The sequence below is a fragment of the Lissotriton vulgaris genome, chromosome 12, assembly GCF_964263255.1.
Source record: "Lissotriton vulgaris chromosome 12, aLisVul1.2, whole genome shotgun sequence".
Lineage (NCBI taxonomy): Eukaryota > Metazoa > Chordata > Amphibia > Caudata > Salamandridae > Lissotriton > Lissotriton vulgaris.
In genome coordinates, this window is record NC_141700.1 from 810014546 (window position 1) to 810086634 (window position 72089).

General features: G+C 45.6%; 1 protein-coding gene across 1 annotated transcript; it reads right to left on the reverse strand.

Annotated features, from left to right (window-relative positions):
* Positions 1 to 31399: 31399 nt before the first annotated feature.
* Positions 31400 to 35746, reverse strand: LOC147678841 (vomeronasal type-2 receptor 26-like). The gene is made up of 3 exons (XM_086945759.1): positions 35735 to 35746; positions 33722 to 33845; positions 31400 to 32322 (listed from the first exon to the last, which is right to left on the reverse strand). Exons 1-3 carry the CDS (start codon positions 35744 to 35746, stop codon positions 31400 to 31402), a joined length of 1059 nt encoding a protein of 352 aa, XP_086801885.1.
* Between the last annotated feature and the right edge of the window lie 36343 nt (positions 35747 to 72089).

Consider the following 72089-nt stretch of genomic DNA (forward strand, 5'->3'; position numbering starts at 1 on the left):
CCATAGTATAATGGTAGTTTCAATCCAGAAAGGCAGAATCCAAGACTAGCTGAGCAATGGTGGGGAACCTCTCCGTCCCTTGAACAACTGAATCATTTGAGAACAATGAGGAACTCATATTACAAAAGGATCAGAAAGTCAAAAGCTAACTTCTTCAGAAACCAACTTGACCAAGCTAGAAACCAACCAAAATAATGTTTTGAACTTGTTAAACTACAATCAAATGGCCTACCCAACCCACCTCAAGTTGGTTCCATTACGTAACCTAACTGCAAGGATTTTGCCACCTTCTACCTTGAGAAGATCGAAAACATAGAAATTGATTTACAGAGGGCTTTTGAACATCGTCCTCTCTTACCTCTATTACCTATCTTCATCCCCCCTGATGGCTTTATGCACTTGTCCACCTGGGCACACGTGCAAAAATAACTCCTCATGGACTTCCTTCAAAACCTTTAGGGAATACCATATCCGCAAAACCCACAAACCACTTCACCAACCCTCTTCCCTCCAACTTCTTCAATGAGTTGAAATCATCAATACTCCTACTCTGGACAAAAAATTTTAATGCCTCTCTACTGCAAGGCTCTATTCCTGACTGCCTAGAGTTGGGGCAGGTGTCCCCAAACCTTAAAAAACAATCAGAATATAGAATTCCAATAGAAACCCAGGTTACACATCTAACCTGGGCTTCTATGGGAATTCTCTAGGGCATATTATCAAGCCACTTTTCGCCACTTTAGCCGCAGTTTCCTGCCGATAAAGCGGCGATAATTGTATCGCCCCATCTTGATAATATGCCCCTTAGAGTATTAATCATGAACAAATTTAAGACCTAGAACCTAGGATCTCATCTCGCAGCACCTCTCTTGATTTGTCAAGAACTCCCATGACTACTGCTTGCTGTCATTGTTTGGAAGATTGTTCTTGTTATGATTATTGCGTTTGTACTTCTGCATCCATGTATTTTGTTCTAATCTCTCCCATATGTCGGGAGCCTTACTTGTTTCCATATGTCTTTGCTATCTGAACATGTATAAAGCACTCTGATACCCGAATGGGCTATGTTCGCTCTATATAAAACTTTTTAAATAAAATAAAATAAATTAGCAGCTGGATGAGAGACAACTCTTTGAAGCTGAATGCAGAAATGACTGAGTTTCTTCTGTTTGTGTCTTAGGAACCCATTTGGTCTAACATCTGGTGGCCGGAAGTCTGTGGGCCTCTCCCCACTGGAGTAAAGGAAGCAAAAGGTCTTGGTAATATATTTGATGATACCTTGAGTTTTTACCCAAAGGTCAGTTATAGTAATAGGACTTGTTTCTACATCATAAGGATTCTGAAAAAGATATTTATCTCCAGACAGAGTTTAACCAATCTGTCATCATCGCCTTAGTCACCAGGATGCCTAATTATCGTAACATTCTGTATGTGAACATGAAAAGTTCTTCCCTGATCAAACTTCAACCTGCACAGAACGCAGCTGCCCGCCTTCTTGTAATCATCCTCAAGAGGCTCTTGGTCAGAGATGGCATCTGTTCTGTTATGTTATGTTAATAGGAACTTTTATAGTGCTCGTTCACCAACGGTTTCTCAGTGCTGGAGGAGTTACTTTCCAGAAAGAGTTAATGGTAAGGATGGTCCTGGTCTAACTGTAAGCTTGGGTGAAGAGCCAGGTCTTCAACATCTTCCTAAAATGAAAGAGGTCTGACTCAAGACTCAATGGGGGCAGAAGAGCGTTCCAGAGTTTGGGTCCTAATACTGAGAAGCGTGAGCCTCCTGTTCTTTTATGTCTAAAAACTGGGACCTCTAGGTAGTTCATGTGCATAGATCTTAAAGTGCAGTGGGGGATGTACTTATGAATTTATGATGAAATGTACTTCGGGCCGGTCCCATGCAAGGCTTTAAAAGTAAAATACTCCTTTAATTTGCTTCTAGTTGGGAGTGCATCTCCTAAAAGGCTCTGTGCACTGTCTCTTTGGCCCTGCATAAGAAGAGCCCCAGCCACCTGAATGCACAATTTCACTGGTAAACACCTAGTAGGTCTCTCAGATCTGCTCACCTCAAAGTTGCGACTCCTAGATTTAGGAAGGAAAGACGGGGAGGGCGCTCTTTTTCAGGTGCCGACGAGAACACCCTTCCCTCCAATATTTCTGAAGCAGACTCCATTGTGTCCTTTAAAAAACATTTGAAAAGCTGGCTTTCTTCACTATAGTTTCATGTTTTCTTGGTTGGTTTCTCTCTGTTGATTAGTCTGTCTCGCAATAGCGCTTTGGTACTTGAGGGTTTTAGTGCGCTTTATAAAATGTTATCCTTTCTTATCATAATGGTAGCAATGTTTTGGGGAATATTTGTGGTTATTCTGTGTCGGCTGATGAAGCCGAGCTCCACATCTGCTTTTAGTTGTACCCTGTGGTGCCTGGAAACAAACCAGCCTCAAAGGATGTCCACCCTCCCGTGGCATCTGTGACACAATGTCTGACATGTTACTTTTGTGAAGATTCCAATCTCATACCCTCCAGTCCTGGTTACTTCCCTAATATTAGGAAAAATAGCCAGGATCCTAAACTTGTCTGAACATGTTTTTGACTCAGTTCATTTCCTCACCAATGAACCTTTAGCACCACACAGCCACCGCTCTCACCTAGGTAGCCCCAGGGAAAACTGGAAAATCAAAACTGAGTGCCAAATCTACCAACAAGTGGATCACCAATGAACCACCCGCAACCTAGAATGAAAATGACATGAATCCTCGTCATTGGATGATATACTGTGCGCAAGGCACAGGAAAGGCAACCACAGTGCCATAAAGATATTACTGAAGAACCCCTGCACCTTCATATAAACAAGGGGGAGTCTCAGCATCTTCAGAGCCAACTAACAAAGACGCCCTGCAAAACACCCGCTGTGCGTCCTGCCAACAGTCACAACCCTGGTCTACATGTTATACACAAAATGCAGAAGGATTGAAGCTACAGCCACAAGCTTCCTGCTTCATCCATGCCCTTAAGATCACGTGACAGTCACCCTGAGTGCACTTCAGAGCCTACTTCACTAGCTACCAGTGACTCACCGAAGCTCCTTCAATGTCGGCTGCATGGCGCATCCTACTCTCCGTGCACCCATCTGGCTTCCTACAAAGAAAGCAGATCCGCCATCATCCCAGGTGGAGCTTCCCTTACAAACCCAACTCATGGTTTCCAAGTCTTGGATGGAGGATGGACTGGATCACCAAACCATGGAAGTCACTATCTGCACTCCAATATCCAGAAGCTTCCCTTTCTCTTGGGGATTATTACAACTCCGCCAAGCTGGATTGCCACCGTTTCCCTCCCAGGCATGAGGCCAAAAACATAAACCAACCCAAGGAAAGGAAATATCTGAGGAGAAGACGCCCATGGGTTAAATGTCAGATGTGGTCTAGGTTGAGCCCAGGCTGTTCAAGGATCCTGAGGGGGCAGAAGGTGCAATCAACTGCAAAAGGCAGTGAGGGACAAGCTCTAAATGGCTGCCTGTGTCCACAACCAATGAGGAACAAGCTCATAATGACTTCTGGTGCCAACAGCCAATGAAGCAAAAGCTCATAATGGCCTCTGGTGCCAACAACCAATGAGGCACAAGCTCATGAAGTCATCCGGTGCCAACCACAAATGAGGCACAAGCTCAAGATGGTGTCCGGTGCCAACAGCCAATGAAGCACAAGCTCAATATGGCGTCTTGTGCCAGGATTCTAGAGTAAGAAGGGTCCAGGCCATAAAGCTGGGAGGAGGCCTCCTCCTAGGACACAAGAGTCATTGTGTGCAGTGTGCACAGGTGATCGGTGCTGCCTGCATAGTTGTAGCAGTGAGTCTTAGGAAGGGGTTCAGAGACATAATGAAACGAATGGGGTTCACACCAAGAGAAGTGAGGTGGGAAGGAAGAGTTTATCTGGGTGCAATCCAAGAGACACAAGGGTGCACTCTGGATATCCATGTGCGACACGCAACAATGGTGGGTGGCACAAGACACCTCTCTAATGCAGCTCAGTCCAATGGGATGAGAGGGGTGGCTTCATCAACATTCATAACCTAAGAGTTATGCAAAACTTATCAAATAAACTACAAATCATCCAATGAGACGTACAACAGAACCATTTAGGGATTTTCTAAAGTGGACCAGGCCCCCATGGCTACCAAGGTGTCTTACTGTGCTGCCCTGAAACACAAGAGTCATAAATATGCCCCTCAATCTCCAGGTTTATAAAAAAAACAAAAAATGAATGTGTCCTTGTGTAATGTAACAGGTGCTCATGTAAAACGCTTCAATACCTTCGGGTTGAGTTTGCGTTATGTGAAATATGAAAAAAAATAAACAGTATTTCAAGGCTTGCTCTAAATCAGACAGACCTCTTCCCCACTGCAAATAGCTGAAAGCCCGGTAGTGAATACGTGACTGGCAGAGAGGATCAATGGCAAAGTTGGTCGAGGCAGAGGGATATATTTATTACATTTGTGGTGCAGGGCAGACCAAGCAAAATGTCACTTTGCCGTGCTGCGCTGCATCACAGGGAAAGGGCAGGAATGCTCCATATTTATCCAATATCCTTCCCCCTGCGCTGACACTGTTTTGGCAGTCTACCGCCAACACCGGCCCCCTTGCAGTGTGGTGCAAGAGTGCCTGTTGCATGCAGGATTCTTTTGGTGCAGGAAGGGGCACCTTCCTGCTCACAAACAATCCTGAGAGGCTTTTTCCTCTTTCTATGTGTGCTGCCTGCATGGAAAAAGAGGAAAACAATAGGTGAGAAATAAAGATATTTGTCCTTGGTATACCTCTCCAGGGGGGGCTTTTCCAGGTTTAACTGCTCTTGTAAATCTGGGAGTGCATCAAGAACCATGGATGGTGTGTGGGCACACCCACCACAAAGCCCATGGAACGCCCATGGAACGCCCATGGAACGCCCATGGAACGCCCAAGGAACGCCCATGGAACGCCCATGGAATGCCCATGGAACGCCCATGGAACGCCCATGGAACACCCAAGGAACGCCCATGGAACGCCCATGGAACGCCCATGGAACGCCTCTTGAGCAGAGTACGGTGATGCTGCCTTGCCTTACTTCAGATTTTTTGAGCTACTCAAAGACACGCAAAACGGCTTTGCATGGATGTATAAGTCTGACTTAGAGGTTTGCGTCACGCATATATCATGTTCTGTCATGCAAGAGCGACTCAACGCCCTCGTAAATGTGCCCCCAGTGGTTACCGGACTTTAAATGAGTAATCTGCTAATGTTTGACTTATTTCCCATGACTACCCAATGAAATAACCCTTTCATGTTCCCCAGATAAAAATCCTGATGCCATTACTGTCAACATAGTTTAATTTGAGTTTATTGTGAGGTTGCTGTGCTTTTTTATTTTGATTGATTACTGTAATCACCAGATAGTTCCTAGGACATTTCGCCAGAAGCAGTTTAATCCCATGGCATTCTGCAGCAAACAATTTGCCTTCATGTAAACTTTATTTTTCCTCTCTCGCGTCACATCGTTCATATTTCCTATTTTAATCACAGTTGCAACAGTTTAGCATAATGTACCAGGTGATTCCCACACCCATAATGCACTGGGGTGACCTTGTCTTCCAATTGGAATTGTCACAGCATGTGATGTATTTTTTTACCAAATATAACCCTTCTACTTCCGGGGAACTCTCCGTCCATTTCTACCCCTAGTTTACCTCGTCTTCCTTGACAAAGGGCAAAGGTCAAGTTTCCGAGGTCAGTCGTGGCTCCCACCCTTCACTTCCACAATAACAGCTTCTCACAGACTCCAGCAGAGACAGAATACTCCAGTAGGGTACGTGTGCTTGTGTGTTCAATTCAAGCCGCTGGCAGGAGTGCCATAGAAGCTGTGATCAGGGTATTTCATGTCCCTCATATTTATGTGTTTGAAAACATCAGTACACTGTAGAGACCATGATGTGCAAGGAGGAGTGACAGGTGGGACAGCCATTCCTAGTTTTTTTAAATCCAGTTGAACATATGACATATATATATTATTATCTACTGGCGGTCGCCAGTAGGTAGTTATAGTTAGGATTTTTTTCAATGTTAAATCTCAAAATTCTATTTGGAAAAACTTTGGCGCCGGTTGACGAATCTGCCTGAAAATTTCCTCAAAATGGCCTCGCGGCGCCCTGGTCCTTCCCTGAAAGTTTAGGGGGGATTTGTGAAGCGGGGGCTGAGATAAAAGGGGGGTCCTAAAACGTGTTTTCCCCATGTTAATTTCCATAGGGCGGTCGACCTCACTTTTAGCCCGAACGGCTGAATGGATTTCCACCAAACTTGGCAAAATTGTAGGGACTGGTAGCCCGATGTGCCTTTGCTATGTCTCAAGATATATGCTTCAGTGGATTTTGAGTAATTTAGGTTATAAAAAATATATATATCTATGACAGCGCCCTGGTACGCGCTCCGGGGAGCGCTCCGGGCACCCCATGCGACTTGCGCGCAGAAAGCTGATTGGTTCTTGGGTGTCTGTAAACATTCGAAACAGTCCGGAGCGGCAGCCATCTTGTGTCTCGGTAGGATCGAGACACAAGAGGTGGTCAAAACAAAGGGGGAAATGACCATAAGGGGGCAGGGTAGACCCCCCCTGACCCCCTAGGTTTGATGTGGGGGCCCGACAGGTTCGATTGTCGCGGAGGTAGCGCCCGGTACGCGCACCGGGGAGCGCACCGGGAAGCTCACAACAGAGAAAAAAGAATGCCAGAGTTTAAAATTTTTGGGAATATTTTATAAATGGGAGGTAGAACTGAAACAAACTTTTTTTTATTCTTTTTGTTGTTTTATATTTTCTGAACATTTTTTTATTTTTTTGTGTTTTTGAACAATTTTATATTTTTGGGGGTTTTTTTAAGGGAACAAACAAAAAAACAGGGAATTGGAAATGGCTCAACAGGAGCAAAAAAAAAGGAAAATATTTACTGTTTTCTTTCCTTGCTGCATATGTGGTTGTCTATAGCATTATTTCTTAAGGTGACGCTAAGTTCACCATAGCATAATGTTTTGCCACAGAAAATGCAAAGAAATTTGACCTTGCCAAATTTAGGCTGAATATTTGGCACCATTTGTCGTTCTTCAGGACCAGAAAGTGAGGGTACTGAAGAGGAAGTGCTGGCCACAGGGGGTGGGTTGTTCCGAAGTTCCTGGACTTCAGCATGGGCTAAATTATTGGGATGCCACCTCTCCATGTGGCGGATCATGGTATAGTTACCAAAAGAATATTTCTTTGAGGGATTGCCCCTGGAGAGAACTTTGTCACAAATAAGACAGGTGACTTTGGGGGCGTTCACCTTTTTTTGGTCATCTGGAAAAGAAAAAAATTGCCAAATGAAGTGCACTTTAACGTGCCTTTGTCTTGGTTCTTCTAGGAGGAAGCGCCTTCGTTGTTGATCCTCCTCCTCTTCTTCTTGTCCTCCAAGAAACTGTGGTGGTGGACCTTCTTTTCTGGGTGGTGGGGGTGGTGGTGGGGGTGCACCAGCTGCAGCAACAAGTGATGCCATTGTTTCCTCCAAAATAGCTCTTGCTCTCTCAATGAAGAAAATAAGAATGAGGAAAAATGGAGGGGGCTTTCATTATTTGGAGAAAAAAACGATGAGAACCAATGAAAAGTGTTATTTTCAAGTCACATGACCCGATGCGCTTACGTTACGCACTCCGGCGCGCTTACGTTATGCGATCCGGGCCGTGCCGCGGAGCGCTTCCGGGTGCGGTTACGCAGCGCGTCATAAGACGCATCACGCGGCTACGCGATACGTCACGCTTACGCGATGCGTCACAATGTTGTTTTCGATCGCGACATTGGCGCTAACGGGACGCTTCCCGGTTCACGCTTCAAAATACTACGCTTTCCGGAGCGCTCACCAGGGCGCGCACCGGGAGCGCTCCAAGACAAAAAATAGAAATTTGAAAAAAATATTAAAAAAAATAAATTGAAAAATTGTAAGGATTGGTAGCCCGATGTGCGTTTAATATGTCTCAAGATATATGCTCCAGTTGTTTTTAAGAAAATTAACTTTAAAAAAATATATATTGGCCTACTTTGGGCTTTATATATGTTAGAGCCCAAATGTAGCCCAATGTAGCCCAATGTAGCCCAATGTAGCCCAAAGATGGCCACCAGAGACAAAAAAATACAAATGTAGCCCAAATATCAGCCAGATGTAGCACAACTATAGCCCAATGATAGTATGTACCAGAGAGTTCTAAAGAACAACTAGAGCGCTAACAGTCTTACTTATAAAGTGAGACTTTTAGTTAGGAATTAGCATTAAAAAAACCTTTGAAATTCACTGAAAAAAACATAGATTTCACACCAGTTATAGTTAACTGGAAATTTTACTGACATAAAACCATTGAAATTCCCACGTTATAGTTAGTTGGACTCACTATAACTTGCACGTGTAATGCACTGCTGATGACATCACATATTACATCACTCATGACATGGTCAGTGACATCACTCATGACATCACTGATGACACCATCCTAGTGACAGAGAGACTGACCTCCTTTCACTGTAAAGTAACCCTTGAAACACATATTAAAAATAGAAACTAACATTTTCAAAAAAGTGGAGATACCTATACCAGTTACAACAACCAATTCAGTAATTCCACCATTTATATACACATGCACTCATTCACCAACAGTTCTATATAGTCAGTCATACATATACTCACTTATCAGATGTAGTGAGACACCTATACATCCGTTAACACACCGACAGTCTTCCATAAATTGCTCACACACATATTCACACATGCAAATAAAATATTGAACATCCATTTTTTGGCATATACAGCTATACACACACTACCACCTTACTTCTAAGGAAACTTACACATACTTACTCGCTTAAACAATCACTTATAGAAACACATACTTATTTAAACAAGAACTCTTTCAATCTCTGACTCTCACATATACTCACTTATATACACCAATACTCACATATACTAGATTAAAACATATGAAGTTACTGATAAAGACACTAGTAAGACAGTCATTCACTTACTAACATATACATATACACACTCATTCACCTATACAGTCCGGCACATATGCTGTCTTCAAAACACATACAAACACAGTGAGTCAGTCATTGATGCATCTGTGTGCTAAGTAACACCCCCACCAAATCATACAGACATTTATACTGATACTAAAAAAAACATCTAATAACCCATAGAAACACACATGTAGCTACTCACCAACCCATGCACCCACTTATACACAAAGTGAAACACTGATACAAACTTTTAAATATTGAAACAATACTCGCTAATATATGTATTCACTATGATACACTTAATAAGCCAGTTAACCAATTTTTTTTTTTTTAAACATCCATTAAGACACTTATTTAAACATGCATTCTTCCATGGACCTTTACATATACATATATAAAACATGTTTATTTTTCAGAAAGGCACACATTCACTGGATGGTGTCATCAGTGATGTCACTGACCATGTCATGAGTGATGTAATATGTGATGTCATCAGCAGTGCATTACACGCGCAAGTTATAGTGAGTCCAACTAACTATAACATGGGAATTTCAATGGTTTTATGTCAGTAAAATTTCCAGTTACCTATAACTGGTGTGAAACCTATGGTTTTTTCAGTGAATATTTATATGCATTACAAAATAAAAATGTATGTTTTTTAACTTCCATTAATTATTTATTAATTTTAATGTTATTAAGGTATTTTTAAGTATGTTTTAGTTAAGTATATTTATTATTTCATTCATTTTAAATTACTTTTAAGACATTTAAAAAAAATAGATATTTTGACTAACTATATTTTTTACAACGATATTTTTGATTCAATATTTTTGTACTTACCTGTTTGTAGATAAAAATTTTATATTTTTGCATTCTATATTTTGTCCAGGATATTTTGGTAGGTCGATATTTTGGCATTCTATATTCTGTCAGTGATCCGTCCAGAGGCTAGCAGAAGAACCGATAGGATAACAAGAAGTCTCATTCCCAGAAAAATCTTTTATGTGCTGCCAAAAACACATTATTTGTTGTAGCCCTCCTATTGTGTCTCAAAGGAATGTCTTCTCGTGTCAAGTGTGGGTACACTATATACATCATCCAGGAACCAAAATACCACCATACTGCTACTACCACCATTACCAGAGTAATGACACACACCAATTTACTTCGAATGGACCAAATTACATGACGATGACTTGGAAATATTGACTGCTCCTCCTCATCAACTGGTCTATCAAAAGGGTGCATAATGAGACGAAGCAGAATAACGCAAAACGGCAAAAGAATGGAAGTGTTCCCAATGTCCGTCAGAGCATCACTGGTACAGGCTCCTATCGTCTGTCAAGCAGTTGCCGCTCTTGAGCACCGGCAGTGGAGCTTGCTCTGTCCTAAGCTCTTCTTACCCTATCCCACACTGATAAAGGTGGTACCCCTTTCTTTGAAGTTAAGAGAGGCATCCGTCAAGGATGCGTACTTGCCCCTTTACTATTTTCACTTTTTATTAACCATGTGGATACATTTCTGAAATTGATTAATGCAGATGCTCCAACTATAAATGGTAACCCCGTCCCAGTCCTCTTATATGCGGACGACGCGGTCCTCCTCTCTAGGACACATAATGGACTGCAACAACTAATTGATCAATTCCATATTTTTATTAAGAACAGGAATTTGAAAATCAACAAAGGGAAGACGGTTACCATGGTTTGTGGTAACAAACCCTTTTTTTTAGAAGGTGAGAAACTAGAACCTGTTAATAGTTTCTGCTATTTAGGCATCACCTTTTCGGGAAATGGGAAATGGATTAATGAACAAAACAGTGTCCTTTTCAAAATGGCCCAGAATACAAACTGTATATTTAGATTTGCTGCTAAACTAGGGGATCGCAGAATTCGTGAAATGCTAACCCTTTTTAATGCTAGATGCATTTCCTCAGCTATATATGGAGCTGGAGTATGGGGGTATGATGTACAGTGTGCCAAATCTATCCAGGTGAGGGAGAATGTGTTTTTAAAAAGATTAACCAGTGCTCCAGTTATGGCTTCAACGGAGCTAATACATAAGGAATTAGATATGTACTATATCAATGATCTAATTGCCCTTCGTCCTCTATCCTTATGGCGCTCAATATGGGCAAAGGAGGAAACCAAGTTTACGCAGGACGTAATAACAGATTGTATCAAACTTGATCGCCGATCGAACATTCCCTGGCTGAAGCATATACATCATTGGTATAAAACATTATATGGACTGGATATTTATAATGAATTAATAATGGACCCTATTTTATCAAAGCGGGAGCTGAAGGTCTCGTTTATGAAATTTACAGATGAGACTAGGGTGGAAAAATATACTAAACAGAGTACATTCAATATTTACCAACAATATAATATTAATGTAGGGCTTCCAATCTTATTTTGTAACAGTTAGTATTCCCTCCCAACGATTTGTTTTAACCCGCCTCTGCTTAGGAATTGTGCATCACCTTGTGGCTTTTCCTGTGCCTAAAAAACCTGGAACTTGTGTATGCCCATGTGATGGCAAATCAAAACAGAGCACGTGCCACTTTATGTTGCCTTGTACTTTTTATACTTTTTAAAGGAAATATTATTTGAAACCCATCTTTTTAAAATATAATACGCATCATCTACAAACAGCAATGACACTAGTGTTTAACCTAGAGTCCCCAGATGTATGCTTTTATGTGGCTACTTATATTTTAAAATGTATCTCTGCAAGAAAATCAATTATTATATGAATTTCTCTAGCTGCTAAAAGTACTATGCACTTTAAATTAGATACTGCTGAATTATGTACTTGTATTTTGCACACATATGTTTGTTGGACTAATTGCTGCTACTGTATTATATTTATCGTAGGATTGGCTTATCACTTGCACTTTGTCTCATTTATCATTATTTTTAGTTAATAGTCAGTCTAGGTGCTGCTAATTGCATATGCACTTTAGAATTGCCAATTTGCACATATACTAATATAGAGACAATATTTAGCACTTTAAATTGCATATTTGCACATAATTAAAGGTCGTAGGATTGTTAAAATCTTAGCCAAAAACTTGAATGACCTAATGACTATGCACTATTAATACTGTTAAATGTTTCTATCATGAACGCTATTGTGTAAGATTGTTTTTATGATAGCTTAATTTAGTATTGTGTTAAATTTCTTTTTATGTGTATGTTGCTATATGGTTGTATTTCTTTACAAACGGAATAAAGCATCTTTTGAATTTGAATTTGAATTTGATAAAGGTGGTATAGTCACAGAGTATACTTTTTGCCCTCGTATTGACCAGACAACAAAAACAAAGCAAATGTAACATTTTCACTGATTCCAATCTCTCATCTGTAGTTTTACTCAGTACTTGCCTTTCTTGTGCAGTCCATCCCTAATTCTTTTTCTTTAGACTCAGTGGTCCTCGTCTGTACATTGTACCAGGCAGCCCCAGGCACCGTATGATCAGAGAACAGAGGCTCTTGAATACCTCTTATTTCAGCTGAAACAGTCTTGTTTAAAACATCATAATTCTCCTTATCTGTTCTGGTCCAGATTAGTTGGGCATAACTAAAGGGCTCAAACCTAGACACTTGCTCACATTCGACATCCCCTACTCCCTCCTTGACCCACCAGTCATAAGGCAATGACAGATGTATCCTTTTACATTGGGTGGCGCGTACCCTCTTCTTCCGACCTGCTACCTTTACAGCCGTTTGGGTGACCACTAGAACCTGCTCAGGCTCTTTCTTTTCTTCCTCTGTAAATTCTTTATCAGAATATCGTCATCAGGATGGATGTTATGGCCAGGTCCCTCAGGTTTCTTACACCTATTGGTAAATAGAACACAGACTTTCGGTTAACTGCCCAAGATAATCAAGCAACTCAGGATATTTAATCTTTGCAAATTTCTTTGGAAGGGGGACACCCAAGACATTTGCTTGGCACCCCCGAAAACCACCTCAAATGGGGACAAACCAGTTCTAGAAAGTGGTGTAGTTCTAGTTGACAAAAGAGCTAATGGAAGAGCATCTGGTCATTGCAACCCTGTCGTCTCTAGAATTTTTGCCAATTTCGATTTAAGCATACCATTGTATTTCTCAACAAGGCCTGCTGACTGTGGATGGTTGGCAGCCTGAAATTTTTGCTTAATGTGTAAACCTTCACAAATGAATTAATCAAATTCCAATTAAAATGAGATCCGTTATCACTCCAGATAACTCAGGACATTCCGAAACGAGGAAAGTACTCTTTAAGAAGTACTTTTGCAGTTGTAATTACCGTATTGTCTTTAGTGGGGAAAGCCTCAACGCATTTACTGAATGTACATATAACCACTAGAACATACTTGAGATTATTGCATCGTTTCAATTCAATAAAAGTAAGTGGTGCAAAATTACCATGTGGTGTAGGGGTACCCTTCCCTGGATTATGCTTCATGCACATCATACCATTTTTCACCAAATGGACAGGTATTTTAGAAATGTTATCATTCTGAAAAACTGGAGCTAACAATTTCCAAATGCATTTTGTACAAATATAAACTGGACCATGTGCCATAGTAATTACTGGATTTACATATTCATCAGGTAACATCCATTTCTGATCCCCAGATTTATCAATCCAACATCCTTCCTCATTTAACTGTGCTGTACTTTCCTACCATTTCGCTAATTCCTCTATTATGGCTTCACTTTGTATTACCTTTACACTCCTAACTATATCTTCAAACAAAGCAATCTCAGAAACTCATCTAGCTGGGCCTGCAACAAACATTTTTATTTTCTCTCAAAGTCTTATATAGCACAAACATGACCCGAGATCAGGTATCTGAACACTTTACATGAGCACCAGTTGTGTTACATGAGGACACATTCATTTTTATTATACTCGGGGAGATTAAGTGATTTGGCCAGAATTTCAGGATGTTGAGCGTCATTACTGAGACCCAAACTTGGTTCCCCAGATTTGGAAGTCCACAGTCCTAACCGTTAGGATACATCCTCCCCCCAACATTCTCTAGATTTACTTCAGGTGGTGTCCTTAGCTACCTGATCTGCAAATGCATTCCCTCTGCCCACATCATCAGTGACCTTTTTGTGGGCGCTACACTTGATTATTGCCATTTTCTTAGGAAGCGTTAATGCGGATAACAATCGCAATATGAGGTTGTCAAATCTATATTTTAGTGCCATGGGAAGTAAGGAACCCTCTCTCTGCCCACAATCAACCGAAAATATGGGCAACCCCAAATGCATACTGGCTAACAGTATAAACATTCACAACCAACCCTTGATTCAATTTATAAACTTGGATAAGGGCAACAAGTTCAGCGGCTTGAGATGACTGATAAGAATCCTGTGATGCCTCAACTACCGTATGCAATGTAGTGATAGCATAATCTGCAGTCGTGGTTCCATCTGGTAATTTGAAACACGAGCCATCGACATATTGTTCTCCTTGGGGGTCAGATAAGTGAACATCGGTCAAGTCTACCCATCCTTTCATCGCTTCTTCTGTTTGGAAAATACAGTCATGTTTGTCAACTGCAGCATTCTCAGAAGGGAGGGGCAGTAACATGGCTGGGTTCAGAGTGGCATATCTTTTGATTGTAATATGCTTAGCAAACAATGTCCATTCATAACCAGGTAGACGTGTACTGGTGAGGTGCTGTGTCTTTGTCTTATTCAAAAGTGTATCCTCAGCATGGGATATCATAAATGTGAGGTCTGTATCAAGTACGAGTCCAGCTGATTGTCTGATTGAAGTGGCCACAGCTGCGACCGTTCACAGACAGATCGGCATGGCTCTATCAACAGGGTCAAGCACAGCAGAAAAATAAGCACAATTTCTCTGTCTATCCCCAAAGTTCTGGGTCAAGACAGAAAGTGCACAGCCAGCCATCTCGTGGACAAACGGTTTCCTATAGTTAGTTGTGCCAAGCACTGGAGCCGAACAAAGTGCAGTTTTCTATTCTTCAAACAAATGCTGACATTCTGGCGTCCAAGGCAAAGGCTCATGAACTGCTTTCGTTTTTCTTTTCTTTTTTTTGTAAACAAACTTTATAGGGATTTACAGAATTTTCCATAAATCATCTCTACATTACATTTATCATGTATTCGGATACAAAGTTGCTGGACTCTGATATGTACAGCTCTGTAGTACAACAACATGAAAGAGACTCAGGTCCTTGCTGTACTCTAAGACCTCCCTCCTCCCACAGTTATACAATGGTCAGGGTTCATTTGTGTTCAGTCCTTGGATTATTACATACATCGACATACCCAACTTCAAACTCCCACCTGTCAACTACCCTCCCTCCCTTCCCTCTTCTCAGGCATGTTACTTATATACAGATTGCACATTTGTGATAAGCTTCTGGTTCAGGCTGAGCTTTGCGATTGTGAGAGGTACCCCTTTAGGAACCCTTGGCCTATGAGGACGGCAGTGCACTATGGTTACTTGCCAACGCTCTGGGGCTAATTGGTGGTCCGGGGTGTATAAGGCCTAATATACCCTACCGGTGGCATTCAATCTATTCTCCATCTTCAGCATCGCCTGAGACCCGGAGTAGGATAACCAGAGTTTCCCATGCTCTTGCTGATACCAGTGCCTTCTCACTTTTTGTTTGTTTTGCAATTTTAATCCTAATTATCCCTACACACTGTCGCAAAGACAGAGACTTACTGCACACATTGCTACGTTAGCATAAGCTTATTAGAAGTTAAACGCCATTTTGTCACTTTGCAGCTTTTGCACATGACACTTCATGTAACTGTTGTAAGTTGAACTGCTTGAATTCCTACACATGAGAAAGGTATGTTTTTCACATCCCTAGACTTACATCACGATCTTCGTCTGTACACTGCTTGCAAAAGCCTTCAAGGTCACCAAAACAATATATGCTGTTATTCAGTTGATCGGCCCCCACTCTAGACACAACACGGACACAGCTGCAACCAACTGAAATTCTAGTGCCTTTAATATTGCACTGCATGCATGATTCTGCACTCGGAAGAATATCCTTTCCAGAGACAGAGAGCTTTGCTGATTCTGAAATGTGATTCACCTATGCTGATCTTGGAGGTATGGGGTTCCCCAATTAAGCCTAAGAGACCTTCTATGTTATAAAACCTAGTTACTGGCAAGGGGAAGGTGGTTATATAGGACTGGCTATAGGACTGTTTCCACTATCATTGTAACATGATTTCTCCCTTCGTGAATTATGGAATTGTAACACTGTTGATTGTTTTATTTCTAATCATATGCCTCCATATGTTAGCCAAAATACTGCATATTAGAGCACGTAGTTAAAATAAACATTTTAAAATTTTCGGTGTATCTGATTACTCACGTTTTGTACTGTATGAGAATAAAAACAAAAGAGTGTTCTTGATTCCCACCATTCCTGAGAGTACCCTAAATCGCATGTTCTGGGTTGTCTAATCATTGGTAACTTTTCTGTAGGAAGAAAAGCTAATGAGACACTGATGCTAGTTGGATAGAGGTTCCGGGTTCTGATGTGAGTTTTTTTGTACACCACAATTCACTGAGGACCAGGTTTCCCATGCAAAGTTCTGTGCATGAGCAGAATCCCCGCGACAACACTCTGCCCTCTTAATAAGTTCCTTCATTCATCTGGTTATATTTGGACCTTGTTTTGCTTTCCAGTGCATTGTTATATCTCTTTTGGCTATTACTAAGCCCATATCTATGAATTTGCTCATGATTTTGGTTTTCTTTGTGTGTGGAAACCAGTGTCACAGGCAATATCCCTGTGATGCCTCGATTTCCCTGTCAGTGATATCTGCCAACAGCATAGTTACCTCTTCCGAGAAGCTAGCCAGCTGTGGGCAATTCCAGAGCATATGTCTAAAACTAACTCCCCCCCTAATGCATCACGGGTAAGTCGCCTCTTGAGAATCAAAATACTGATTGGTCTTCATTGCTTTCGTTGTTAATGCAAGCAAAGGTTTGATTAGTAAGTATTAGTTTGGGATCCACTGGCAACAGTAAGAATTAATGCCTTAAAAGCACATACATCTCTTTGGGTTTGCGAAAGAGGCATTTTAACCATTTTAACAATCGTACTGATGCGCTGAGGGATCAACCTTCTACCCTCCTTCGTCAGTAGGTGACCTGAGTAGGTACCCTCCTGTCAACAATAATGAAACTTCGAAAGAGAGATCTTATGTCCATTATGTGCCAGATGCAACAGCAGTTTCACCGTACTATCCTTACAACTTTCTTCCGTATCAGAAGCAATGAACAAGTCATCAATATACTGAACCAATACATTACCTGGGGAAAGCAAAAGTGAATCCAACTGATTCTTTAATGCTTGACTATAGATACTTGGACTTTCATATAGCCTTGAGGAGTGCAACAGAATTGGAAATATCTGCCGGCCAGTGTAAATTCTAACAAGTACATACTATTTGGATGTAAGAAAAAATAAAAAAATGCATTCTTCAAATCAATAACAGAGAGGAACTTAGCGGTAGATGGAATCATTGTTAAAAGTGTGGTGATATAAGGGACCACCAGAAATTGCGGAAACAATATTTTATTGACCTCTCGCAAATCAATCAGCGGAGTCAGAAGAACCTGAGTGTTCCCTTTTAAGCACCGGAAGAATGGGACTACTACAGATGTTTACAGATGTTCCCTCAACCACTCCCACACATATCAAATCCTGGACATTCTGGAGAAGGGCCTGTTCCCTTGCTTGCGGTATTTTATACTGAGGAATGAGGGGCAAAATGGCATTATCTTTGACTTGTATAAAAACTGGTGGTATATGCAATAGACCCACATCAGTATCACCAGCAACCCCATTACGTGAGTGGTACCTGATCAAACTCAGCTGGAAGGGGCGCGACCTTGGATAAACACTGTCTAGTACTTACTCAAAAACCAGTTCGAGGTAAAAAGAAGCCCAATGCCCCCTGGTATACTCCGGCCCTCACTGACTGTCACCTCAAGTGTAGGATTTTGGAGAGAGAATGGAGAAAAACCTACGATCCTATTTCCAGATCCACATACATTCTCCAGAGAAAACAATATCTTTCCAATATAAAAAAAGCAAAAAAGGCATTCTTCACTCTAGCAATAGACTCAGCTAATCAGAAACAACAAACGATTTTCAATATAGTAAAATCTTTCACTCATCCCAAGGCACTGGCACTTGAAATCCCCCCCTCACAAACTATCTGCGATCAAATCGCAGATTTCTTTGAGGAGAAAATTAATAATATTCATAAGGACTTCCCCCCTTTACCCACTCCAACCCAAGAGCCTGATACAACCATTCCCTTACTAAATCAATTTACAACAGTTTCCTTACTGCAAACGCAAAAAGCCATTTTGGCCGGCAAATCAGGTGCCCCTACGGATTCTTGTCCACTAGTGATCCTGCACCATCTTATCGAGGCCGTCAACCCTCTAATTAATGCCATTGTGAATGAATCTCTCAACTCTGGTATTGTTCCTACTGAGTGGAAGAAGGCCATAGTTAAGCCCCTCATGAAAAAGCAAAATAAATCCCCAACTGACTTGTCTAATATGCGCCCAATTTCCCTTCTCCCAGCGCTAGGCAAAATCACTGAGCAATTAGTTCATGAGGAATTAAAAAATTTTTTGGAAAACAAACGCATCCTGCACCCACAGCAATCCGGCTTTCGCCCTGGCCATTCTACAGAAACCGCTTTGATTGAGTTATCAGACACCATCAAGTTCTTGCAGGATGAGGGCAGGCAGGCTGTCCTCATCCTGCTCGACTTAACCGCGGCCTTCGACACCATCTCACATGCCATTCTAATCAATAGAATGCGTGAGATTGGTGTCTCGGGTTCCGCGCTTGCTTGGATAACTTCATTTCTGTCCAACCGCTCCCAAACGGTTTCCTTAGGCCCCTTTCTTTCCGGCGAACGATGCACCATCTCAGGGGTGCCCCAGGGTTCCATCCTGAGCCCTCTTTTTTTTAATATATATATGGCCCCCCTTCTCACGCTGATCGAGTCCCATGGGATTCTTGTGACATCCTACGCTGACGACACCCAGCTTGTCGTCACTATTGACAAAAGACTCCCAGATGCTGCCATTAGATTTCAAAACTGCCTGTCAGAAGTCTTTTCCTGGCTTAACCTGAATCATCTAAAATGCAACAGCGCCAAAACCGAAATAATACCCCTAGGCAAAGGCACACTCTTTTCCCCCAAAGACTGGTGGCCTCATAACTCCGAAGCACCACCGAGCGCGGTTGCTTCAGCCCGCAATCTTGGAGTTCAATTTGACGCATCCCTCAGCTTCGATGAGCATGTGCGCATTACCGCAGGGCGCTGTTTCAGTCTGATCAGGCAATTAAAGAAATGTTTCAATTTTCTGCCCATTTCAGCCAGGAAATCAGTCGCGGTGGCGCTTATCCTCTCCCGGCTGGATTATTGTAACGGCCTCCTAGCAGGCATCAAGAAATCTTCCCTCCAAAAATTACAAAGTGTTCAACACGCAGCTGCAAGGCTTGTCTTGAAACTCCCCCGCAGGTCCTCGGCCTCTGCAGCCCTCAACGCCCTCCATTGGCTGCCCCTTCATAAGAGAATCTTATTCAAGCTTCTAGTCACTGTCTTTAAATCCACCAGGTGTACGGGTCCATCTTACCTGATCAAGATCTTCCAGCGTTATATTCCAACTCGCTGCTTGAGGTCATCAGGTGCTAATTTAATCACTGAACCCCGAATAAAACTAAAAACCAAAGGCGGAAAGACCTTTTCATTTCTGGCTGCTAGGGCATGGAATCGTCTTCCCCCCAACCTTAGGCATGCCCCCTCAGAAAGCCTTTTCAGGAAATCCCTGAAGACTTGGATTTATTCTCAATCTGACTCATCAGTCCTCGCAGCTATCTGATCCATGCTCCCCATAGTCGATCTTCTGTGAGCTCAGCGCCAAGATGCTCCCTCCGGAGCGAAAGTAGCGCTTTACAAATGCTAATAAATATCAAATATCAAAATATCCGGACCCATGTAAACATAAACACCAGCAGGAGAACAGTATATATTTGCATGCAATTTTTTCAATAAATCCAAACCCGTCAAATTATCACCACTATTTGAAGTTAATAGAAATAGAGACTCCACAGTAATGGGACCAACAGTAAGTGCAAGTGGGAGTGAGATGGGGCTTACAACCAGTACTCCTGATAAACCCACTGAAACCTTATTATGGCCAGACAGGGCCACACTGGGGACCGTATGTCAGGAAACAGAACTTTTTGTCACACCTGTGTCCACCAGAAATTCCTTAGTCAAGCCTTGCAAATCCGCTGTGACATTAGGACCGTGCTGATCTACAAGTATCTGAACTGGTCCCTCACCCTGTCTATGGCTGTCCGAGCTGTAAGACACACCTGTCACCTCATCAAAATCATAATCATCATTGTAGTACTGTCCAACTAATTGTTATCAGAATGACCCACAGGAGCCTTAGTATTGTGATGTCTGTCGGTTCCACTGCCCCTACCAGCAGAACCTTGTCCTCTAGGAGATGAAACCTTCTGTAAAAGTACAGGACACTGGCTACGCCTATGTACTTCCTCCTTACAATATGCACACTAATTCTGTCCCAAAGGTGTCGTTGAAGGCTGCCTAGTACGTGGGAATTGACCTCCCCGTCTCCCAGTATTATCCCGATATGCCTGCTGCAACAACACCTTTGTCTTCAAATCCTTATGCTTTTTGCAATTTTTATCTTTTTCCTCATTATCTCATTGCTCATAATATTGGGCCATATTTAAAATAACAGAGGGAGAAGACATAGACCAAGTGCTTTCAGACTCCTGCAAGTGGGACATTATATGAGGAAGGAGAATAGTGACAAACCTGTCAACAAGCAAACAGACTCCCCCTTCCGCGGACATATCCTGCCCACTGTAATCCAAAAACGTATCTTCAAACCTAGTAAAGAAATCAGACACACTCTCATCCTTCTTCTGTCGAAAGGCAGTCAGTCCCTCCCAACTTACCTTCTTAGGCGGAATAAGTGTATGCATATATGTTACAATACAGCCAGTCAGGGCAAGTATCTCAGCACGTGGTTTGTCTCCTGGCTTCCTATCTCGATCCCATCCCCTAATCACATCCCATGTTCCGCCCAACTCGGCGACATGATCTTGAGTATGTACCTGCCGCCAAATATCAACTGAGACAAGGAGACCAAAGAACATTCTAATATCAGCTAGAGTCATTACAGTAGAAGAGGCAGCCACTGTCAATTCTTTATAATAGGTAGTAGGATTTTTCCTAGGATTGGCAGCGTAGTCTTAAGGGTTAAAACCTCACTCCTTTTCCACGGAGTATAAAACCATTGGTCCTGGAAGTGGGCAGCCACGGCCGGTCTAGTGACCGCTCGATGCTGATCCGTCAACGCAGGTATTTCAGGATGATAAATTGGGTGAACTTCACACTTAGCGTACTGAGCTATTTGAATAGGATGAATGTATATGTCCTAATATCATGTAACTGGTGCTTATGCAAAGTGCTCCAATACCCAGGGATCGAATTCACGCTTTCTACATCTGTAAAAATATAATACCAGTTCTTAGGTAGCGCTTCTGCAATTTGAAAGCTCTACAAATAGATGCTTTTAATGGTGCGCTGCAGAGGGGTTGGCGGGATGCAATCGGATTTCATCTCTACATGAGTGTGGATCGGGTGTGTGTGCAGATCCCACATCCTGCAGCCTACAATACACAGTGGATCCTGTGTGTGTGCAGACTCAACAACCTGCAGCCTACAAAGCACAACAGATCCGATGTGTGTGCAGATCCCACAAACTGCAGCCTACAACACATACAGCAGATCCAGGTGATTATGCAAATCCCACACCCTGCAGCATACAAAGCATAGTGGATCCAGTGTGTGTACATATTGCACTCCCTGCAGCCTACAAAGCACAGTGGATCCGGTGTGTGAGCAAATCCCACACCCTGCAGCCTACAACACATACAACAGATCCAGTGTGTGTGCAGATTGCACTCCCTGCAGCCTACAAAGCACAGCAGATCCAGGTCTGTATGCAAATCCCACACCCTGCAGCATACAAAGCACAGTGGGTCCGGTGTGTGTGCAGATTCCACACCCTGCAGCCTACAAAGCACAGTGGATCCGGTGTGTGAGCAAATCCCACACCCTGCAGCCTACAACACATACAACAGATCCAGTGTGTGTGCAGATTGCACTCCCTGCAGCCTACAAAGCACAGCAGATCCAGGTCTGTATGCAAATCCCACACCCTGCAGCATACAAAGCACAGTGGGTCCGGTGTGTGTGCAGATTCCACACCCTGCAGCCTACAAAGCACAGTCGATCCTGTGTGTATGTAGAAACCACACCGTGCAGCCTATAAAGCACTGCATATCCAATGTGTATGCAGATGTCACACCCTGCAGCTTACAACACACACTGCGGATCCGGTGTGTGTGCAGATTCCACACCCTGTAGCCTACAACACACACAGCAGATCTGGTATTTATGCAGATTCCACACCCTGAAGTAGACAAAGCACAGTGGATCCAGTGTGTGTGCAGATCCCACACCCCACAGCCTACAACACACAGCGGATCCAGTGTGTTTGCAGATTCCACCTCCTGCAGCCAACAACACAAACAGTCAATCTGGTGTTTATGCAGATTCCACACCCTGCAGCCTACAATACACAGAGCCAATCCAGTTTTTTTTGCAGATTCCACACCTTGCAGCTTTCAAAGCACAGCAGATCAAGTGTGTGTACAGATTCCACACCCTATAGACTTCAAAGCACTCTAGATCAGGTGTGTTTGCAGAATTGCAGATTCCACACCCTGCTGCCTACTATACACAGCGGATCCAGTGTGTGCAGATTAAAACACCCGGCAGCCTACAATACACAGTGGATCTGATGCGTGTGCAGATTCTACACACTGCAGCCTACAACACACACAGAGGATCCAGTTTGTGTGCAGATTCCACATGCTGCATTTACAATAGACAGTGGATCCGGTGTGTGTGCAGTTCCCATACCCTGCAGCCTACAATACACAGTGGATATGGTGTGTGTGCAGATTCCAGACCCTGCAGCCTACAACACATATAGCAGATCCGGTGTGTGTGCAGATTCCACACCCTGCAGCCTACAATATACACAGTGGATCCGGTGTGTGTGCAGATTCCACACCCAAAAGTTTACAATACACAGCAGATCCAGTGTGTGTAGATCCCACACCCTGCATCATACAATACACAATGGATCCAGTGTGTGTGCATATTCCACACCCTCCAACCTAGAATACATAGCAGATCCGGTGTGTGTGCAGATCCGTTCCCCTGAACCCTACAACACACAGCAGATCCAATGTGTGTGCAGATTCCACACCCTGCACCCTACAACACATAGCAGATCCAGTGTGTGTGCAGATTCCATGCCTTGTAGCCTACAAAGCACAGTGGATCCAGTGTTTACAGATTTCACACCCTGCAGCCTACAATACACAGTGGATCTGGTGTGTGTGCAGATTGCGCACCCTGCAGCCTACACTACACAGTGGATCTGGTGTGTGTTCAGATTCCACACCTTACAGCCTACAATACAGATTCAATAAATCAATCAATCATTTTATTTGTAAAGCATGCTACTTACCCATGAGGGTTTCAAGGCGCTGAGGGGAGGGGGGAGCTGCTACTGCTCGAATAGCCAGGTCTTGAGGAGTCTCCTGAAGGTCAGTAGGTCCTGTGTCTGCCGTAGGTGGGGGGGAGGGTGTTCCATGTCTTGGCGGCGAGGTGGGAGAAGGGTCTACCACCGGTGGTTGCTCTTCGGATGCGTGGTACGGTGGCGAGGGTGTGGTCGGTGGAGCGGAGCTGGCGGGTGGGATTGTAGAAGTTGAGGCGGCAGTTGAGGTACGCTGGTCCGGTGTTGTAGAGTGCTTTGTGTGCTTGGGTGAGGAGCTTGAAGGTTATCCTCTTGTTGACGGGGAGCCAGTGCAGGTCTTTCAGGTGGGGTGTGAAGTGGCTGCGGTACGGGATGTTGAGGATCAGACGCACTGAAGCGTTCTGGATGCGTTGAAGCCGTTTGAGGAGTTTCGCCGAAGCTCCGGCATAGAGGGCGCTTCCATAATCCAGTCTACTGCTGACGAGAGCCTGGGTGACTGTCCTTCTGGTTTTGGTGGAGATCCACTTGTAGATCCTGCGAAGCATACAGAGGGTGTTGAAGCAGGAGGAAGAGATGACGTTGACCTGCTTTGTTATGGAGAGGGTGGAATCGAGGATGACCCCTAGGTTGCGTGCCTGGTCGGTGGGTGTGGGGGCCGTTCCTAGTGAGGAGGGCCACCAGAAGTCGTCCCAAGCCGAGGGGGTGGATCCCGAGGATGAGGACCTCTGTTTTGTCTGAGTTCAGCTTCAGCCGTCTGTTTTCCATCCAGTCAGCGATGGCTGTCATTCCCTCATGGAGGTTGGTTTTGGCTGTGTGAGGCTCTTTGGTGAGGGAGGGATCAGCTGGGTGTCGTCGGTGTAGGAGATGATGTGGAGGTTGTGCAGTCGGGCGATGCAGGCGAGCGGGCCATGTAGACGTTGAACAGCGTGGGGCTGAGGGAAGAGCTCTGGAGTATGCCGCAGATGATCTCTGGCTTCGGAGCGGAAGGGAGGAAGGCGGAGACTGTGTTCTACTGGAGAGGAAGGAAGTGCTCCAGTCCCGGGCCTTCTCTTGAATCCCTGCGTCGTGGAGGCGTGCGTATAGGTTGTGGTGGCAGACCATGTTGAAGGCGGCCAACAGGTCCAGGAGGATGAGGGCTGCGGTTTCACCGTTGTCTAGCAGGGTTCTGATGTCCTCGGTGGTAGCTAGGAGGGATGACTCGGTGCTGTGGTTGCGGCGAAATCCAGACTGGGACGAGTCCAGAATGCTGTTTTCCTCGAGGAACCTGGTTAGTTGTATGTTGGCGGCCTTCTCGATGACCTTCACTGGAAACGGGAGCAGGGACATGGGTTGGTCAGGCGTTTTTGAGGTCCTTGGGGTCAGCCGTGGGTTTCTTCAGTAGGGTGTTAATCTCGGCGTGCTTCCAGTCCTCAGTCCTGGATCTGATGTGTGTGCAGAACCCGCACACTGCAGCCTACACCACACACACAGATCCAGTGTGTGTGTAGATCCCACAGCCTACAATACACAGTGGTTCTGGTGTGTGTGCAGATTCCACACCCTGCAGCCTACAATACACAGCAGATCCGGTGTGTGTGCAGATTCAATAATCTACAGCCTACAAATCACAGAAGATCCAGGTGTGTCTGTAGATTCGACATCCTGCTGCCTACAACACACACAACAGATCGTGTGTGTGTGCAGATTCCACACCATGAGGCCTACAATACACACAGTATATCTGGTGTGGCTGAAGATTAATTGGAGCAGTACAAAAGGGGGTGGTGATGGACGGAGCATTTCAGCCGTCTTCAGCCCAGCTTGCTTGAATCCAGTGGCAAAGTGAGCAAGGGACTCACGTCTGAGCATACCCTCCCAACTTATGGCGAACAAAGCGGTACAAAAAGGGGTGGTGATGGACGGAGCATCTGAACCAATCAAACACTCACACCCAGTCAAAAGATCTGGGTTTAATCCATCACCGTTCTTTAGCCCACTCTGCCACCCCAGTTCAGACATGGCCATATGCAAATCAGTCTGACCCTGTGCCTCATGGGAACAGTCCAGCCCGAACTGCCAAGCCATACCTTCCCAGGACCGGAAACAAGCTTACGAGGACCGGTTTCTGACATTTCAGCCGTCTTCAGCCCGGCTTGCTTGAATCCAGTGGCAAAGTGAGCAAAGGACTCACGTCTGAGCATACCCTGCCAACTTATGGTGAATAAAGCGGTACAAAAGGGGGTGGTGATGGACCACCCCCTTTTTTACCACTTTGAAGATTAATTGGAGGCAGCCCAGAGCCACATGACATACTTGGGCCTCCCACCTGTGTCTACCACATTGCCTTAATATGTTTTATATGTTAATATTTAGGAACAGGGGTGGGCGCACACTGCTGCACCCCCAGCAAGGTTCGCCCCTGGCATTATGGTAAATGCACTCTCATGTTGCTTCCTTTGCTAGAATATTTACATGTGTTTCACCAGAGTTGGCGCAGATGGTGCTGATATCTAGACGTGAGTTTCTGGTTCTTAAACTGTCATCAGTAGAGATTGCAGGCTTCAAATGTGGGGTTTGCTGAGTAGGCTGCCAAACATCACATAAGGTCAGGTACCTCTCACTGGTGCAAGGGTGGTCCTTCCGCGAGCTCGTCTGTTTAAAAGCACTACCGTGAGTCATTGAGCTGATGAGCTCGTGGAAGAAGCACCCGCGCGCCAGTGAGAGGTACCTGACCTGATGTGATGTTTGGCAGCCTACTCAGCAAGCCCCAAATTTGTAGAGATCAGCACCATCTGCGACAACTCTGTCGACAGACTCATAAATATTTTAGCAAAGCAAGCAACATGAGACTGCATTTACTATAATGCCAGGGGAGAACCTTGCTGTGAGTTGAAGAGGTGTGCTCCCAACCCTGTTCCTGTTTAAAATCACTCCTGTGAGTCATTGAGCGGACGAGCTTGTGGAAGAAGCACCCGCGCACCAGTGAGAGGTACCTGACCTGATGTGATGTTTAGCAGTCTACTCAGCAAACCCCAAATTTGTAGAGATCAGCACCATCTGCGCCAACTCTGGTGAACCACTTGTAAATATTTTAGCAAAGCAAGCAACATGAGACTGCATTTACCATAATGCCAGAGGTGAACCTTGCTGGGAGGTGAAGTGCTGTGCTTCCACCCCTTTTCCTATTTTAATATTTAATATGCACCCACAGGGTGTTGGATCTGGACATCCAGAAAAAAGGAACTCACAGGCATCCTTGTATGTTGCCTTCTCTCTTTTGCTCTGTTAGAAATGAAGGCCAGAATTCCTGCCTGTTGTACACACTGTCTGTTTCTCTTCTGCCAGCCCCTTGGCATGCCTCTCATCCTTTCAAGTCCAACTAGTACTCCTATCCACAGAACTGCCATGTATTACTTACTCCCATCAATTTCCTAGCAGCACTCCTCCTGTACCTCACACCATTGATTCCCAGGGATGACCTCATAAACCACACACCCATTACCATGTTCTCATGACTTCCATTGACTGCATCTTTGCCATTCCTGCACGAACCTCTGAAACTCACTGCTGTGGTGTCTTTGGGGCAGCATTATTGGGGGGACTCTATAGACCATTGCATGTGTTGTTTGAGCGCTTAAGGGTTTCGAACTGTGTGCCTGCCTTTCCATCCTATAAATCTTTTTCCCAATGTCTGGAATTTGTAAGGATTGGTGAAACATAAGGTCCATATAATTCCCATATGCTTTAGAAGCTAAAAGTCCTGACATTATATTTTTCTGACCTTCTGACAAAATCATCTTTATAGTTATTATCAAATACACAACTTGGGAACTGGCTTAAGTTCATAGCTTGACAATGAAGCTCGTTTCATTGTTGAGGGTTCTAGTTTTTCTGTTGGCTTCACTATTGATGTTCTCTGATTTGTTAAAGTCTTTGATTTACTTATGCAATCTCTGACAAAATGTCCTCTCTTTTCACCATAGAAACACAAACCATATGCACGCCTTCTGTCTCTCTGATACCTCCCAACTGCATTGACTCCCAAGAATCTACTACTAAAATCCCTTCTCCCTTATGCAGCACTAGTAATATTTATGTATTTTCTCATTTTGGTTCAGACAAACAATGATGCAACTGGACCCCTAACACTACAAACTCATCACAGTTGTTAAGACGATTACCCACCTGCACTAAGACATCCTTCAATTCACTACAAAGGTCTTAAAAACACTCTTTTCACTTCTTCCCATTATTTTCTAGAAGACAATACCTGCAAGAAAATCTTGATAACGAAATCATTTAGCAGCACTCCACTTCACTAGCAGGAGCACCAATCTATGTTCTCACTGGGGCCAATGGTGAATACAGACCCTGTATTGATTACAGGGAACTCAATGCAATCACAAATCATAACCAATATTTTCTTCAGCTCATTTCTGCAGTCTTTATTAGGTGTAATCAGCCAACATCTTTACCATACTGGTTCTAAGAGGTGCTTACAACCTACTATGAACACAAAGGGGATAAGTGGAAGATTGCCTTTAACACCCACTATGGTGACTTTGAGTACCTCGTGATGCCCTTCAGTCTTTGTAGTGCCTGTGCTGCTTTCCAACACTTCATGAATTATATATTCAGAGATCTTACAGGCTATTTAGGGTTGTCAAACTGCATAATAACTTAATATACTCCAAACCACTAGAAGACCAGTGAAAGCAGGTTAGGTAGGTACTCACCAGAAAGATCTTGTGTTATGCGAATGTGGGAACATTTTCAATGAGGTTTCAATTGAGGTTCCTCCTATCACATTTCTAGGCTTTTCAGTATTAGGATAAGACATCAGTATGGACCCTTTAAAGTTAAAAGAGGTGTTGTGGTGGCCCTCTCAACAGACAGTGGCATACGTTCTGAGATTAATTTTGCTTTTTAATTTCTAGAGGCAAATTTTTCTGAATGTTTTCATCTTCATGTGGGCCAAAGTTCAGTTGACCAGGAAAGTTAGGAAATTTGTTTCTGAAGAGAAACTAGAGCAAGAGTTCACTCGACTCAAGAACGCTGTCACTTATGCTTCCATTCTAAGACACCCTGGTGACAGACTTCCTTTTATCATTGAAACTGATGCCTCATCCTTTGCTGTAGGAGCAGTTATTTCACCACATGCACCAGACACTAGTAAACTACATCTGGTCACTTATTATACTTAAACTCTGACAGATACTGAAAAAAAGTATGCGATCTACAACTCCTAGCTATTAAATTAGGGAAGCCTTCTCTCACTGAAGACATCACTTAAAGGGTGCATGTCACAGTATGGACTGATTATAAAACCCTATTATATCTAGGAAGCATGAAGTACACAAATGTGAGAGATCCATGTGGGGTATGCACTATCTTTCAATTTGATTACCATATACCTATTGATTTGGAAACAGGCACAGAAAAGCTAGCACATTATTGATAAGGTAACAACCATGTGGTGTTTCACTGCAGATGTGTAGGTGCAACTTCCGGATTCCAATCCCTCTACCTTCGAAGTGCACATCACTGGAATTCACCACCTCCTGAGATCGGAGTTTGGCATGGAGTCACCTCATAGTGCAACCTGCTTTCCACCAAGGAAAGCCAATCTCTAGGTCAACCCTCAGGGGGTTGCAGAGGTTTGTGCCCCACACCACCCAGGTGTGGGCTTATGATGCCACACTAGTTATTGGTTTACTGACCCAAGGCAGGTATAATACACTTTTGGGTTACAGATCACCATGGAGGGAGGAATCATCCCTACTGTAGTGATGGGAGAGAGGTAGGAACTGTGTGTGTCTTGTGGTAGGCATAGTCTAAGTTGTGTATAATAGGGTGAAGCTGGTAGAGTGTGTTTATTTTCACCAGTGCTCTAGATGGCCACAGAGTGTCCTCAGTTCAGAGAGTTGTTGCCCTGTTGTGACAGAAGCATGTGCACATAAACACCTGGAGTACAGCACCCAGTTTGCTGGGCATGTTTTTTTTCTTGAGACAGCAGCACATTGTGTGCAAGGGTTTCCTTGACCGTAGTGACTGGGTGGAGACTCTAACCCATAGTAACTAGGTGGAGACCCAAGACCACTGTAACCAGGCGGAGAGCCAAGACAATGGTGACCAGTAGAAGACCCTTGACCACAGTGACCAAGTGGAGAACCTAGACCACATTGACCAGGCAGAGACTCTCGACCACAGTGACCAGGTGAGACCCTGGACCACATTCAACAGGTGAAGACTCAACACCAGTTTAACCTAGTGGAGACCCTGGACCACATAGCCAGGTGGAGACCCAAGACCTTGGTAACCAGATGGAAACAAGGTGACAAGGGGATTATCCTGGTCATGGTCACAAGGTGGCTATCCTAGACCACGGTGCCCAGGTGGAGAGCCTAGACCACAGTGACTAGGTGGGACCCTGGACCACAGTAAACAGATGAGGACCCTACTCCAGTTTAACCAGGTGGAGACCCTAGACCACAGTAACCAGGTGAAGACCCAGACCATGGTAATCAGATGGCGTCCTTAGACCAGAGTGACCAGGTGGAAACCCAAGGCCACAGTAACCTGATGGAAACAATGTGATGAGGTGGTGATACTAGGTCATTGTCAAAAGGTGGCAATCCTAGACCATGGTAACAAGGTGGAGACCCTAGACCATGATGACCATGTAGAGATCCTAGACCATGGTGTCTAGGTGGAAGCAAGGTGACACAGTGGAGACCCTAAACCACAGTGACCAGGTGGAGACCCTAGACCACGGTGACCAGGTTGAGACCCTAGACCACGCTGGCCAAGTGGAGAACCTAGACCTCTGTGACAAGGTTGAGACCTTGGACCACAATGGCATGGTGGAGATTCTAGACCACAGTGAGCAGGTGGATACCCTAGACCACAGTGACCAGGTAGAGACCCTAGACCTCGGTGACTAAGTGAAGACCCTAGACCACAGTGCCCAAGGTGGAGATCCTAGACCATGGTGACCAGGTGGAGACCCATGATTGTAGATGTTTGATAATCAATAATTTCCCCTGAATTGACCGGCATGCTGCACATCACTAAATATTGTCTTTAAAGATCTTTAACTCACAAATTAAAACATTATTACCTAAAAAAAGGCTTCAGTTCCAGACCTTCCAACCAAACACTCCTGATTTACAGCATTTAGCAAAATGTTTCACCGGGAATGGTGTGTTTTTAATGAGTCATGTAGGATGTGTTGTTGCAGTGTATTTCAAGGTGTCCACTGTGAACATTATGAATTTGCTAAATTAATTCTAGAAAACTGCAAATTATGGAAAATGTAGGTAGCAGTAAAAACCAAGAAATTAGGAGAATTATGATCTATGTTTCTCCAAAGCAACCTCATGTAACAGCTGAAATGTATATTTATATATTTTATTGAAAGCACTCAACTGTTACTATTTACTTAAAACTTAAGTGGAGTATCACAGATTTAATGGAACATGAAAGTAGGTTAATTAGCCGGCTATGTTGGAAGATGCACTGGGTAGTCGATCATCATGCTCAACCAGTGTAGAGGCAAATTCAATACATAGAGTGCTGAGTAGTGCTAGATCTGGAGGGTTCAATGTTGAAGAGGCTTTTCAAGGAATCACAAACTGACAAGGGCCGAGAAGCAGGTGTCACAATCGCCACATCACTGACTCAATATCTCTTCTGTTTAACTTTTTCTCTTCGTCCCATTAAATGTTCCTTAGTGTTCATTTCTGGTCTTAGTAAAATTATGTAAATTTTGGGTAAAAAGATGCAGCTCAGCATCCCAGCGCTGGAAGCCAAGATGGCAAAGACCTCGACTGCCACCATATTTTTACCCCTCGTGCTTAGGTAAGCTGGGATGAAGGAGAACCACACAGTCACAAACACCAGCATGCTGAAGGTGATCAACTTGGCCTCATTGAAACTGTCCGGCAGTGTCCGGGCCAAAAAAGCCACAATCAGGGTGACCGTGGCCAGAAACCCCATGTATCCAAGCATCAACCAGAAGGCCATTGTGGAGCCCTCATTACATTCACTGATGACTCTCCGAGCTGAGCTCCTGAAATTGAGTTCATGGAACGGTGGTGCAAGAATGAGCCAGGCAGCGCACAGAACGAGCTGCAGAGAAGAACAGACTATGGTGATGCAAAAGGGAACTTTCAATCCCGTCCAGTTCCTCAGCTTGCTACTTGGTCTTGTGGCACCAAATGCAAGCAAAACGGTGATAGTCTTTGCTAGAATGCAAGAAACACATAGAGTGAAGATAGTGCCAAATGCAGCCTGGCGCAGCAGACATGTCCACCAGAGCGGTTGTCCAATGAACATGTAAGGACATAGAAAGCAGAGTATTAAAGCGCAGAGAAGCAGGTAGCTTAGGGGTAAGTTGTTCGCCTTCACTACAGGGGTTTGGTTATATCGAATGAAGATGAGGAAAACCAATAATGAAAAAAGGCAGTAGCAGATCGAGATGCCGGCCAAGACGGCTCCTAGTGGTTCCTGATAAGAGAGATACTCAACAGGTTTTGACACACATCCGTCCTGTCTCTCATTCGGCATCTGGTCTTCTGGGCACTTAGAGCATTTGATGGAGTCTTAAAGGAAGCAGAGAATAGATCAATAACAGTCCATAGAAGATGTTCTAAATACTAAATCCCCAACTAAGAAATCTATGTCAAAGTAAAGCATATCATAATGAAACAAGATACGTATGGTGAATTGTTCTTTGCACATTATATTAACTGTAATAAAATGCACAATACTGAACTAAATAATGATGAAAACACCTATGGCTGTGCTAACCCTAAACTAACCTTACCCTTCATACATAGTCTCTGAAGGGAACTGCCAATAACTCATTTTCAGGCTTTGACGTTAAGGTGAAAAGAGGTGAAATAAGCAAGGCTTCTTCATAGAGGCTGATGAGGGGGAGAAAGATTTTTTAAGACAGCACTTGTAATCCTCACAGTAAATAGAATGTCCAAGCAGTGGTATTATTCCATGACCTCCTGCACCCCCTCCTTCTGGCATGTGTGCTAGTCCATGATTTCCTGCACCCCTCCTTGTGACAGGTGTGCTAGTCCATGACCTCCTGCATCCCTCCTTCTGACATGCGTGCTAGTCCATGATTTCCTGCACCCCTCCTTGTGACAGGTGTGCTAGTCCATGACCTCCTGCACCCACCTAGTGACAGGTGTGTTATTCCATGAACTCCTGCACCTCTCCTTCTGACGGTGCGCCAGTACATGACCTACTACATCCCTCCTTGTGACTGGTGTGCTAGTCCATGACCTCCTGCGCCCCTCTTTTTGATGGGTGTGCTAGTCCATGACCTCCTGCACCCCTCCTAGTGACTGGTGTGCTAGTCTGTGACCTCCTGCACCCCTCCTTGTGATGGATGTGCTATTCCATGACCTCCTGCACCCCTCCTTGTGACGGGTGTGCTAGTCCATGACCTCCTGCACCCCTCCTAGTGACTGGTGTGCTAGTCTGTGACCTCCTGCACCCCTCCTTGTGATGGATGTGCTATTTCATGACCTCTTGTACCCCTCCTTGTGACGGGTGTGCTAGTCTATGACATCCTGCACCCGTCATTGTGACAGGTGTGCTAGTCCATGACATCCTGCACCCCTCCTTGTGATTGGTGTGTTATTCCATGACCTCCTGAACCCCTCCTTGTGACAGGTATGATAGTCCATAACCTCCTGCACCCCTCCTTGTAATTGGTGTGCTAGTCTATGACCTCCATCACCCTTCCTTGTGACGGGTATGCTAGTACATGACCTCCTGCACCCCTCCTTGTGACGGGTGTGCCAGTCCATGACCTCCTGCACCCCTCTTTGTGACAGGTGTGTTATTCCATGACCTCCTGCACCCCTTCTTGTGACAGGTGTGCTAATCCATGATATCCTGCACCCCTCCTTGTGACAGGTGTACTTCTCCATGGTATTCTGCACCCCTTAATTCTCGCAGGTGTTCATACACATTGCACACCTGTGTGGTTGGAGATTTCCTCTTCTGAGCAGGGCACGCAGTCATAGCAGCAGCTGGCCTGGCCCTCGCGGGCAGCTTTCCTGTACCCTTTCAAGCACCTGGCACTGCACAGTGAGTCTGGGACCTGGGGGAAAGAGAAGAAAGATAAGCTCAGTAAAAGAGAGGCACGGTGTAAACAGTGAGTGAAGGACTGAGCCTGAGTGTGAGTAGAGAGAGATGAGCTTAGTAAAAGAGAGTCCTGGGGTAAACAGTGAGTGAAGCAGTGAACCTTAGTGTGAGATTAGAGAGTTGAGATTAGCAAGAGAGAGGCACTGGGTAATCCGTGAGTGAAGGACTGAGTGTGAGAGTAGAGAGTTGAGCTTAGTGAGGCAGAGTCATGAGGTAAAAAGTGAGTGAAATAGTGAGGCTGAGTGTAAGAGGAGAAATATGTACTTAGGAAGAGAGATTCATTGGGTAAGAAGTGAGCAAAGGAGTGAGCCTGGTTGTGAGAGTTAAGCTAAGTAAGAGAGAGCCATGAGATAAAGAGTGAGAGAAGGACTGAGCTGGAGTGTGAGAGGCAACAAATGAGCCTATTGAGATAGAGTCATTAGGTAAACAGTTAGCGAAGGACTGGGGCATGAGCGGAGAGATGTGCTTACTAAGAGAGGGGCACAGGTTAAATAGTGCATGAATAAGTGAGAGTGAGAGCAGCATGATGAGCTTAGTGAGAGAGAGAGAGGCCTGGGAGTAAACAGTGAGTGAATATGTGAGGGTGAGTTTGAGACGAGAGAGATGAGCTTAGTAAAAGCAAGGCAAGGGGTAAACAGTGAGTGAAGGACTGAGTCTGAATGTGAGAGGAGGGAGATGAGCTTAGTAAGAGAGAGAGGCATCAGTTAAACCATGAGTAAAGGAGTGAGCCCGGGTGTTAGAGAAGAGAGATGAACATAGTGAGAGAGAGGCATGAGGTAAGCATTGAGGGCCTGATTTATTATATGTTGATGCGTGGCAGAGCAGCATGCCTTCCTGCTGTGCATCAAAATAAAAGTGCAGGAATGCTCTGTATCTATTAGATTCCACAGATTCTATTACAGGACCGGAGGCTTCAGATTATGCTTCTCAATCTTTACTGCATAAAACACCGCAGCCAATGAAAATGGATATTTTCACAAAAAAAAGTAAATAACCTTCATTTCCCATGAACACACATGAGTATAGGCACGCCCCCATAGTCCATAAGAACCCCTTGCATGCTCCCATCATCCTCTTTCTTTGCTGCTCACAAGTCAGAGTTAAGTGCACCTCCCCTCGGGTCCCCTCAACCTGCTTGTGGTTTGGGATACTGTTTGGGGTTTATATTGCTGTGATTTGATTATTGCGCGATTTCCCGCTTATACTTGGGGTCTTATTGCGTTACCATTTGTTATTGTTATTAGTGCCTTTTTGTTCGGAATTATTGCACTCTCTGACTTTAGTTCCTTTCTAATCTCGCTTTGGGCCTTTCAGCTTGAGCTGTTATTATTTCCGCTGTGGAGCGTGTGCTTCAAGCGCTTACTCAGACGGTCTTTGACCGGCAAGGAGCCGTCGCGCTTTTCAGTGGAGCCCAGTACCGGCTGCCTGAGGGCGCGCATGGCCCCCCCTGATACGCCCTGACCTTTAGACCGGGTGGCTCTCGGTCGACGCGCGCGCCCAAATCGTGGACCAAATTTGGCTACTTTTGGTAGGTTTTTGGTCGCTTTTGGGCTGCGCGCCTCGGCGCGATACCCTGGCTTACAGGAACGCACGTGCTCACACGTTCCACACACCGGCGTGCTCCTTGTTAGATCGCCAGAGATTTTGGTTGGAAAATAGTGGTGGCCCAGGGTGTGCACACGCTCAGGAGATCTAAGGGCCGAGGTCACTGACCTAATTGACTACAGCTTTGCTGAGGGGGTTTGGGTAACGTTACCGGATTTTCGCTTGTACAGGTGTGCTTTGGGCTGACCCCCCCCATTACCCCCTCAGGTGTGAGACATTCTAGAGTGTTCTCCCTTGTACCGTGAGGTGCATTCCTGCACCATGGAGGATTGGGTATGGTACCCGGACGAAGAATATGCTGATGGGGAGGAGATTGTTGAAGGACAGCAGGAAGCTGTCTTGGAAGACAATATTGTGGAAGCGTTGGATGCCTCGGTCCATACTTCAGTGAATCGATCCATGGAGACGAAGGTCCCTCAGACAGTGCAACAGGCACTTGCGGTGGCCCTACGCCCCTTACGGAAACAACTAGAGGGCTTTGCGAAACACCATGGATACAATAAGAAGAGAAAAGGGAAGCAAGCAGCCTCTTCTTCTTCCGGTTCGGCCGACCAGCAATGGCCGCATGCACAGTCTTTGGCTTCCCTGCCGGCAAAAGGGGCATCGGACCAGCCCCATGCAAGTGGTAAGGCGAGAAACAAAAGATCGGCTCTGACGGACACCGATACCATCATCACCAACACCGATACCAACACGGACACCGATACCTCGGTGGATCAACCTCCCCCTCCCAAAAAGGCTAAGGTTGTCCCCAAAACGGCGGAGGACAAGGTTGCCAAAACCTTTAACTTTGACCCTTCGGATATAGCACATACGCGGTCTTCGGACTGGGTCCCGCTGCAAGAGGTTTCCCACTATCTTCATGAGAACCTCAGGAAAAGCTTCAATAGGGAAGTCCGTAACAGGTTACGGTTGGAGTGTCCACGCCCAGATATCCTGGATGGTGTGGCTGACACTCCGGAGATAGATGCCAGCATGCTAACTTTCTTGAAGAAATTTTTGAAGGACCCCAAGCGGGGGTTGGATCGGGCTTGGCGAGGATGCCAAGATAAGATGCTCGATGTTGTGGGGCCTCTGGCAAAAATATTGGAGATGGCCCTGGTGGCCAAAGAAGGGGCGACTCCTGTGGATCCGGACATATTGGCAGGCTGGGCTCAGGGCGCTATTTGCTTGGTAGGCAATGCAAACTGCGCGATCTCTTCCGAGAGGCGCAAGTCCTTGTTACTCAGGATGGACAGTAACCTGACTGAACTTGCAGAGGCTGAACCAGGCCCTCTGGCAGGGGTTTTTTTGTTCGGAGACCGCTTCGTCAAGGACGTCACTAAATATGTGGGGACCTTTACCGCCTTGGATAAGGCACAAAGTGGAATAAAGCGAGCCCTAAATCAAGGGGGTTTCAACAGGGCCGGGCGAGGCGGGGGTCGCTCGTCAGGCCGAGGTTTCCAACAAGGCTCCCAAAGAGGAGACTTTGGTCGCGGTCGTGGAGAGTGGGACTCCACCCGCAGTGGCACCTTCTACCCATCCAGAAGGAGGTAAAACAAAGGACGTTTCCAGTCGGGAAACAACAGAGCGAGCTTCAAGTCAAGCCAAAATACCGGTGAGTGTAACAGATGTCTCTCTACTTCCATTGGGGGGGCGCACGCAGCACTGTCTGCCACAGTGGCAAGCCTTGACTCACGACGCTTGGGTGCTGCAGACCATTCAGGGGTTTCAGCTGGAGTTCTACTCTAGCCCAGCGCAAGCGTTCCCCCCTCCACCTCTCCATTTTTCCCAACTAGATCACAATTTCATAGACAAAGAGGTGGCAGACTTGCTGAAGAAAGGCGCGATTGCTCGGTGTCAGATAGGCCCTCGCAGTTTCTCCAGCAATTCCTTTATTGTTCAGAAGAAAGGAGGTGGCAACAGGTTAGTGCTCAACCTCAAAGAGTTCAACCAGTACCTGACGTACAACCATTTCAAAATGGAAGGTATTCATTTGTTAGCAGATTTATTACAAGAAAACGATTGGTTGGTCCGTCTGGACCTCAAAGATGCATATCTTTCTATACCGATTTTTCCTCCACACCGCAGATTCCTGCAGTTTCTCTGGAACGGCCATTGCTACGAATACTTGGCCCTTCCTTTCGGTCTCTCCTCGGCTCCCTGGTGCTTCACCAAAGTGATGAAACCGGTGGTAGCCTATCTCAGAGAAAGGGGAGTGCGACTGATCATTTACCTGGACGATATTCTGATCATGGCACAGGATCAGTTCGTCCTACAGCAGCAGTTGATCATGACTACTTCGCTGCTCCAGGACTTAGGGTTTGTGATAAATCTAAAGAAGTCGGTGATGGTCCCGACACAGGTGAAAGAATTCCTGGGATTCACGATCAACTCTCAGACAGCGCAACTGTGTCTGCCCCAAGCGAAATTGAGGGATTTGAAGAAGGAGATTGTGAAACTGCTGGACAAGCAAATGGTCATGCTAAGAGCGCTGGCCAGAGTAGTGGGGATATTGGCATCGTCTATTCAAGCGATATTCCCGGGGCCCCTGCATTACGGGGCCCTCCCGCGCCTGGAGATCAAGCATCTTCAGAGGGGACTCTCATACACGGACTCGGTCCCCCTTTCAGAGGAGGTCCGAACCGAGCTTTAGTGGTGGCTAGGCCACGTGGACGCCTGGAACGGCAGGGCGATCTTCGGATCACAACCAGAGGTGATAATAGAGTCAGACGCCAGCAGGTGGGGCTGGGGCGCACCTTGTGGAGAGGTTTCCACAGGCGGCAGATGGTCATCGCAAGAGCTCGAACTTCACATAAATTGTTTAGAACTACTAGCGGGGTCGTTTGCGATTCGCACGTTATCCCCGAGGCAAACATCTTGTTGCATCCTCCTCCGTCTGGACAACGTGTCCGCGGTGAGGTATATCAACAAGTTGGGCGGCACGAGGTCATCTCTTCTAGTCCAAATAGCCAAGGACTTTTGGCACTATTGCCTCCAGAATCAGATCTCGGTAATAGCAGAATACATCCCAGGTCAGATGCAAAAACCACAGTTGATGGACAGAACGCAGAACAATGTCATACATTCACCCCAGTACAGAGATCTGGGCCTAAATCCACCGTTTTTTTGCACTCCACACCACCCCAGTTCAGACATGGCCATATGCAAATCAGTCTGACACTGTGCCTCATGAGAACAGTCCAGCCCGCGTGGAAGGGTATACTCAGACGTGAGTCCCTTGCTCATTGCACCATCAGAATTCAAGCAAGTCGGGCCAAAGACGGCTGAAATGCCAGAAACCGGTCCCCGGAAGCTTGTTTCCTTCCCAGTGAAAGAATTGGCTTGGTAGTTTGGTTTGCCCTGTTTCCATGATGCACTGGGCCAGGGACAGACTAATTTGCATATAGCCAGGTTCTGAGCTGGGATGGTGCAGTGAGCTAAAAAACGGTATTGGATTAAGCCCCGATCTCTTGACTGGGTGAGAGTATTCTGCTTAATTCAGAAACTCTGTCCATCACCACCCCCTGTTGTTTAATTATTTTGTCCACCATAAGCGTGGAAGGGTATACTCAGACGTGAGTCCCTTGCTCATTGCACCATCAGGATTCAAGCAAGCCGGGCCGAAGACGGCTGAAATGCCAGAAACCGGTCCCCGGAAGCTTGTTTCCTTCCCAGTGAAAGAATTGGCTTGGTAGTTTGGTTTGCCCTGTTCCCATGATGCATTGGGCCAGGGACAGACTCATTTGCATATAGCCAGGTTCTGAGCTGGGATGGTGCAGTGAGCTAAAAAACGGTATTGGATTAAGCCCTGGTCTCTTGACTGGGTGAGAGTATTCTGCTTAATTCAGAAACTCTGTCCATCACCACCCCCTGTTGTTTCATTATTTTGTCCACCATAAGCGTGGAAGGGTATACTCAGACGTGAGTCCCTTGCTCATTGCACCATCAGGATTCAAGCAAGCCGGGCCGAAGACGGCTGAAATGCCAGAAACCGGTCCCCGGAAGCTTGTTTCCTTCCCAGTGAAAGAATTGGCTTGGTAGTTTGGTTTGCCCTGTTCCCATGATGCACTGGGCCAGGGACAGACTAATTTGCATATAGCCAGGTTCTGAGCTGGGATGGTGCAGTGAGCTAAAAAACGGTATTGGATTAAGCCCTGATCTCTTGACTGGGTGAGAGTATTCTGCTTAATTCAGAAACTCTGTCCATCACCACCCCCTGTTGTTTAATTACATCCCAGGTCAGGCCAATCAGGTGACGGACTGGAATTTCAGACATTTGAGGGATTACAGCGACTGGAAGCTCCTTCCCCAGGTATTTCACTAGCTACAAGTGGTTTGGGGTCATTTTCAGACCAACTTGTTTGCCTCCAGATTGACTTATCAGATTCCCCGGTTCTTCAGCTGGAGACCGGACCCGATGGCGGCAGCGACCGATGCCTTACTGCAGGATTGGTCTCAAGGGATTCAGTATGCCTTTCCCCCGTTCTTGTTGATTCCCAGGGTGATGACTCAAGTGATCAGAAAACGGGCGGAAATAGTCATGGTGACTCCGTGGTGGACGTCACAGGCATGGTTTCCCACGTTGTTACAGTGGAGTCGCGATCGTCCACGGTAACTACCGGACTCAAGGTGGTTGTTGCAGGGCCCTCGTCAGGAGCAACATCCGTTGCTGTTGGAGGGCAGGCTGGAGCTGATGGCATGGAGGCTTTCCAGGAACAGTGGCAGTTGCTGGGAGTTTCGAGCAAAACTGCCGAGTTAATCAAGCAGGCATGGGCACCTCTCACCAGGAAACGTTATTCCGCAGCCTGGAAGAACTGGGTGGATTGGTGCGTGGGACGACACCTGGACCCCGTGGGGGCAGAGTTACCCCAAGTTTTGAATTTTCTGTCGGAGAAAGCTGCCGACGGTTTAGTGTACCGTTCGGTCAATAATTTTCGTTCCGCTATATCGGCGGGGCATGCTCAGGTAGACGGGAAACCGGTAGGCATGCACCCGATTGATTGCAAGTTATTGAAGGGAATCAGGGTGGCTAACCCTCCCAAACCCAAGTATACCGGATTATGGGACGTTTCTTTAGTGATCTCGTTATTTATCAAATGGCCGACCAATGCTCTTCTGTCTAGAAAACATTTGTCGGCGAAATTGGCCATGTTGCTTTGCTTATCGTCTTGCAGAAGATCTTCAGATGTGAGAGCACTCGACGTAACAGGTAGAGTGTTTACCCCAGAAGGGGTTTCTTTCCATATTACAGGTCACACTAAAACATTGTCTTGACATATTTCTTACAATTCTTTCCCGGATAATGAAAAACTATGTGTGGTCCAATGTTTGAAGGTTTACGAAGAATGTACCAAGGCCTTGCGGCCGCAGGGCTGTACTCAGTTGTTGATTGCGATCCAAAAGCCCTTTAAGCCAGTGGTAGCTGCCACTATTGCCAGATGGCTTCGCTTCATTATGAAAGAAGCAGGTGTTGATACACAAATCTTTGGTGCTCATTCAGTGAGAGGCGTTATGGCGTCGAAATCGTATGGTTTAGGTTCAACTATCCAAGATATAATGCGTTGTGCAGATTGGTCTTCTGAATCAACGTTTAAAACGTTTTATTATAAGCCGGTGGGAGATATTACTTCAGTGGTATTTAATCAGCGTTAAACTAGCATAATCTGAAGCCTCCGGTCCTGTAATAGAATCAAAAATTTGCTAGCATTCGCGCCAAGAATTTTCAATTCTATTAAGGACACAGAGGCGAGGATTATCCCACCCGGCTTAATGTACAGTATGTAATAAGCTTGCCCTCCCTATTATCCAGTGATTACGGTGGTGTTATTCCTTTCTTTCAGGATCTGATAAGAAGTCGGATTGAACGACGTTGGATGTCAGGATGTTGACCTACAGATTTTTCTTCCTCGTTGGAGGAGTTGTGACTGTTCAAGTTTCGTTGGACTTGCTTCGCCTCAAAGAAAGAGGATGATGGGAGCACGCAAGGGGTTCTTATGGACTATGGGGGCGTGCCTATACTCATGTGTGTTCATGGGAAATGAAGTTTATTTACTGTTTTTTGTGAAAATATCCATTTTCATTGGCTGCTGTGTTTTATGCAGTAAAGATTGAGAAGCATAATCCTCGCCTCCGTGTCCTTAATAGAATTGAAAATTCTTGTCGCGAATTCTAGCAAATTTTTGATTCCTGTCCTTCTCCTGTGTGCTGGTGCACAAATAGCAACCGCGCACCAACGCAGACACCCTTACCTCAAGTTGCAAGGGTGCCTGCCTTGAAGGGATGATTGTTTGTGTGCAGGAAGGGGCACCTTTCTCCACAAAAACAATAATTGATGGCATTGTTCTCTTTCTATGCTGCTGCACAATCAGTGTGCATAGAAAGAGGAAAAACAGAGAAATGTAGGTATTTCTCCTCGTTTCCCCACTCCTTCGCGAGTGAGTGAAAAAACAGTAAGTGAAGGACTGAGTATGGGTGTGAGAGGAGAGAAACAAGCTTAATGAGATAAGGAATTAGGTAAACAGTATGTGAAGGACTCAGACTGAGTGTGGAGTGTGAGAGGAGAGAAATTAGCCAACTAGAAAGAAGGCATGGGGTGAACAATGAGAAAAGTGTTGGGTGTCTGCGTAATGAGCCACAAGATTAATTTAAAGCAGCCGCTCATCTCTCCACTTTCCCTCTTGTTACACTGTTATTTTATTTGAAAAGTTTAGTTCATTACTCTCTGACCGGGTGGTCTCGGCTCTTCGAAGAAGGAAAAGAAAGGGATCAGTAAAGTGGGTAAAAATATCCAGTTAAGAGGAATGTGTCAGCTTTTCCCTAAACCCAAAGTGAGAACTGATGGGTTTGAGATCAAGTGGAGAGAGGGCCAAAGTAGCAATGCCAGATGGGAGAAGACGCAACCGCCTTAAATAGATATACTGGCATGAAGTCCATGAATCTGGTTCTTGCCTGATACAGACATAAAGGGAGAGAAGAGAGTGTCTCAGCCTAAGGTCTATCTATAGATTCAGCTCTCAAAAATACATAGTTGTAAACCTTATCCTGGCTCGAATAGATCATTCTGGCCAGGGTATGGCTTTTAACAATGGTGAAAATCAAGAGTGCAAGTCCAGCCTCCTGATCTGGAAGCATCAAAGCTGATAAGGAAGCGATTTATTGACACCAAAGGAAAGGGTGGTGAAGTAGTCAAGGCACGAGCCAACAGTGGCTGATGTTACTGCTTGAAAACCATCAGGGGCGAGAAGAGGAAAGATGGTTTCCAGGTAGTGCCTGAAGAAGGTATATAACGTAGCCATGGTGGAAACCTGGGCATACATCTTAAGTTTCCAATATAGCCTTAGAGCACAACCTAGCGGGCTCTACAGCTATTAAAGTCATGCTCCAAGCCTGAGCTGAACATGTTAACAGCATGAGAGGCTCAGGTCTAACCTGAGGGCTCAAGACATGGGGACCAGAGGTTGGTGTTTCCACGTGTGATCAGCACCCCTTATTTGTTCTTATTAATATTCACATCCATTCCCTGACCTACAAGGTACAGCTCTCAATTAGAAATGATTATTCATGCCGCCCAGACCCCAGGAGTGTAAGTGGCTGATTAGAGTGAGAGATGGCTTTCAATGCTAGTCAATTACTTTACTTCAAGTTGCAAAGAGCTCACATAACCTGCATAAAAACATTGTAGAAAATAAATCCAAACCTTCAGCAATAATTTAACACACATATGCAGCTGAAAAGCAAATCCAGGGACAAAATGCAATCAATCAATCAATCAGAGGATTGTACGCACGCTACTCCCCGTGAGGGTCTCAAGGTGCTGAGGGAGGCCGGAGGGGTCAGCAGATCTGCTTAGCTGAAGAGCTAAGTCTTGAGCATCTTCCTGAAGGTGCTCAGGGAGGGGGCGAGCCTGATGTCTGCCGGTAGCTCATTCCAGGTCTTGGCTGTGATGTGGAAGAAGAATATTTTGCTTGTTTTGGCTCTGTTTTTGCGCAGGGTTTTGTCCAGAGCGAGGTTCGTAGATTGAAGGTTTCTCTTGGGTACGTGGAAGTTGATTATGTCATTGAGGTATTTTGGCCTGTTGTTATGTAGGCATTTGTAGGTGTGGGTGAGGATCTTTATTGTGACTCTTTTCTCCACAGGGAGCCAGTGGAGTCTCTGTAGGTGCTGGCTGATGTGTTTGTGTCTGGGGATGTCAAGGACCAGTCTGGAGGCGGCATTCTGTATTGTCTGGAGTCTGTGGAGTAGGAACTTGTTGATGCCAGCGTAGAGTGCGTTTCCATAGTCCAGTCTGCTGGTGATGGGTGCGTGGGTGATCGTCTTTCTTGACTAATGGGGGATCCATTTGAAGGTCTTGCGGAGGATGCTGAGGGTGTTGAAGTAGCTGGAGGTGCCAGCATTGACCTGTTGGTTAATGGTGAGTGATGAGTCGAGTACAATGCTGAGGTTCTTGGTGTGGTCTGTGGGGGTAGGTGGGCTTCGCGGGTGGCTGACCATCATGTGTTGTCCCATGCAGAGGGGGTGGCTCCAAGAACGAGGACTTCTGTTTTCTCGGCATTGAGCTTCAGGCAGCTGTTGGTCATCAAGAATGCAATGTCTTGCATTCCGTTCTGGAAGTTGAGTTTGGCGGTGGTGCGTCTTTGGTGAGGGAAAGGATGAGCTGGGTATCTTCAGTGTAGGATACGATGTTGAGGTCATGTTGTCGGATGATGGCAGTGAGGGGGGCCATGTAGCTGTTGAAGAGGGTCGGGTTCAGAGATGACCCCTCTGGGACTCCGCAGGTGATTTTCGTGGGATCGGAGAGGAAGGGTGGCAGTCTGATCCTTTGGCTTCTTCCGGTGAGGAATGATCGGATCCAGTCCAGGGCTGTTCCCTGTATGCGGGCGCTATGTAGTCTGGCGACTAGTGTGCAATGGGAGACGGTGTCGTAGGCTGCTGATAGGTCAAGTAGGCTGAGTGCTGTGGAGTGGCCTTGGTCCAGGTGAGTGCGGATGTCATTTGTGGCAGCGAGTAGGGCGGTCTTGTTGCTGTGGTTGCTTTGGAATCCGGATTGCGACAGGTCGAGGATGGGGTTCTCTTCGATGAATCGTGTCAATTCGCAGTTGACTATCTTCTCTGCAACTTTGGCTGCGAAGTGGAGGAGCAAGATGGGCCGGTAGCTCTTCAGGTCGTTGTGGTCCGCCGTGGGATTCCTAAGCAGGGGCCTGACTTCTTCGCATTTCCAATCGTCTGGGAAGGTGCCTGCTTTGAAGGTGGTGTTGACGGTGCGTTGTAGTTTGAGTGCAATGTCAGTCATGGCTCTGTGGTAGATATGAGGAGGGCTGGGGTAGGTGAGGGCCCCCGAGTGGATGCCTTTCATGGTCAAGGCGGTGTCTTTGGTCGTGATCGATATCTAGTTGGAGATGGTGGGAAGGCCGGTGTCTCTAGGGAGTGTGGGTCCGGCTGTGGCATCTGGTGGATGGTCGATGAAGTTGTCGTACAGGTTTTTGATCTTGAGGTGGAAGTAGGTTCCAAGTTTTTTGCAGATGTCTTGGGACTGGGTGATGTCTGTGGCTTCACTGCATGGGTTGTTGAATTACTGAAGAGTTCCTTGGAGTTGGTTGAGCTGGCGATTGTTAGATTTGTGGGTCTATAGTTGGCTGTGGTAGGTGGCCCTTGTAGGGGCCCTTGCGTCTAGTCAGGGTAAGGGGGTATACTCCTAAAATTACCCCTGCTCACCCCCTTGGTAGCTTGGCACCAGCAGATAAGCTTACCTCAGAGGCAGTGTGTAAAGCATTTGTGAACACATACAGTAACCCAGTGACAACACCACAGATGGACACCACACCAGTGGTATATTAAAATAAGTATTCTTTACATAGACTTAGCACAAGACCACAAACAACATAAATCCACAATACTGTACTTCAGAAATGGTAGAATTAGCTCAGTTCTCTTAAGATGCAAAATGTGACACTTTGAGTTCAATGTACCTTTGGATGCATAACGCTATAAAACTAAAGTGTTGCATTTGGTTCCTTACACGCAAAGTACGGTGATGCGTTGGGTCCCTACTGTTGGTTCTTCTCGGCGTGGGGAGGTGATGCATTGCTTTCTTACTGCGCTTCCATGGCTATGCGACCAGCAATGTCGTGATGCAATGAAGATGCAGTGCAATGAAACAAAGATGGCATCTTCTTCTTGATGCAACACGATGCGTGCACCCCGGAGCGCCGTGCGGCAACTCATTGATTCTTCTGAGCCGCGAAAGGCCCAGCGACACGCTTCCCGGTCATGCGGCGGCATCTAATGCGACGTTGATCCTCTTCTCCGGCGATGAGAGGCGCTTCGGTGATGCGATGCGACAGCTGCAGTGCCGACACCTTTCTCAGCGATGCAACGACAGCGGCTGCGGCTTCTCCGATGATGCGGCGGCGTCTGGCGCAACGTTAATCCTCCTCTCCAGGTATGCGTGGCGCTTTCGCGTTGTGAAGTGACAGCGGCGGCAACACGCATCTTCTTTGTGAGTCGCGCTTCCAGCTCCTTGCAACATGCAGTGCTTCAGAAGGCCCAACACAACCGAAGGCACTTCAAAAGAATTCTTGGGGGCTGGTTGGTGAAGTCTGTTGTCCCTGAGACTTCAGCAGGAGGCAAGCTCTATCTCAAGCCCTTGCAGATCCTTCACAAGTTGAATGAAAATAGCACAAAAGTCCTTTCTCCTCTCTTTGGCAGTCAGGCAACCACTGCAGGCCAATCCGTCATGCTTAGGGATAGTCTCTCCTCAGTCTCTCTGGTTGCTCTCCTCAGCAAAGGTTTCTTCTTCTTTCCCAAAAGTGATCTCAAGTTCTGGGGTCTGGGTCTCCTTTTTATACACATATTCTTTTTGTTCTCTGAAGGCAGAGAGGCCTTTGCCTAGTCCATACCAGTTCTGGTCAGTCCTGGAGCACTCTGTTTACATGACTCCTTCTTTCTTTTCACAGTGCAGGGCAGGGACATCAGACGCACCACAGGAGGTGGAGCCAGCATTGTGGAGGGAAGGCAGAGCCCTATTTAGGTCCCAGATGCAACTCCTCCCACCCATCTACATGCAGATCTCGCTATTCAGCCCTGTGCTGACTCACCCTATCTCCTGCCATCCCCCAGCCCATGTCACTCAAACTCCAGACAAGGAATACTCAACCTAGCAGAGGCAGGCTTAAATGGTTAGACAAGAAAATACCTACTTTCTAAAAGTGGTATTTTCAAACACAGAATGTTAAAACCAACTTCACTAAAAGATGCATTTTATCATTCTGAGTTCAGGCATACTAAACTTGAATTTCTAGTTCCCTGAGTCAGTTAGGATTATAAGATGTAATAATCAAACTGCCCATTCTGGCCTATGGGGGACAGTTGCCTTGCTATAGTGAAAAACGAAAATGGCTGAAATTCACTATTAGGACATGCCACACACATCAGGGCTTGTCCTGACTTTTACCTACAATACACCCTGCCCTTGGGCCTACCATAGGGGTGACTAATATGCAGAACAGGGAAGGTTCAGGGACTGGCAAGTGGGTGCACTTGCCCAGTCAACATGGCAGTACCAGACTGCACACAGGCTCTGCAATGGCAGACCTGAGACACACTTTACAAGGCTGCTTCTGTGGGTGGCAGAACCAGTGCTGCAAGCCCACCAGCAGCATTTGGATTTACAAGCCTTGGGCACACTCAGTGCACTGTACTAGGGTCTGACAAGTAAACCAAATCAGCCAATGATGGAGTCACTAATTCATACATCAATTTACCATAGGGAGCACTTGTACTGTGGCACTGAATAGCAGTGGCACAGTGCCCAAAGTATCTATAACCAGAAGACATGAGGCAACAGCAAAAAATGAAAGGGAGACCCACGCCAAGGTACCAGGTCTAACAGCGAGAATGTTGCTGTGGATAAAATTCGTCTTGGTGGTTCTGATTTGGTTGTGGTAGTCCGTCATGGCGTCCTTGTTTGCGGAGTAGTTTTCAGTTGTTTTTGTGCTTCTCCTGTTCTTCTGCAGGAGTCTGGAGGTACGCCTTGCTTCTTGGAGATCAGTGGTGAACCAGGCAGCTTTCCTAGGGTAGTTTTTACCGGGGTAGCATAGCGGGCGAGCTTGTTTGCGCAGTTGGAGATCCAGGTGTGGAGTACCCTGCCTGCGCTGTTTGCATCGGATACCCAGGTGTGGTCGTCTTGGGTGAGGGTGGAGTTAAGTTGCTCATCGGTAACCTTGCTCCAGTTCCTTTGTGGTGGGCATGGGGCAGGTTTGGCTGCCTCGGGTTTGTCAACAGTTAAATGTACACAGTGGTGGTAAGTCCATGGCAGTTGCATTGTGTGGCTGAAGTTAACGTTGTTTTGTGCGGCGAAGATGGGGTCGAGGGTGTGTCCTGCTCTGTGGGTTGGTGTGGTGACGAGCTGTTTAAGTCCGATGTCGGCGAGGTTGTCACGGAAGGTGGTGGAGTGGTGGTCGTTGTGGTTGTCGAGGTGGAAGTTCAGGTCTCCGATGAGTATGTAGTTCATTGAGGCGATGGAGTGGGGTGCGATGAAATCGGTGACGGTGGTGGCGAAGGGTGTCCGGGGGCAGGTTGGCCTGTAGTCGAGGGTTCCTCAGAGTGTGGCATTGGGGCTGGTCTGGATCTGGAAGTTCAAGTATTCGGTGGCGAGGAATGTTTCTCTGGAGGTGGTAAGGCGGAGGGTGTTCTTATGGGCGATGGCGAGGCCTTCACCTGGGTGGTTTGGGTGGTCCTTCCTCTGGATCTTGTATCCGTCCGGGATTGGATTGTTGATGTCGGGGCCAGAGGAGGCGTGGGTCCAGGTTTCCATGAAGAAGGCGATGTCGGGCGAGAGAGAGTCGAGTATGTTCCAGATTTCCATGTCATGTTTGTGTACAGAGAGCACATTGAGATGACACTAGTTGAAAAGATTTAACAACAAATATCTCCCTGCACAAGACAAACTGTGTTCAAAATCCATAAAACATTTAAGAATCTAATTTCATCCATTCCTCACGAGTCCTCCGTTAGTTAAATAACTATCGGGCTATGACAAATACAATATGGACAACTGTTGACTTTCTTTCCAAGTCTAACCTCTCAGAGCCACAGTCCTAATGCACTTTGCCCAACATTTGGGAAATAACCCTCAAATCTGAAAGAACTTTAATGGTGGCAGAAAAGAAATAACATATGATTTTCCTCATAACCATCACAGAAGGGAAGTATGGGGTGGCTGAAATGAATTAGCTAACCAACGGTAAACTCTATCTGAGACATAGAAAACTGAGGGTCTTATTTATGAGGCCTTGTGACACTTATATGCCGATGTTGCATCCCTTTTTGTGATGCACCAGTAGCGTAGAAATTTCACCATGTTGCGCCCTATTTACACAGTGACGCATCCAAGCAAATGTGTCACTTTGTAAAGCCCAGCGCTACATTATACTTGCATCAGGCATAATGTATGCAGGGTGGGTGTACCCCATAAAAAGCCTTGTAAAAGTGGCAAACGGACACTTATCAGATTTCACTGCTCCACTTCGAGGACCCCACTGCGTCAAAATCTTACGCTTGCCTCACAGCATGAATAAGACTAACACAGGCACATTTAACATGAGAATTGCCCCAAGTAAAAGGATACATTCCTGGAGTTGCGTCACTTTTGCAACACACTCCAGCAATGCCTCATTACTGCGCCTACTGACACGTCAGAAATACTGACTTATCTGTAACTCCTTGCAAGAAAGAGTGCCGTACATTAAATACGATGCATTCATCGTGTCACAAGGAGGGCGCAGTGAAAATTGTTGCATCGCTGTTTTCACGCAGTGATGCAACAGTTTTTATAAATGAGGCCCAGAGCAGTTTGTTGTATGCCTGGGCCAAATATTTCTCAACGTCCTCAAGTAGTGAGGGTTTCCCAGGCAAATTTAAACAAAACAAAATATGTCATTCCAGGTTCCCTGTGAACACCTAAAGGATGCTCTTTCTATACCTCAGGGGCCCAAATATGGCCAATATTTTGATCCAGAAACAGGGAGCCATGGTAACAACATCATCCAAAGGATGCTCTTTCTATACCTCAGGGGCCCAAACATGGCCTATCTTTGAGCCAGAAACAAGGAGCCATGGTAACAAAATCATCCTGCCCTAGTTCAGCTAGCAAAGCACTAAGGACTGGGTTTAGAGTCCGCTGGTTTGGAATTCCTATATGGAAATCTGCTCCACTTGATCACAGCTGAAACAGGTATCCTACGCCCAGTTGTCCTGGGTGTGGGGATACTGGACCCGAGTTTTCATCTTGCTACAACAGCCAAGCCTCATCCCACTCCATCCATCCATCGGTCAGCCTGCCCTGGTTAGGATCTCTATGAGCTTGATTTTCAACCCATGCCCAATATAGTCTCTTGATTGTCATTTTGGACACCGGGGCCCCTAGATCCCATGCAGGGGCAAGGCCGATGGCCAAAAGAAGTCTTTTGATACTAACTAGCCAGGCGATCTTGTATGATCCCTGGAGGTTCATTACTTCCTTTAGGCCATCGGCGTAGCTGGATAACTCAGGGGTACCCCAGAGGCGACCCCAGTATAGGAGGGGGCCAATCAAGTCCTTAATTGAGCGTCGGCCCAAGTCGCTCAGGAGGGGTTTACTAGGGGATCCCCTAGGAAGTGAAACAAGCTCTCTAAAAAAACTTGTTTTCTGCTGTCACGAGGACATCTACATTATTGAAGCCCCAGAGCATGGCTCCATGTAATGCACTGCTATTGCCTGTGCAGCATAGATCTCCAGGGCAGGAGCAATGGGTCTAGAGGTTGAGGCTCGGTGTTCTCTCCCAATGACACCCGTGACCCGCTTATGGTTTAAGGCCATTTTTTCAATGTGCGGCTGCCATTTAAGGTTATCCGCAATTCTGATCCCCAGATAATCGAAAACTTTTACGCGCTCCAGGGGCTCACCGTCAAGCGTAAGGGTGGATTTGGCGGCCCTGCTTGGATTAAAGTAGAGGACCTTCGTTTTGGTGGTGTTGATGACTAGGCCCCTCGACTTACAAAACAAACAGAACCGATCAAGCAGCTTCTGTAAGCCTGCTGGAGTTTTCGAAACCAGCAGCGTGTCGTCTGCAAAGAGTAGTGTGGGGACCTTGGCACCAGCCAGGACAGGGGCATCGGCGTTAATTTCAGACAAAAAGGAGACTACCCCATTTACAAACAACGTGAAGAGGGTGGGGGCCAGGACGCATCCCTGGCGGACACCTCTATTTACAGGGATCTTGTCTGTTGTTTGAGCCTGAGAACCCCACCTGATTCGTGCATAGTTCCCTTCATGCATGTGGGCTAAGAGGTTCAGAATAGGAAGTGGGAGCCCCATATCCTGCAGGACCGACCAAAGACGCTCACGGGGAACCAGGTCGAAGGCAGTCTTCAAGTCTATAAATGCGAGGTAGAGACCACCCTTGCCAATAGTTACAACCCTCCAGTGCAGTAGCACCAGCCTAAAAGCCTGGTCGATTGTGCTCGTACATGGCCTGAACCCCACCTGGTACTGTGATATGATGTTATTCTCTTCCGCCCACAAAAGGATTCTCTCCAGTAGAACCCTGCCAACCACCTTCTGACCAGCGTCAATAAGACTTATTGGGCGGTAGTTGGCAGGGCTCTCCCTGGCCCCTTTCTTATAAATAGGGATCACCTCTGCCCCTTTCCAGGAACTTGGTACCGGTGAGCCCTCAAGGAGTGCATTGATCAGAAGTGCAAAATAGGTAGCCCATTGGTCAGGTTTGGCCCGGAACAAATCGCCTGGTATTCCATCCTGACCTGGAGCCTTAGCGGGCACTATTTTATTTATGGCCACCACAACCTCATTTTTCCCTATAGGGTCAAAAGAGTCAGATGGACCCAGCATAAGTGCCAATGGATGGCCACAATGCCCATAACCCTCTACAACCTCATCCCCTGCATACAGTATACTAACATGGTCGAACCATTCTCTGTCAGGAATATGATTGGGAAGTTGGTCTGAACCACAACCATTTGATTGTCTTACCAAAGCCCAAAAGTGCTCACTGTTTTTAGACTGACTGGCTATTTTCAGGTTGGCCCAATGATTATCCTCTCATTCCCTTTTCGCTACAGATATAGCTCGCCTGTATTGATGTCTTGCAAGGCGTACCTCTAAAGGGTTGCGAGTTTTAATGGCAAGCATCAGGATGGACTTTTTCCTCTTACAATTCTTGTTATACCAGTGCTCAACTAGTTTCCTGCCCGAGGGATACTTTTTTGGGGCCTTGGTCTCCGTGAAGAGAGATCCTATCAAATCAGTTGTTTCGGTATAGATTATCGTGCATACTACTAGAAGTTTGGAGGTCTGTTTACTTATAATTTCATCCAAGGCACTGATTTTCTGGTCATTCAGAGAGAATTTTTGCCATTTAATAAATCTTTTACAATTGGAGGGAATTATTGCCTTAGTTAGCATATGGGGCCTGGTGTTACTCCGATGGTCCGTATGATGCAACAGTTCCCGCATGCAAAGAGACAAAGGATTATGATCGCTATGGATAGATGGAATAACTGACATATCGATCAAATATTTCCATAGCCTTTTATCCACTAAAATATAGTCAATTCTGCTTGGGCAGGAAACCCTGTTATATGTGTTAGCTCCCGAAAAATCCGAAGGGGTACGCCCATTAACAGGTTTTAAACCATGCCCAAGCGTTAATACATTCAATTGTAAAACAATCGGTGACCATTTTTTCATAGGCCGGATCTGCAAGAGCGGTATGCCCCATCTAAGATCATCATCCTCTATCCCTGCATCATCATTTACTGCCAAGGGTTCAAAAGTACAATTAAAATCACCAGCAATCAAAAATAAAGAGTCAGAGGGGCAGGATGTAAGGATTTCTGAGAGAGTGGAAATAGTTGAGGATTTTGCCCCCCCTTGCGAGCCTCTGACATAAATGTTAAAAAGTTCCAAGGTGACATTGTTCTTTAGGTCCTTAATAGTCAGTCTCAACAGATCCGGTGAAACATATGGATGATGGACAATTTTGCAGTTAAGTGCAGCTTTGATCCAGATTATCAGTCCACCAGACGGACGGCCGCGCCCAGATGAAATGGCTGGAACGTGAAAGCAACAAAAACCTGGCTTATACAAGGGCTCTAGACTCCATGTTTTGTGTAATATGCACAAGTCATAGTCATCAATAAAAATATTCCAGTCCGGTAGGGACAGGTTTTTGTGCAGGCCCGCTATATTCCACAAAACAATTTTAAGGTTCCTGGGGGAGTCACTGGAAGAGTATGGTCCATAACTGGTGGAGATACGGCCTAAATTGTTATCAAACAATGCCCCCTGTCTAATTGGGGCTATAGTTGGTAAAACCAGGGCTGGGGGTTGACAATACCTGGGGGGACTGATGCAGCTGGAACTTAATGAGGCAATTGGAGTAGAGGGAGCCATTGATTTGGCTTGGAGTCAATCCACGGACTCTAGACCGCTGAACCGATTATGACATAAGGTTAGGTTAGGGGATGGTAGGGGCTCGCACCGGCCCCTATTAGTCAAACTCCTCCCATTCCGCTGAATTAGTAACCAGCCATCACCCATGGGTGGGGTGTAGCCCGGGGGATAAAAATAGGCCAAAGGTAGGGATACTATGGAAGCACCAGAAGTGGATTGCCTCCAATTACAAATGTGCCCTACTGTCCTAGGATCTTTAAAATTAACTAGGATGCAGACCCCCTAATATGCTTGACCAAATGGCCCACCCAGGAGACCCTTCACACCATAAGAATTTTGCTACAGAAGGATCCCGGTAAAGGTCTGTGTCTGTTTAGCCAGTCGATCACCTTGTTCCTTAGGGGCGAGAAAGATTCTTGCTCGTCCTTTCTTAGAACCGGGACCCCAGCTAAAACTACCAGGTATCGGCTTGCTTCTGGTGGTAGGTCGATGTTGATCCCCCCCAGCGTCAGCAGATCCCTTGGGAGCCCCAGTCTCATCTTTCGAATGTGCTAGAGTACTTCTAGTATGTGATACAATTGGACCTAATATAGGAGTCTTCACTATAGGAGCTGTTGGAACCTGCTTCACTAAATTCGGATCTGAAAGAGTTGTTTTGACAACTGCATTCCCCCCAGATCGCATAGACTTCGGGGAGATGCGGCCCTGGGGGTGGCCACCTTGTCCAGGCTATCGGCGATTCCCAATGACATAGACTTGATCTTACTTAGTTTTTGTTCTATCCTGGATAACCTGTTGTCTACTGGGCAAAGTAGGAGATTAAGTAAATCGCCTATCTTGGCCAGTAGGGAGTCCTCCATTACCATCCCACTCTCTGAGCCACTAACTCCACCCACAGTCTGTGGTGCCACCCCCAAGGGAGCCTCATTGTATGAGTGTACAATTGCCTGAGTGGACTCGGACGCCTGCCCCTTTTCAGCCATTTGGGTTCCCTTACGTTTGGGTTGTTTCTCTTTTTTCCCTTTCGAGGCAATGGCCAGCCCCTTGCCGTCTTTCCCGGAGTTGCCTGGTACTAGGCTCCCTAGATGGGTTAGATTCACCTAAGGCCTTGGGGGAAGGTAACAGAAGCAGATCGGATACCGTGGACTGATTCCCTATAGAGGAATTGTCCAGGTCACACTCGACCAAACTGTTTGACGAAGATTCTGGAATTACAGATGCGCCAATGTTAGACAAAAGGGCATGATGGTCTGGTGAGTGTACATTAGCAATGTGCACCCTGGATGATCTCCTAGTGAGTTCCAGATCCTGGGAAACCCGCCTCTCCATCAGGGAAATACTCTGGTCTAGTGCGGTATTAACCTTGATTAAGAATTTGTCCATGGACCCAATTAAGGTTGTGTTTAGCGATTTGGGATTGCCATCCTTCTGAGCCATAACGGTAATAACCAGGAGAAAATATAAGTTAGTAATTTACAGTGGAGCCCTCAGGATTTGCGATGAAAGGGGGATGGCCCGTCCCGTCCTTAAACGTTCTTGAACAGGCTTAAACGGGCCCGCCCTTGGCCCAGGCTTCGCCCGGCTCGTCCCGCGCCACGGGAGGAGAAAGTTGTTTAAGTACTCGGAGATAGGAGGGGCTTCTGCAGCTCGTTCGTTGGACCCAATGCCTCCTGGGTCTTGAAGTCCTTATGGCTTCAGTCGTCACAGCCCCAAGCAGCCTCGCCGGTGAAAGGACGCAGCGTCTCCCGCGAAGCGGGAGATGCAAGATGCTGGTGCTTGCCTCGGGTCTAAGGGAAACACGGAGATGGCAGTTATGGACCGTTCTGCCCCAAACAGTCAGGCTCTGTAAATGCGCAGCATCTCCCGCAGAGTGGGAGACGCAAGGAGTAGATAAAGCCCCCGTTCAATAAGGTGAGGGGCTTCTGCAGCTCGTTCGTTGGACCCAATGCCTCCTGGGTTTTGAAGTCCTTATGGCTTCAGTCGTCACAGCCCCAAGCAGCCTCGCTGGTTAAAGGACGCAGCGTCTCCCGCGAAGCGGGAGACGCAAGATGCTGGTGCTTGCCTCGGGTTTCAGGGAAACATGGAGATGGCAGGTATGGACTGTTCTGCCCCAAACAGTCAGGCTCTGTAAATGCGCAACTTCTCCCCAGATTTATCATAAGTGGTAGACCTGGGAATGCGTAAAAAAGCTGCGCCTTCCCAGTGGAGGTGAAACGGGCAGAAATATCTTGATTTCTCCTTGATTTTTCATTCTGCAGCACACATAGAAAAAGGGAAATTCCCTCAGGATTGTTTTTGTGCTAGAAGGCGACCCTTCCTGCAAACAACAATCCTGCTTATGCAGGCACCGTTGAACGTGGCACAAGGATGCCTGCGATGGCGCAAAACATCACAAATGTTAGCCAGTGCAAGGAGAGGACAGGAATGTGCCTAATGATGTTAGATGCGGTGCCCTCGTGCCCTCTCCCTTTCACGCAGCGCAGCGAGGCGTCTCGCTTCATCACTTGGCAGTTTCATAAATCTGGGACTTAATCCAAACTCGTAATAGGAGTAAACGTGTGTGAACTACCAGTTAGAAATGGTAATTCCAGACACCTGGAATCCCAGCACATGTGTACTCCAAACTAACAACTAGACCCTAAAAGGTCAATCCACAGAAGCTGATCTATACAACACATTGAATACATTTTCATGTTTGGCAAGTTAGTTTCACCACATGCCCAGACTGCCTTGGCTCATAGACTCTGAAGGAAGAGAGAGACTCAATCTGGTCACCATATTTGGTAGAAAAGCGTTTTATGGCACCAGTTGGATTGGCCACTGGTAAAACACTTTGCTGGACCTGGGATTCACATTTTCAATTATCCCAAGATAAGTCAAGGGGATGCACCATGTACGTCATATTTACAATGAATCCACAATCTATACAAAAGTCAGCAAAGCTCAGGAGAAAGCTGGTCACGTCATTGCTATAGAAGTAAAAGAGGGTAATAGAGGGTGGTCTTCAAAGTCTCAAAACTCTAATAGAGGTTTGCTCTTTGGATGCTGTCAAACAGAGATATTTTAAATAGATGAAGGCTAGGTAACCCGTGACCTTCCTCAGATAAACCAGCTTAGTTTCTTACTAGACAGTATCAGTATAAAGAGGCTGAGATCTATGGCTGTGGTGGTAGCAACCTTGTGCTTGGCTTGCGGTGTCTCCTGCTACTTGCTCTAGTTCCTTAACCAGGTTTTATATTCCATATAGGTACCACAATATTGGCTCAGGTACTAATTGCACCTTTCACCTATATTGCCCTCATATTGCACTATATAACGGTTCTTAGGACGGACCTCTCCAAAGGGCCTTAGGCCTCATTCAGTATGCATGAGGATTCTTGGAATCACAGCAAGACAGCAGGCCAAACATCTCCTGTATAAAAACTATGTACAAGGGTCATTCCTTCTGTCATCCTAGTTCAACATGACACAGCGAGGCATATCCCCAGGGGGTATTAATTTGGGTGTATATATACACCATCTTTTGCTGAGGTAGAGAGAGGAGAAAAGGACTTCCATGCCGACACACTGACATGAAACGCTGAGGCTCCTGCATGTAGACACTCCAGCTCACACTGGTCTGCCATCCCTTCCCGGTATCCACCTTGAGACCAGAACCGGGTCCCACAGTCTCTCACTTCAGGTAATGGGGTTGACTTTATCCTAGAGGGATTCTTGGCTTCCATACCTACATACATGCTAGGTACATTTAGGTGCATCTAGTTAGGGTCACATCATAGGAGTACGCTTTTATTACTGTCATGTATTTTTATACTTGCCTGTATTATTCGTTTTAGCACTATGGCAGAAATCAACCATCCTTTTACTCTGTTAGTGCTTATAATCATCTCTTTCTGTTGCTATCTAATGATTGTGTCAGCACACCTATTTTACACTAGAATGACGCTGGTTGAATAAATACTTATTGGAAAACGTCCCCCTCATTTGTTCTGTGTACCTCTCTCAGAGACAAAGTGAGCATAAATGACTGAGCGACTAGTAGCACTGTTTCCACAGTTCTGAGGGCTCAGGGCTGTGATATTCGATAGTTGCCAAGAACTATTCTCTCCTTGGTAAGAGAGGTTTTTAGTGGCACTGTGAGCTAGCTGGTATATAGGCTTACATAGTTGGTGGGGGTGTCTATCATCACTTTGGACACCAAGCCTGCAGTTTATGTTGTCTAAACGTGTAGATTCTACATAGGTTTATAGGAACTACACGACACCAGCTTTGCATTTTCTCACCTTTGTTATGTTTGTTCCTTCTCATCCCCTCACATTTAAAATTTTTCCCAGCAGCTTCCGGTTCCTTAAATCTTCTATCTGTTTTAGTACCCAATAGTTAATACTGAGGAAATTTGTCCAACTCCATGTTTGATACCTGTGCAAAAACACAGTATAATTACCGACTGATGTTGTATAAGTTGTTCTCGACCCTTGAAGGATTTATTTATTTTATTTTATTTATTTTCTTATATAGCGCAGGATTCGATCCCCAAGGGGATATCTCTGCGCTTGCGCCTGGGTGCAAATGCTGGACTGATAGTAGCGATGTAGAGCTACCAGAGAACTATAAGGTCGAATAAAGATAGGTTTTAAGGCCCTTCCTAAAGGATTGAAAATGTAAATTCGTTTTTAAGGCAAGTGGAAGTGAATTCCAGAGAATAGGGCCTTTGTGGGAGAGGGCACGTCCTCCCTGTCTCACTCTCTTAATCCTGGGGACCTGAAGCAGTTGTTGATTGCTAGAGCGGAGAGAGCATCCGGGACAATAAGGGATGAACTTGTCCATTAAGTATTTGGGGCCTATGCCAAAGAGGCATTTGTGGATGGTGCAACAGATTTTATATTTAACCCGCTGCCGAACCGGCAGCCAATGAAGGCTATCCAGAAGCGGGCGGGAAGATGTTCTGGGCTGGGCATTGAGTACCAGTCTTGCTGTGGTGTTCTGGACCACTTGCAGATGATTAAGTTGTTCCTCATTGGCCGAGATGAGCAGGCCATTGCAGTAGTCCAATCTACTGATCACCAACGTCTGGACCAAAGTCTTACGATGGTGGTCAGGCAAGAGTGGAAAAACACGTCGCAGGAGTCCGATGGTGTGGAAACACAGACCAGCAACTTGGTTGACATGCTATTTGAGCACCAGTGCCTGATCCAAACGCACTCCAAGATTTTTAACGGTAAGTTTTGGACTTGGCACTGGTCCGAGATCTAGAGGCCACCATTCTGGGGACCACAGAAGCGGGGCCTCTCTGAATAACATCACCTCTGTTTTGCCTACATTGCATTGAAGGCAGTTTGCAGCCATCCAGTTAGAAACTGCCCTCATACCATCCGCAAAAGATTTCCTTATTGCTGGAGTGAGGGACTGGAAAGGAAACAAGAGCTGGGTGTCGTCAGCGTAGGACACCGGGGTGAACCCATATTCTCTCGCAATGTCAGCCAGGGGTGCCACATGCACATTAAATAGTGTAGGGCTTAGACATGAGCCTTGTGGCACTCCCTTGGTGAGCTCCCTGGAGATGGATTGATGGGAGCCCAGTCTGACACCTTGTGAGCGGCCTGTGAGAAAACTCTCTACCCAGGAAAGCGCCACACCCCCTATGCCCACCTCCCGCAGGCGGCCGAGTAGAATCTCATGTGACACCGTGTCGAAGGCCGAGGACAAATCTAACAGCACCAGAATCATTGAGCCCCCTCCATCTAGTGTCATCCTGATCGTATCGGTCACTGAGAGGAGGGCAGATTTGGTGCTGTGATTGGGTCTGAATCCCGATTGCGAGGGGTCCAGACCGCCCGCTGTCTCGATGTAATTTGACAAACAGGTGTTCACATGTTTCTCGGCCATCTTGCTAAAGTATGGCAGAAGGGAGATGGGTCGGAGGTTGGAAAGATCCGTCCATGGGTGTGCCGTATATACAACTCCGCTGACTATCAGTCTCAAGATAAATTAAATGAGTCAAAAGGGATCATCACTATAAAATGGTCATTCCCAAATACACAATAATATCCCTTACAAACCCATGTGACATTCATCACATATTTTAAATTGGGAGTTTTAATTAACTGTACAATAAAAAAATTACCTAAAATTTCCATGTGACATATATCACCAGACAGAGCGCCATGAAACATAACAGTACCGGGGTATTATTCACCTGGTAATGCAATAAACAAAAAAAACAAATCCACCCACATGCCCAGAATCAGGGGGGCAAGATATTGTAATTATGCTGAACTACATGGGCCATATCCAAACAGAGTTAAGGCAAGGAGGATTTTAGGTGCAACTTCTCAAATTAAAAGATGACTCCCCTGTAGAGTATAACCCACAGTATCTAACCACAAGAGGAGCCATATATGTAATATATGCCTCTGTATTTTACAACTAGTCGAAACCTGTTGTGTGTGGTTCACTATCCTAATGTTGAGTATTATGCAGTCTGGTTTGAAAACGCTGTGCCACACTCCTGCTTACTTATGTTTCCTCAACCGACCTCAGAGGTTAAGTGATGCGACTCGGAATCATACTTCAACAACAGGTTACCAAACGCTGGGGAATAGTTTGGTGGCCATCTTTAATAAATATCTTATGGCAATCTGAACAATTAATGAGCGTTTTCAACATATTTGTACATAGACGAGGACTAAGAATATTCTCACAAATAAATCCAAATGAAACACCACTCTAAGGAAAACAAAAAATAAGTAAAAGAGCCCTGGTATTAAGTAAAAGTCATCCATAACATTGTTCTGATGGATTGATAAAGAGTGCAGTGGCCATCTTGTAATGTTTATCGCTTTTATTTTATTCATTTTAAAAGTTTTATATAGGGCGAACATGACCCTAGAGGGTATGAGAGCACTTTTCAGGAGAGTTGCGGCACACCTAGGTAGACAATTGTGGGAGAAAAGCAATGATATATTGAAATAACAACAAATACGTAATAACATAATAGAGACAGGTATTAGGACAATACAATTACCAAGTAACAAAGTAAGAAGCGGTACAAGCTAGGAGAAAAAAAGAAAAACATTTCTAACTCAGCGACGTGCTTATCAGTAAAGCTTTCACTTCCTTTTTGAAGGAAAATGTTGAAGGAATCAATCTAGTTTCCGCAGGTAGCAAGTTCCAGATTCTCGGGGCAATACCTGAGAATGTACGATTGTACGTTTTCATTTTTTTTAAATTTCTTTAGTTTTAGCAGCAGGGTGCTGGAATTCCTTGAGGAACGGGCACCACCCGTCAGTTCGAGCTTATTTGCCAAGTACAGAGGAGTGTTGAAATGCAGTACTTTATGAGTGATACATGCAAGTTTTAATTGAATCCTTGCCTCAAACAGAAGCCAGTTAAGAGATTTCAGATCTGGAGAAATGTGGTTGGTTTTCTTGGATGTGCAAGGGTAAAAGCCCAGGCCAAAAATACAAAGTCTGACAAAAACAGGAAAAAGGACACACGATAAGGAGAGAGGGACTCAAAGAAAGATATTATATGATAAAGTCGAAAGTTTAATTACATTAATAATAATTGGTATGAGCATATTCTTCGATCCACATGATTAAAACAAGAGGAATAAAAAAATGGATTTTTATAAAAATAAGCTATTACTGCAAAGAATGTACATTGGTCACGGAATTATTGTCAACATAATGATAATGCCCAGAAATTGTTGAGGATGCTGATTCCTGTCGACGCGTTTCGACACACCCTTTTGTGACTTCCTCAGGACAATATCAGCAAAATTCTAAGGTTTTCTTGGAGCCAGTGATGAGCCTAGCCACTGCAGTCAGAGATGCCCTGAGGGGCGCTAATCTGTATCTCAATTGGCTGCAGAGGGCAGCACTACCGTATTCCAACCGTGAGATGACTAACGCTTGCACAGCAGATTTGAGGTCATCCTGGAGAAGGAAGGGTTTTGGTTGCCTTAGGATGCTCAGTTGCAAATGTGCTCCTTTGGTAGATGTGCTGATGTGATCCTGCATGTTTAAGTTCTTATCCAGCAGTATTCCCAGCGACTTCATAGAGTCTATGATGTGTGGTGTGCAGTTGAGAGAGATTTTTCAAATATTTCCCCACAATGGGGGTTTGCTTGCTCGGTGGAAGAATTCAGTTTTGAGGTTATTCAGTTTGAGGTGGTTGGAGGTTAACCAATTTTGTGTTTTGTTCAGGGTTCAAGAGAATGTCATGATATCGTCAGGGGAAGAGATTTTCATGTACAATTGGGTGTCATCCACATACATGTGATATTGGATGTTATATGCTTTGAGGATTACAGTAAGAGGTTCAATGAATAGGTTGAAAAGCCTGGGGGAGAGAAAGGACCCTTGGGGCACCCCTCGAGTGCAGGGACTGGAATTGGATAGAGTTTGATTGAATTTGATTCACTGAGTTCTTTTAATATAATTGTTAATTATTTTAATTAATTGATTAATTGATATTTATGTTAATTTTATTAATGTATTTTCTGTAGCGGGTTGTGGGTTTATACGGGAATAGGGTGGGAAGTAATTTAATTATAATTAATTACATTTTTAAATTTATTTATTGGTATTTATTTGGAATTAATTGATATATACATTTTTAATTGGTAATTAATTAAAATATATTTGGTAATTAATTTAAATTAATAGTTTAATTGTTAATTATGTTAATTGTATTAACTTATTTTCTGTAGCGGGTTGTGGGTTTATGGTGGAATAGGGTGGGAAGTAATTTAATTGTAAATAAATAAATATTGTTATTTATTTATTGGTTTTGTTTTGGTGTAATTTTTAATAATTTTTTAATTGTTAATTAATTAATTGTTAATTGGTAAATAATTTGTATTAATAGGTAATTATTTGTAATAATTATTTTTATTTTTATTTTTAATAGATTAATTATTATATTATATAAAATTGTTAATTACTTTTAATTAATTAGTATTTGGTATTAATATTTATTTTATTTTTATTCATATATGAAGTATTTACTTTCCCTACTGTTGCACTCTCTGGAGTGTGAATAGTAATTTTTACCCCTACGCTGTCCAACGCTTTCTCTACTGTTGCACTCACTGGAGTGGGAATAGTAATTTTCACCCCTACGCTATCCAACGCTTCCCTACTCTTGCACTCTTTGGAGTGGGAATAGTAATTTTAACTCTCCCGCTATCCAACGCTTTCCCTACTGTTGCACTTTCTGGAGTGGGAATAGTAATTTTAACCCCTAGTGCTATCCAACGTTTTCTCTACTGTTGCACTCACTGGAGTGGGAATAGTAATTTTTACTCCGATGCTATCCAACGCTTTCCCTACTGTTGCACTCTTTGGAGTGGGAATAGTAATTTTTACCCCTACGCTATCCAACGCTTTCCCTACTGTTGCACTCACTGGAGTGGGAATAGTAATTTTTACCCCTACGCTATCCAACACTTTCCCTACTGTTGCACTCTTTGGAGTGGGAATAGTAATTTTAACCCTCCCGCTATCCAACGCTTTCTCTACTGTTGCACTTTCTGGAGTGGGAATAGTAATTTTTACCCCTACGCTATCAAATGCTTTTCCTACTGTTACACTCTTTGGAGTGGGAATAGTAATTTTTACTCCTACGCTATCCAAAGCTTTCCCTACTGTTGCACTCTCTGGAGTGGGAATAGTAATTTTAACCCTCCCGCTATCCAACGCTTTCCCTACTGTTGCACTTTCTGGAGTGGGTATAGTAATTTTTACCCCTACGCTATCCAGCGCTTTCTCTACTGTGGCACTCTCTGGAGTGGGAATAGTAATTTTTACCCCTACGCTATCCAGCGCTTTCTCTGCTGTTGCACTCTCTGGAGTGGGAATAGTAATTAATTTTTACCCCTACGCTATCCAACGCTTTCCCTACTGTTGCACTCCCTGGAGTTGGAATAGTAATTTTTACCCCTACGCTATCCAAAGCTTTCCCTACTGTTGCACTCACTGGAGTGATTATAGTAAATTTTACACTTTCCGCTATCCTACGGTAAAAATATTGTAATTATTTTATTAATATTACTTTTATATATATATATATATATATATATTCCAAAGAAAGTCTGCCCCACAAGAAGAAGACTTGAAGCGGCACTCGAGGTTCGTTCAATCCTTTATTTTCAGTTTTCAACCATGGGCATTGACGCGTTTCGGGGGTTTACTTTCCTTTATCAAAATGCCCCCCTGGTTGGTGAGTCGCCACTGCTGCTAACAATCCCGTCTTGAAAAGAGTGTGTCCTTCCCACCACCTGAAGTAGTGTTGTGGGTTACCTCCAAAACACGGTCTGGAATCACCTCTGTGCTCGCAGGTGAACCACATTTCCCAGCATGCAGCATCCTTCTCATGCTGGCGGCGACCCCATCCATCGGTGCATTTATTTGGTGAGTGACCGATAGGTTGTGTAGGCAGGCAGGGAATGTAGCAAGTGTTCTCTGCATTTTCAAAAGTCAATCACGGTCCTCTCCCCTTGCCATGCACTTCCATCCGTCGTGGGGCAGAGAACACCGTTAAAGTAAAGGTGTGGTCCCATAAAGTATGGACTGCGCATCCGCAGCTGCATCCAGTTCAGATTTCCTGCGGGGCAGTCAGAGGGTCTTCCATGTAGCGACCCCCTTGACACTTGCGGGGGGTGCCAGCCCAGCGCGCAGCCACACGGGAGATCGCATAGCTAACCACGCCATATGTTCCCAAGAAAGTCTGCCCCACAAGAAGAAGACTTGAGGCGGCACTCGAGGTTCGTTCAATCCTTTATTTTCAGTTTTCAACCATGGGCATTGACGCGTTTCGGGGGTTTACTTTCCTTTATCAAAATGCCCCCCTGGTTGGTGAGTCGCCACTGCTGCTAACAATCCCGTCTTGAAAAGAGTGTGTCCTTCCCACCACCTGAAGTAGTGTTGTGGGTTACCTCCAAAACACGGTCTGGAATCGCCTCTGTGCTCGCAGGTGAACCACATTTCCCAGCATGCAGCATCCTTCTCATGCTGGCGGCGACCCCATCCATCGGTGCATTTATTTGGTGAGTGACCGATAGGTTGTGTAGGCAGGCAGGGAATGTAGCAAGTGTTCTCGGCATTTTCAAAAGTCAATCACGGTCCTCTCCCCCTGCCATGCACTTCCATCCGTCGTGGGGCAGAGAACACCGTTAAAGTAAAGGTGTGGTCCCATAAAGTATGGACTGCGCATCCGCAGCTGCATCCAGTTCAGATTTCGTGCGGGGCAGTCAGAGGGTCTTCCATGTAGCGACCCCCTTGACACTTGCGGGGGGTGCCAGCCCAGCGCGCAGCCACACGGGAGATCGCATAGCTAACCACGCCATATGTTCCCAAGAAAGTCTGCCCCACAAGAAGAAGACTTGAGGCGGCACTCGAGGTTCGTTCAATCCTTTATTTTCAGTTTTCAACCATGGGCATTGACGCGCTTCGGGGGTTTAATTTCCTTTATCAAAATGCCCCCCTGGTTGGTGAGTCGCCACTGCTGCTAACAATCCCGTCTTGAAAAGAGTGTGTCCTTCCCACCACCTGAAGTAGTGTTGTGGGTTACCTCCAAAACACGGTCTGGAATCGCCTCTGTGCTCGCAGGTGAACCACATTTCCCAGCATGCAGCATCCTTCTCATGCTGGCGGCGACCCCATCCATCGGTGCATTTATTTGGTGAGTGACCGATAGGTTGTGTAGGCAGGCAGGGAATGTAGCAAGTGTTCTCGGCATTTTCAAAAGTCAATCACGGTCCTCTCCCCCTGCCATGCACTTCCATCCGTCGTGGGGCAGAGAACACCGTTAAAGTAAAGGTGTGGTCCCATAAAGTATGGACTGCGCATCCGCAGCTGCATCCAGTTCAGATTTCGTGCGGGGCAGTCAGAGGGTCTTCCTTGTAGCGACTCCCTTGACACTTGCGGGGGGCGCCAGCCCAGCGCGCAGCCACACGGGAGATCGCATAGCTAACCACGCCATATGTTCCCAAGAAAGTCTTCCCCACAAGAAGAAGACTTGAGGCGGCACTCGAGGTTCGTTCAATCCTTTATTTTCAGTTTTCAACCATGGGCATTGACGCGTTTCGGGGGTTTACTTTCCTTTATCAATATATATATATATATATATATTCAATGAAAAAACCATAGGTTATAGTCCATATATAGTTAGGAATTAGCATTTACAAAACCTTATTTTACTCGCATAAAACCATTGAAATTCCATATATAGTTAGAAGCGCTAACTATATATCGCGCACCCGCAATCCACTGCTGATGATGTCACATATTACATCATTCATGACATGGTCAGTGACATCACTGATGACATCACTGATGACATCTCAAATGACATCACTGATGACAACTCAAATGACATCACTGATGACATCTCAAATGACATCACTGATGACATCACTGATCACAACATCCAGTGATTGTATGTGTCTGTAAAGTTTAAATATGTTTCACATATTGAAGAATGAGTGGATGTATAAGTGTCTGGCTGAAGAATTTAGTAGGTGCATGACTGACTGTATGAGTGAGTGATTAAATGTGTCTCACTGAGTGCATGGGTTAGTGACTAAACTGTCTTAATTTGTGCATCAGTATGTTTGTTGTTGTGTAAGCTGCTGCATGTGTTGATCAGTAGCTATAAGAGTGGCCATATGGGTTATTGATTGGTTGCCCAAGTATTTGAATGGGAGGCTGAGTGTGTGTGTGGGTGGCTGGGAGGTGCGTGACTCTGTGCATAGATGTGTAAGCAGTTGATTCACTAGGAGTATGAGTTCAAGAGTGCATGTGGAAACAGCTATATGGGCGGTTGACTATGCATGGGTGTGTTGGTGAGTGAATGGATTTCTCATTGCTACATGTGCAAGTAAGTACGTATGTAAAACACAATACATGTGAGAGTTGAGATATATAAATAACTGAACATAAGAGCCAGTGAATGTGTGAGTGGCTGTATCGATCACTGTGAGCTTGTATCAGGGATTATATAAGAGAATAAATATGTGTTATTATATGTTTGAATAAGTAAGATGTGTATAACTTTATAGTTGAGGAAATGGAGGTGTGATTGATTCTTTGCATGACTGACTAGGTGTGTGAGTAACTCCATGGATGAGTGACAGTCTGTGAGTGTCTGTTTATACTGAGTGTATGTAAGGTTATATTAGAGTCTGAAGAGGTTCATTGTATTATCACATGAGTGATGTGATCAGTGATGACAAATGAGATGTCATCAGTGATGTCATTTGAGTTGTCATCAGTGATGTCATTTGAGATGTCATCAGTGATGTCATTTGAGTTGTCATCAGTGATGTCATTTGAGATGTCATCAGTGATGTCATCAGTGATGTCACTGACCATGTCATGAATGATGTAATATGTGACATCATCAGCAGTGGATTGCGGGTGCGCGATATATAGTTAGCGCTTCTAACTATATATGGAATTTCAATGGTTTTATGCGAGTAAAATAAGGTTTTGTAAATGCTAATTCCTAACTATATATGGACTATAACCTATGGTTTTTTCATTGAATTTTCAAGGTTTTGTAAATGCAAATTCCTAACTATATATCCACTATAACCTATGGTTTTTTCTGTGAATTTCATTGGTTTTTTAATAGCAAATATGAAAAGCTTTAAAATGTCAAGTACGTGATAGATAAAAACATTTTCGTATTTATGCACGCTGATGTGCTTTGAACGCTGCACCCCCCCCCCCTCCCCTCTTTTGTCTTAGTAGTACTCTCTCTTTGCAGATACTGAAGGGTAGTTAACGCAGGCCTTTACCCCTGTTGTAATCCGTCGTGCCTCCTTGTCTCTCCATTTGATTGATTGTTGTCCAAGCATTTACTGTTTTAGAATTGGTTCTCTTTGGATCATTCTCTATTTACAAACAAGCACAAAGGCGCAATACTCTGTTTAGTCTTTGCAGATAGTGAAAAATCGTGTAAAAAAATAAAAGTAATCGAGCAAAATCAGTAGGCCACTAATTGGATCTCTTTTTGACCTCGCTAAAATAGAAATATTAGGAACAACCCTTCATGAGAAATACGAAAATAGTGAGATGAACTGAGCTCCACACCATGAGGGCTGCAAGACAGCTCGGCTCCATCACCCATCCCGCACAAAATAACGACAAACCCTATGCAAATATTAAAAATGTAGACAACACACCAGCAAAGAAACAGGGTAAAACATTTTATTAAAAAACTATTTACATAACGTTGGTTTATAAGATGATGTCAGTAGTGGACCGATGTGTGAATAGAACGAAAACAGCACAAGGCTCCAAGATCCGGATGGCAAGCTCCTGGATGTTGGGTGCCATAGTTTAGAGTTCTGAATTTCAGCCTTTTTCAATGCCTGTGCTTTGTTGAATCAAAATGGCGGCTTGACACAAAGCTGACTCAAGCGTTGCTACTGATGCTATGCAGACCAAAACTGGTTTTCAGTTTGTACATTTTTCTAGATTTTTCAATCCAAGTTTGGTTGACTTTGTAGAACGATGGCTTCAGATTTTCAACATACGGTGTGGTGGCGCTGACTGGGAGGGTGCGCTTCGCTCCTGCCCCCTCCCCAAGTAAGATTTTCATACGTGAAAGTACGTTAATGGTTTTGGTCCCTGAGATGCTTCGATGTCACTACCATTCTCAAATAGCATAAGTTCTGGATGTTGGGTGCCATAGTTAAGAGTTCTGAGCAGTGCTTGTAACACTGTCTGAAGCTTATTTCCACCTACTGCAGCTTCACTATTCTCAAAGTAAGTGAGTGTCGTTTGTGGACCTGACTGCATTTGAAAAGAATGTGATATGTTACCTTCCTAAACAGCTTGACGGAGGCCCCTGAGGGGCGGTGTGATGGCCATGGACTCGGAGAAAACGCTTGGCTCCGACACCCTCCCCAAGTCTTATAGCACTGGTGTAGCCTGAGATCGCCCCCGACATAGGCGGCCGGCTCCCGGGGTCCGGCGGAACTTTTTGCCTTTTGATGACTCTTCAATTCTGGACCTTGTCCCACAATCCGTTTGACCTGAAGACAAGCTGTAGTGGGGCGCCCCTTTATCGTTTTAGTTGCCATTCCGCCCGCTTTTGCTACACTGTGCCTCTTCCGCCATTCAGCTGTTTACCGCCCGCTCTTGCGACTACAGCGTCTCGCTCACCATGTAGTTGAGATGCGCCCGCTCTTGCGGTGCAGCGATAGGCGGCTGCCACAGGACTCTCAAAATGGCGGCCGGCTCTTCGGTTTTGGGCCTGGTCCACTAAAATGGCCCTGGGACACCTTGGAACTCGGACGCTTGTCTGCTAGGGCTTGGGTCCCATTCTCGAAAAGCGTCCCCTCAGCCGTGAAGATTCTACAAAAGTCTTGGGGGCCTCCGACTCCCGCAGGCTTCTGGTGGGGAGCGGCTGCCATGATTGCTCGTGGAATGGCCACGACGGAGCTACGAGATGGCAGTGGTCTCATGCTGACGCCAGCTTTAGTCTGAAACATCCAGAAACACTATAGACTACCAATTCGATCAGTTCCGGTAGCGCCCCAACATGAACCGGAAGAGAAGAACTTGCCCTCCCCTCTTTGACTGATGGTTCTTGTTGCCTGTCCCCTCTGTTGTCATTTAACAGAACTTTTTGGACTGCTGAAAGGGGTTGTGTTCTGAACGCTGGTTGGTGGAGACATTTAGAGTATATTCTTGACCTACGTTGTCGCGTAATGCGTTTTATGACACGCCGCGTTAGCGCACCCGGAAGTGATCCGAGGCGCGGCGCGCAGCGCGTAACGTAAGCATAACAGGTCATGTGACTTGTTAATAAAACTTTTCATTGGTTCATTTTACTTTTGTTAATTTAATGATGAAAAGCTTGGTCATATGACCTAAAAATTACGCTTTTTATTATTTTCAAACAATATTTTTTTTTCAAACATATGTTATAATATTCCAGGCTAATGTACTTTCCCGGAAAATTTACAACTGTCTTGCAAGTAAAATATATTCCTTTTTCGAGAAAAAGGGCGTTTCTTCCTTCCATGACGGAGCCGTTGAGTAAAAGAGATTCGGCCTGCTGTCTTAGTCGCCGATACGCCTGATTATCAGATTCTTATCGATCACTTTATGTTGCAGACATGAAAAACACAACTGCCCTTGACCATTTATCTTTACTGCGTTCCTACATATTATACCTTTTATCCGTCATGTAATTGGACTGCTTTATTTCACTTGCCTTTTACTGATTCGAAAACAGTCACTAAAAGTAAAAACTTTACAAATGTAAATACTACTACCGTGTTTTGTTTTAAAAACCTTTATTGTGAAAATGTCAGTATACAAATACGGGCCTATAACCACGTGGGCCGGCCACGGAGCAAACTGAAATCGTATATGATGAGGAGACATTTACACTGTAGAAGAACGTAACGAGCGGGCCATTAGGTGACAAGAACAAAGGTGTCTAACAGTTGCGGAATCGGTGGACGTACATTTTGTAATTAAAATACGACAGGGCCACTTACAATAACATTTTCTAGATATACATTTGCGGGCAAGGAGTTACGAGTCCCATTTATACCGGCGCCATTTTGGGCGAGGTCGGGCAGGTCCAACATATAGTCAAAATGTCTCCACCAACCATCGGCCAGACCAGAACCCCTTTCGGCCCTTTATGCTACAAGATGGTGTCTTCCATTCAGAAAATATTGGTGGCAGCATTTTGAAAAGAAACAGAAACAGCCGTTCTCCTAGTGAGTTTCACATTGTTACATTTAGGAAGAATGTTGAAGAGTAGTATGTGGAAAATCTGAAGCCATTTTTCTACAAACTCTCAATCAGACTTGGATGGAAAAAAAAAACCTGAAGAATGTACAAACTGAAAACCAATTTTTGTCTGTATAGCACCAACAGTAACGCTTGAGTCAGCTTTGTGTCAAGCCGCCATTTTCATTCAATCAATAGCGTCCCCCTGCACACATTCAGGGACCTGGTCGTGTCTTCAGATGAAACGCATTGTAGGAAAAGAAGCAGAAAGGAAAAGGAAAAAAGTTCCGCCGGACCTCGGGAGCCGGCCGCCTATGTCATGTGCCACCTTTGGCCACACCAGGGCAATAGTGAAGCTGCAGCAGGTGCAAATAAGCTTCAGACAGTCCTACAAGCACTGCTCAGAAATCTCAACTGAGGCACTCAACATCCAGGACTTGCCATTCGGATCTTGGCGCCTTGTGCTGGTTCCGACCTATTCACACATCAGTCCACTACTGACATCACCTCATAAGCCAACGGGGCACCCCACGCCGACTTTCGGCGCAGCATTGTAGGATGGCCACACCAGTGCGGCCACTTGCTGGACAACACCTCGGTGCCATCCGGATCTCGGCGCGTTCGAGTCACTGTGCCGGAAGAGTGACCGGAACTCAGCTGAACACGCCGTCTTTCGGCGCAGCATTGTAGGATGGCCACACCAGTACGGCAATTTGCTGGACACCACCTCGGTGCCATCCGGATCTCGGCGCGTTCGAGTCACTGTACCGCAACAGTGACCGCAATTCAGCTGGACACGCCGTCTTTCGGCGCAGCATTGTAGGATGGCCACACCAGTGCGGCAATTTGCTGGACACCACCTCGGTACCATCCGGATCTCGGCCCGTTGTGCTGCCTTCGGCATATTCGCACATCGGTCCGCTACTGACGCCGCCTCACGTGCCAACGGATTTTCTACGCTTTTTGTAGCCCTATGCCGCATAACAGGTCATGTGACTTGTTTATAAAACTTTTCATTGGTTCATTTTACTTTTGGTTTCCTAAAGATGGAAGGCTTGGTCATATGACCTAAAAATAACACTTTTCATTGGTTTAGAACATTTTTTTTTCCCAAACGATGAAAGCCCCACCTTGTTTCTGGATCATTCAGACTGAAGCTGGCGTCAGCATGAGAGCACCACCATCTCGTGGCTCCGTCGTGGTCATTCCGCGAGCAATCATGGCAGCCGCTCCCCACCGGAAGCCTGCGGGAGTCGGGGGCCCCCAAGACTTTTATACAATCTTCACGGCTGAGGGGACGCTTTTCGAGAATGGAGCCCAAGCCCTAGCAGGCAAGCGTCCGAGTTCCAAAGTGTCCCAGGGCCATTTCAGTGGACCAGGCCTAAAACCGAGGAGCTGTCCGCCATTTTAAGAGCCATGTGGCAGCCGCCTATCGCTGCACTGCAAGAGTGGGAGCAACTCAACAACATGGTGAGCGAGACGCTGTGGCCGCAAGAGCGAGCGCAACTCAGCTAGATGGCCGCCACCTGGGGAGGCCCGTTCACGCCGGCTCCCCCACGCCCCCCCCCCGGGCCGCCGCACGCCAATTTTCGGAGCAGCATTGTAGGATACCAAAACCAGTGCGGCAGTTTACTGGACATCACCTGGGTGCCTGTCGTACATGTTGTGTCAGCCATGTGACACTGGACACAGACCGCTACTGACGAGGCCTCCCCCCGCACCACCCGGGACGCCCCACGCTGTTTTTCTGTGCTGCATTGTAGGATCCCTAAACCAGTGCGGCACCCAGGCAACATCACCTGGGTGCCGTCCAGAACTCTGCACGTTGTGCTGCCTTGGGACTATTCGCACAACAGACCGCTACTGACGAGGCCTCCCCCCGCCCCACCCGGGACGCCCCACGCCAATTTTCGGAGCAGCATTGTAGGATCCCTAAACCAGTGCGGCACCCAGGCGACATCACCTGGGTGCCGTCCAGAACTCTGCACGTTGTGCTGCCTTGGGACTATTCGCACAAAAGACAGCTTCTAACCATTGTTGCTTTTTGTGTTGAGAAATGTTTAAATGTTTTTAGTTTTTGTTCCGTTCGTTAAAGTTAGTAGTTAATAAAGTTTTATAACCTTACTTTGTTGGAGTGTTATCTATTTTTTTAAAAACGGGTGAATGGGGCCTTGAATCGGGTTATTGTCATGTGTGGGCTTTGGAAGTGTGCTGCTGCAGGATCGGACATTTCAAACTCAAATGCACGTTCTTTTTCTTACCTTTCCGAAGCATGGAGCGCAATAGCAGGCAGAGAAAGGGTGATGCACGTGTTGAACACTACCTGACCTGGCAAGTTGCTGGCAGTGCCCCCCCGCCCGCTCCTGAAAGAGGGCACACACACACCGCCGCCCCGAGTACT

Coding starts and splice junctions, on each gene's coding strand:
- LOC147678841 (XM_086945759.1), bottom strand. Junction 32,323..33,721: donor GGAAATCTCCAACCACACAG/GTGTGCAATGTG, acceptor GCTTCCTTTAAG/ACTCCATCAAATGCTCTAAG.